We start from the raw sequence: 53,950 nt of genomic DNA on the forward strand, positions 1-53,950 counted from the left end.
ATAATCTCGAAGTGAAAACGTGCAAGTGTATTTCTCCTGAAAAAAGGGAAAACCACGATCTTGTGATACGCACCGTATCAGAACACTAAATTTCGTAACAGTATTAATATTCGTTGCACCTACGTTTTTAATTTCTTACTCCGAACGCTTCCTAAATAACATAAAGAGCAAAACTGCGTCAAATCTAGCGGTCATTCAAATTAGCAGGCATGAATAACCAAGAAGGACATTGTACAGTGTAAAAGCAAAGTAAGCAATTATTGGGAAATATATTTAATGTGTTTATATAAACATGTTATTTAATATCTTAACTAATTTTTGCTAAAGCACTAGCACGTCGATCAGTGTTTTGAAATAATGCCCGAATTAAATGACGTATTTCATCAACCTTATAATGAGCTGTTAAAATGCCTGCTCCGTCACACCATTGTTCAGTGATTTCTTGCAATGAAGCATTCAAAATCATTTTTAATTGACGTAATTTCATCCAGCAAGGAACACATAAAACCTCATGCTTTTCCTAAACATGTGACATATGAAAAAAAAAAACGTTTAACATAATAAGATTGTCACCTTAAATAATGTTGGAGATACGTTTAGAATAACTTCGATAAGCTCACTTAACTCATTAGCAACCGTAGTTGATATGTCTTCAAGCAACAACACACGTTTCATAATGTCCAGACAAAAATCATTCAATAGATCGCAGAATGTTTGTTTATACGTGCTGTCCGGTAAAACATTACGCCAAACGTTCTTCAATACATCCAATTGACGCAGGCATTGACGTGTAAGTTTAAAGGGACGGGAACCAATGGAATGTGGATCGCTTATATCTGCAAGAATGCCACAAACCATTAAAAAATAAACAAATTATTCGAAAACATGTCGATAAAATCAATTAACCAAATTCACGTAGAATTGTTGCTAGAATCTTTTGTTGATATATAATCTGCGCCTTAAAGATATTCGTGCCAGTTGCATGCAAAGTATTCACCAAAGCCGGATGAGTGGGTATACAAGCGTCGGCATTTTTCGCTACCCAGTGAGCTAAGAACATGCAATTGTTGAAAAATAAGACAGATTGTTGCGGAATGCTTTCCAGAAGATTTTTGTGAGTTTTTGGCACTTCGTTAATGTAAGTATTTAATATGACGGGTATAACTGCTAAAAGCTCCGGTTCTTCTTCCTCTTCTTCCGCACTGTTATTTAATTGCTTCAATATATGTTCCATAAGTTTTATTAAATCCTGTTCGAATTTTTTTTTATTTTTCTTTGCAATTCAATTTCTCCTTAGAAATATTTTTGTTGAAATGCTTACCAAAGTACATTTTGAGATCATGCATTGCGGAAATAGAAAGGGATTTTTTACCACATCCTCGGCTGTAATGCCTTCAGCTACGACGGTCATGTCTTGTAAATCCTTATGCATTATTTCTCTGGCAGTTTCTAACACTTTCTTATTGAATCTATTACGAAATAATTGCTCGAATTTTTTTGTAAAGTTAGTTAGTGTACAATCCATTTCGGCATGAATAAAGAAATTATCGACCAATGTTTGCTCAAATCTTAAAACATCCTGCACTAGTGTCGATTTATGATATTCATCCATAGTCGCTGGTATAGAATCCATTAAACATTCGTCAACAATTAGCTTTAAGAGGCGATCCTTGATTTGGCCACCAATAATGGTGAAAACATGTTGTTCAGCAAATACATTAACATTTATATTTGTCAAACAATCGAGCAACATTTGTATATTAGCAAATACTTCCTTATAAGACGGCTTTAAGCTTTTCAGTAACTCTTTAAGAGAATATGAAATATTAAGTTGTGTATATTCTTCATTATCATTCAATAATTCAACTGAAACTGGCTTCACTACCATTGGCATAAGGCAATTTTCCAAAAGAAAATCGCATATTTTCAAGGGATTATAACGGGCCTTGATTTATGAAAAAGAAAAATTTTATTATACAAAAGGTTTTTAAGAAAAATCGTTGCAATAATAACCTGAAAGAGAGCCATCACAATATCCTGCAATTGTCCCACATCTTTAGATACTTGAACAGTAACGTGTTTAGTGGTTGGAAAATTTTTCTCTGATAGTTGCAGTAAACGTTCAAATTTATGTTGCAGATTTTGTTGAAGAATGTTGGCTTGCACATGATATTTTATTTTAATCGTATCATAGCACGCACATTTCTGAAAAATACGATCTACTTCACATGTAGCTTCACGGCATATTAAACATTTTAGTTTTCCCAATAAATCCAACACCATCAAATAATCTTTAGTAGCGTTTGCTTCTTCAACGCACTGAAAAAAATCATCAATTTTTAGTATACGATGAGAAACTTTCAAACCTAATGATATTTCACGTAATTCCTCTATACACTGAGTTAATTCGGCGTTTGCTTCATTTAAGTCTAAACGGGTATCGCTGCTCACATTACTTAATAAATGTTCAGTATCGCGCAATAAATGTTCTCCTTCCTCAATGTACCTATTAAAACGAGAAATCGAAGTCAATATCCTGTTAAAACGAGAAATACATACGTACATATCCGAGGTAGTGTGATTTGGCATAAAATCGACATAATTATCTTCAATATGTTTATGTATCCGTTCCTGAAAACGCCGGATTTGCTGCAAGATATGAACTACACCCGCTTTTGTGTCTTCTATAGTGTCAAAACCGGCACTTAACTCCTTTATAACACTTCCATCTAAACCAACCACCATGATTTTTCTCAAATAAAGAAGGCACTATGTGACTATAAACTGTGGAAGGACGAAACCATTAAGCTACTTTTCTTTTTAAATACAATTAAATGAACATCAGAGATGGATTGTTTTACAGGAACAGAAGTGTTATCGTATCGTGGAAATCTGTATGTGGAATGTATTCTTCTGGCGGGTAATTACGTAAGCAGACGATTATCGCCTCTTTTTCTTAGGAGACAGTTGATTGTCGCCTTTGACCACATGTTTTTCTTTTCTTCACAATTCGCAAATTTAATTTCGGACACATATAATTTTTTTAAATATTATTAAATTTTTTAATTAATAGTTAATTTGCTAATAGCCGTTTATAGTTTTCTTTTGTTTTTGACAAAATCCAACTCTAAACGAGAGATTTGTGGAAATTATTGTCGCCAGTTGTGATGTAGAAGTATGATTAATAATAATTTCTTTATTTCTTAAATAAGGCAGGCAAATGAAGCAACGGAGAAATTCTATGCGCATAAATCGACAAGAGAGACGGATACCATTATAAAAGTATATGTTTTTCTCCCTGCGTTTAACGCTTTGAAATCAAGCATAAACGAGCACTTGAAAAAATGCAACACCTTTTTGGCTAAAAATTACTTCTAAAAGCCATGAATATATAAATTATGGTGAGGTGACATTATATTTTCTCGCAAAAGAATATGTAAGTGCTTACAAATAATGTTTTTGTTACAAATTTAGCTGCAATCGATTCGCATTCCAAAATGTTCTAATAAAGCATTCATATGTACGCTAGCCTGAAAAATGATGCAATTCCATTATGAGAAATAACTTAATTTTGAATAATTCTCATGTTAGAGGAAATGTCTCACAAATCCAACAACTGGCCTTACCTCTTTATATTTTACTAGTGTTTTTCATAAAAATTCAACTGGCATGCTTTCTCTCTTTATATTTAACTAGTGTTTTTCATACAAATTCAACTGGCATGCTTTCTCTCTTTATATTTTACTGTTGTTTTTCATACAAATTCAACTGGCATTCTTTCTCTCTTTATATTTTTTAATTTCCCAAAGATCCTTTTTTCTAAATTCGTTTTATTAATCTATTGCCGAATATTTGAATTTTTTCTATCAGCCACTTGCCGATTGTCATTTGTGTAATTGTCGCCAACAGCGTAATCGTTAATCAATACTCGAGAGGATTAATTGAAAGGAATATATCTAGAAACATATGAATATAATAAAGACTTTCATCTGTATTTATGATAGAATAAAATACTAATAAATTTTTATTCAGTTTCATTTGATTGAAAAAAAGCAAGCAAGTGGTTTAAGTAGGTTCAATTAAAAAAATAAGTAAAAACATTACGGTCAGACGAGCTATTAAATACCCTATACAAAATCGGTTGCGATAATGCAATTCTTTCCTCCAGCTAAAGACGCATTTTTCATGGGAAGCGGCTTAACACGTAGACGTGGTTCAAATTTAGCAAAATCAATTTTCTAAAGAGATCTAATGATTCGCTTTATCGCTTTTGGGGCAATAATTGTTCTTCGATTTGTTTTCCATAAATACTCCCGACCATAAATATCCCAGATGAAATGTCTTTCTATTAAATATGTATAGAAAAAAAGTAACTGAAATATGTCCTTAAAAGTGGACATTCACTTAAAAACATTGTCTTAAATGGTTTCAAAAAATCATTATAAATCGATTGGTAAACTGAAGGTGAATTAGGCTCACATAGAGTGCTGTTAGTCCTTGTAAAGGAACCTACAGCACAATTGGTTTTAATGGACATAAGGAGAATTCTTCACTTAAGAAGGGATTCGCTTGCAACCTGGATCTGTTCTTGTAGCGGGTGTACTGCTGTGCTAGCTGTGTACATGCTTTTTTTTATTTTTTTAAATTATTTTTTTTTCTCTCTCTTTTTATTTATTTACAAATGAATTATTATTTTTAACTTCTTAATTTATTTTTAACTGACTGTGTTATTATTATTCTTCTTTTTATCTTCCTTTTTAGTGCATCCTAGTTTTTAAAAAAATTCGTATAAGATTTTCTCTTAAGATGCTCTGAATTCGACTGTAAATTTCTTTAGTTGAATTTCATGTGTAAAATGGTAAAATATATGACCAGCAAGAGGAAGAATTATGCCGTTTAACTTTCCGCGTGAAATTCTTTTACTGTGAGCATGTAAACATGCGTCAGTGCGTTTGTGTTCATATCCCGCAATTTGATATGCTTGTCTTTTCTAGCAAACAGAAGCAGGTTTTGTTTTGTATTTTCTATGCATGTATACTTGGTGTGTATATATATATTTGTACATACATATATTTTTCATAAAGTTGGCTAGGTAGGCTAGGTAATCGCCATATGCGTGCAAACATTTGTGTGCACGTATGTGTCTTATAAACATAAATATGCATACATATATATGGCCATGAAGCAGTTTAGACACTCACTCACGAAGCACATTTTCTACACACATGTGCGTCGCAGTTCATGTCTCTTTTGAATGAGATTAGAAACCGTTGAACATGTGAATATCAGAACAGGGATTCAGTAAATTCAGAAAGCAACGAAATTCTTCTAATGTTCAACAAATGCAAAAACAAACAAAACAAGTTAGAGAAATAGCAAGAAAAAAATAATAATAATAAAAATAAACAAATAAAATTATATAAAATACTAATAATAAAAAAAAATAAAACAAAAACATATATTAAAAATATTGTCTTCAGGTTTCAGTCGGATATGAGACACTCAACATTCGCTTATCTATCACATGGCTTTGTTCTAAAGAAAAAAGGAAACGAAAAAATTTACTTATTTACTTAGTAACTAAGCAAAAGATAACATTTTTATGCTAACTGCAGTTCTTTTTATTATGGTTTTTTTTGTGCTTAAGATTTAGCTTACAATTTGGGTTTTTTTGTACAAACGCTTAGTTCGCATGTTTTCCGGATTACTCTCGTCGTCAATCGGAGCGGTCCGACGTATTGCTACTCGAATGCATTCATTCTACCAATTATTTTAAATCCATGCGTACTTCTAGGGGATACAGACGGATTTTATTGTACGTCCGACGATGCTTAAATGGAGGCACCGGACAATGACGGACTAAGGAGACAGGGTTCCAGAAGCTAAAAATGTACGTTGGGTCCATTGTTTCATACCTACCTAAACAATCCCAAGGAAAAAGAAAACTCTCTCTGAAAAAAATTTTTTTTTCTTTACGTTAACTTGATGAAATAAAAGAAAAAGATAAAATAAAAGAGCAGACTTTACAAAGAAACTATAGAACTTTAAGAGAATCGCAGTAAAATGTTATTCCGAAGTAAATCTCATTTACATATTATTCGATGGCTTATGGGACGAGTATTCACAATTTTCATATCAAAAGCTTCAAGATAAGTAGAATTAAAATTCTAAAGAATGGTTGTGTTATCAAAAAGGTTAAGATAATAATTTTTTTCTTTCAAACGTTTGAAATGAAAACAAGCAAAACACTGTACGGTCCTACACTGTCCTAAAGTTATTAATATATAGCGACCGATTCGAACCATTTTTAATAGTGTTCGTCCTTAGCCGAAATTTTATCAGAATATCTTAGTAACTGTAGCCTGTAAGAGAACAAACAGACATGCTTAAATCAATCCAGAAAATGACTCCGAATTAGTCAGTATAATAAAAGAAGTGTGTATCTTAAGTCTTTTTGGGTGTTGCCTACATGCGCATAAACTTAATACTCTAAATAAAATTTTTTTTCTTCAAACCGCTAATTTCAAATTCAAACTTCGTTAGAGAACTCTACAAAATCTACAACTGAAAGCAAAAAGAAAGGGCAAACGATTGTTAAATGAATAAAGATGATTCAAAAAGTAAAGAAAACAATTATAAATAAATTTTTCTATAGACGAGATAATGGGGAATCCAAAGCGCAAAAGAATTGTAGATGACCTTGTTCTAAAACCAAAGGGGTTTCAAAAAAAAATTCTTCCAAAGAATTCCAAATAATTTCCTTTACAGTGTGGTCACAAATCCAAGGTTTCGAACAATTCTCTTATAAGAAGACACATGACCTCAAACCTCTTAGATTTGGAAAGTTTGCGACGCTTATTTAATATTATAGTGTATCAAAGTTTAATTTTTCTTCTATACCTTTGTAAGGCGCAGGAACAAACTTCATAAACTCTACAGGGTATATAAATTCTTGGCCAGTTTCAAATTTGGAATGCACTTAAACATGTCCGTCCATTCATCTGTCGAGCTCTCTGTCTGAGCAACTGTGTAGTATCTGTGCTGAATATTCTCCCGTTAGCAAAAATGAAGATATCGCAAATTTTAAAATGACTCAACCCAGACAAAGGGCACGCCATTGTGAACACCTTAGCTTTGCATATTTTTCGCTTGCTACTCATTAAGTACAATAAACACATGGTGTAAATTCTCACTTTTCTCCGAAAATATAAAAAAATCAGCTGGGCCCAATCAATGTTGTAGAGTATGAACTTTTTTTTTTAAATTTGTGATGGTTATTCGAGCACGACTAAATATAATTTTCTAATTTGTTATTAGGTCGGATTAAAACAGAATACATAAAAACTGAAGTTTCAAACCAACGATTTTTAATTCAAGAACGAAATATTTAAAAAAATATTCGTGATTTAAGTTTTCAGTATATTTCTCAATGTGTCTCAAAGCGCTTCTTCCAATTCAGTTTTTAACCGCTTCTTCCACTAATTGGAGATATGTTTCGTTTATAACGAGAGTTTACTTATCATGTTTTCAAGGCGTTTTCTAGTGGCTCTCGCACAGATGTAATATACACTGATTTAAGCAAAACGTTTGATTTGGTTAATCATAACTTACTTATCTTTAAACTCCAAGCCTCTGGCTTCCCTTTCTAGTGAAATGGATAAACTCTTATCTGCACAATAGATCCTTCAGGGTTTTTTTTAACTTCATTACCTCGGATGAATTCGCCGCTTACGTCCCATTTTATTTAGTTTATACATTAATGGTCTCCCATTGGTCACTAATTCCAGTAAGATCTTAATGATGATGTGAAACTGTTTTCTTCGTTCTCTCTAGCATCGAAATCACATCAGCTTGAAAGTGACTTGAATAATTTGGTTGTATGGCGCTCTTCGAATCTTCTGAAACTAAATCTAAATAAATGTAAGGAGCTTTCTCTCTCAAGAAGAAAGTCATTCATTAGTCAGTATTTCACTGATTCGCATAAGTTGGAGGACGTCGATACGTTCACAGATTTAGGCTTTCTATTTGATCATAGATTACGTTTTAACTTGCACACTGAACTCTCGTTAAGCAAAGCTAGGTCCGCGCCTGGTTTTTTAAAGAAGTTATCGAAAGACCTTGATGAACCCTACATTTCGAAAAGGCTGTACATGTGTTTGGTTAGACCCATACTCGAGTATGCCTCTCTTGTGTGGTCTCCTTCATACAGGTGCTATATAGATTCAATTGAATCTGTTCAAAAGCAATTCTTGCTGTTTGCCCTTACAAATTTGGGTTAGGATCCGATTGCCTCTCTTCCTCCCTATGAAAATAGATTGCTTCTGTTGTCGTTACCGTCTCTCAAAAAACGTAGATTTGTTCTTTCGTAAAAAAGTAATAAATGGTGCTATGGGCTCGCCTGCATTACTTGGTGAAATAAGCTTTAATGCCCGCAACCGCTTCTCTAGGCACTTTACCTTGGTTAAGCTTAATCAACGTAAATATAATTATGAGCTGTTTAACCCGCTCAGAGTTGTATGCAAGAACCTAAATGATGGCTACCACTTATTTTCATTATCGGGCTCTTCAAAGTCCATTAAAGCAACATTGCTTAATGCGCGTAATTTACCTATGTCGTACTTAAACTAGCGCTTAACCTCAAAATATCATTATGATTCGAAACTTAATTGTTGTTAACTATTATCGGTTGCCAAGCTTACGCTTGTTTGCGATGTCTTAGGGGTTCATTCGCGATTTGGTTCTGTACCGGTTTTGGGTGTGGCTCTATGCTAGTTGTGTACATGTTTTTTTTCTTTTTTTTCCTTCTTATTCGTTTTATTATACCTATACTAAGTTTTAATATTAATTAATTTAAGATTTACTTAAGAGTCAATTGAACTCGACTGTCAATTTATTTTAGTTGATTTTCATGTATGTATAAGTAGAATAAATAAATAAATAAATTATCCAAATTGTTTTGGGTTTCGAAGGTTGGTTTGTAGCACAAGTGTGTACAATTTGTTTGATATGAATTTCAAAGCATTGGTATATATATCCTTACCTAACTGGTAAGATATAACAAGAGTTATTATTAAAAGAAAAAACGAATTTTTAATTAAGTATATCAAGTGCTTTGCAGCTGTTTGTGTAATCAACACACGAAAAAAGGTACAGTAGAATTGCTACTCAGTATTTTTGCACAATATTCTCGCAAATATTTAGAAATTTTCTTTAACAGCTGCTTAATAATAATTGCGAAAATATGCCTTTGTTTTCCCCGTTTGTTTTTATGATGGCCCTTCGTACGTTGCACAAAAGTAAATCTCACCGCCGAAAGTAAATGACACCGCCGAAAGTACATCTCACCACCGAAAGAAAAATTTTGTCCGTATTAAAAAAGTAAGGAAATTAACACAAAATGCTTTCTTTACTTATCCTAAATAAGATAAAATTCTCCACTAATTTGTATATTTATATATTCTCTTGGAACAATATTTTTGCGTACGAATGTTCGCCACAGACTGCACATCGATTTTCTTTCGGAGTCTGATAGTAACGTCCTACCTCACCTCACCTACTGCTCTACTATTTTATAAGTTATGAAAAACAAACAGTAAAAGCCATTTATTTTAAAGTTGAAATATTTTAATCAATTTGTTTTATTAAAGTGGTAAATGGTCGTTGCCAAATTATGGATCAATTTGTACACAAAAATCTACCAGAAATATACATATTACATATAACTAATTAATTTTCTTAATACCCATCAAGAAGCAGTTTATGCTCAGCAATTATCATAATTACATGCATATAATGCATAATTCCTATAATTATGTTATTATACATATTTAATCAAGCGAATTTATGCCTTAGGATGCAAATGTTTATTTTGTTTATTATAATTTTTTTATATTTATTTATGAGAGTGCTTTATATAAGAAGTTTACCTTCCTTTTCGAAATTTGAATTATGTATACGATACATATCCTTCCTTTCACGACGACTGCGCATGTATGCCTACAATGTCAAATTATGTTAATTAGTTTTGATATAGTGAAAAATGTGGCAATTGTTTCTAATCATCGGTAGAAAGTAATTTAAATAAGTAATCTTGTTGCCAAGGGAAGAAAAACGAATCTGTTTACCATGGGTTTGCTGCATGTTTAAGCCCTGCATTTTGTTTTAGACCAGGCTTTTTTATGAATAGATAAAAAGCTATAAAGGAGTGAAAACGCTCCAAATGGTTGAATGTGAATGAATCTGCTAAGTATCTAATACCGATCATTTGTCTAGATATTTGGAAGCATTTAAAGATGTACTTTTAGGTTAGATGTACAGGTTAGGTTCACAATTGTTTCATGTAGCATTATTCCCCAGAAGCAGAAAGCATGTATGGCAGGTAAGTAAGTGTCTAACTCTTTAAATTTTAATATTTTAATATTATTATTAAAAATGGCCCCTGTGTTCTTATTGACATTATTAAGAATTAGGATCGTTTTCTGAACCGATCAAAGCTTGTCTGTCCGTCTGCCTATGTCGACTTTTGTTCAACCTACAGATCGCAATATTCGAGATATTTCGATGAAATTTGTCATGTTGTCGTGCTTTCTCCCAAGAACGAGTGTTTTTGAAATTGGAACGTTTTGATAAGTTGTTATAAAAAAAATATTGAAATTGTTAGAGTTTTTGAATCCTTTGCCGTGTAGCCGTTCCCACATAAACTGCCGAGAGAGCGTATTTGGCGATAATTGCGAGCTAATTTGCCCACATGATTAGATCTCTTGGCGATTGTCACCTACTTCGTTGTCGCCTGCTTGCATGATTAGCCCCTGCTTAAATTGTAAGGAATAAAAATTAAATGAAATGTGAAAAAAATGTTCCTAAATGTATTTTATTTCATATATACATATATTCATTCATATACCCATATAAATACATAAATACATTATTTATGTACAAACATATATATATGGACTGTAAAACTAAAAACGCACAAATGGATATGTAAGGACCAGCATCGGCCTAGCTCGAAAAAAAATTGAACGTTTACATTTTGCCAAAAACGCCATTGTAATAAATTGAGAAAAAAGAAATTTTGTATATTTCGCTAAAGACGTAAAAGTCAACATCGTCCTAAATCTAAAAAAATGAAATTTTCTTTGCTTGCAAAAAACATCCTAACTCGAAAAATTTGAAATGTTTGTTTTTCGTCGAAAACCTAAAATATCTTGTTATTTTTCATCAAACGCGTAAAAAATGTCAACACTTTTGATTGTTCACCGTGCCCTGAAATTGTTTTAACATCTGATAATACGATTAGACGAACGGGAACAACAACTGGAATCTTTCCTACTTAGCCTAGTGAATCATTTGCTGGCGATTTGCTGCATTTTAGAAGAAGAAGAAGAAGAAGCGGAACTATAAATGCAATTGGCGTATAAGAAGGGACAAAAATGTCCCTCAAAATTGGATGATAATCCACCTAAAGTAGGCCTCGCAAAGGATGCAATTATTTACAAATCAATGGGTGGTATAGCGAATTCGAATGAAAACCTGATGCAATTGTTTACAAATCAATGGGCGGTATAGCGAATTCAAATTGAAAACAGATGCAATTGTTTATAAATAAATGGGTGGTATAGCGAATTCGAATGAAAAACAGATGCAATTTTGAAAATGGCAATTTTTTTACCATATAACGGCTTTTACAAGTAAGGCGTTATATGAGGAGTGGTCGAAAAAGCGGACAGATACGAACGACTTTTAATAGCGTTCGAGGTAAGATCGTGAAGATTTGAAAAAGATGAAATTGTCGTTGTTGTAGTATACTTAAAGGGCACGCCCAAATTGGGGGGTCCATAAGAAAAATTTGACCTACCGAATTTTTACAATTTTTATGTGTCGTAAGTGAAAGTGTAATGTAATGAGTAAACTTAATTCGCCAGCTAGTATCATTTAAAGCATATTAGTTAGAAAACATTTTAATAATTAAAATAAACAATATGAATAATAAATAGCAAAACAAAACACATAATTAATAATTGTGTTAAATAATCTGAGTTATAAATTAATACCAATTAAGTTACTGCCAAAATAACTTATTTAATTAATAATAACATTTAAATCACTTATTTAAAAACTCGTCGAATTTACATTCGTGATTTTTATTAAATAAGAATTTTTATAATTTTTTTTAATAATAAAAATTAAACAATTAAATAACTCTGTTCAAGATTTATAGGTAAATAAATACCACCGCTGCTTTGTTAAAATTTTAAACTCTCATCATGGGTTGCCTCTGCACACGTGTGATTATCAAAGCAGACGTAGTAAGGGCTGCTGAATTTGATGTAGACGGTTTTCGTAACGATAAAACGGGAAGAAGATATCGAAAAAAAAGTTGAGCATACACAAAACCAATTCGATGCTGATTTAAGAAGCTGGAAACACGCCGGCTTTGACTTTCATATTTATACGGAAAAATTAACATCAGGAAAAATTTTTGAACAAAATTCCAAACAATTGTAACAGGGATAACCACTCAGAACTTCTTTACTTATGAATTCTTCAAATGCATTAATTGTTCAACGATTAATTTCATTATCTTCCCAATTCGTTTCAATGTGTTCTGAACACCGTTAATTTAATACGACGCGAATTAATACACTCGCTGGGGTTTTAATAATCTTGTAAAACGTAAAAGTCAGCTTTATTCTTTTCATAAATAAAATAAGGAACTCTTCCAAGTTTTTCTATCTATTTTTTCCTTCTGCTTTTAAAATTCCAAAAAAAAATTGCCTAATGATTACAAACTCAAATCAGAATTCCCCAAAATTGTACTTTTTCTTTTTCAAAAAAAAAAGAACACATCGCCTACTTACTTTCCTACTCACTCATTCATTCATTCGTTCACACCTTCGTTCATTCATTTTTCATACATTCGTTCATACCTTCATTAATTCATTCATTCGTCCATTTACACATTCATTATTGTCTTTCCTCGTTCATTCATTCAATCATACATTCACACATTCATACATTGATTCATAGCTTCATTCATTCATTCATTAATTTCTTCATTCGTACATTCATTTATTCATACATTTATTCATTCACTCATTCATTTATACACTCAGCCATACCTTCATTCATGCAATCATTAATTCATTATCTCATTCGCTCATGCCTACATTCATTCATTCAGTCAGCTTGGCAGCTCTGCGTGCGTGTTATAGTTGCGTTTTAACTCTGTGCAAGAAATATTTCAAATTGTTAGTGTATTTCTTAGCTTTTAGGCTTTATTCGTGTCTAAAGTATAAAAAGAATAAAGCGTGTAAATGAACTTATATGATGTATTAATCTTTTATGTGAAAAATTCATTTTGGTTTTGTGCAATAAAAAGTCTCTTTTTTTTTTTATTAATCTTTGTTTACAGTTTGTTTGGCTTTCGCTCTATTTTTACAGTGGCAACGAAAGTGAGAAGTTAGCTTTAATTTGCTGAAAATTTGTGTCGTGGAATCTTTTAGCTTTTTGTTCTTTTTTTTCTTTATAAGCTCCTTTTGTTTTCACTCGACATGGATTGATTATTTACGTCATGTCGTGCGAAAACAGGCCCTGAATCTGAACGATTCATCTCGTGCTGGCTGTGTGATCGTTTTTGTTATGCAAAGTGTGCTGGTATTATCGGCCGTACTGCTGATGCACCCCTCAAAAGGCTTACGATGGTCATGTCCTGACTGTAGAAAGCGAGACATAGACTTCTACAATCCCTTCACAGAGACGAAAAAAATCTCGGCTCATTGTGGGAGAAATTTGAAATAATTAAGACTCTGAGTCCTCCAAAGTCTGATTCGTTGTTACAAGTTAATGTGTCCTCAAAGTCTGCAAAGAACGTTAGCGTTTCTGCTACTGTTGAGTCGGTCGGTAACAAAAAAGTTACAATTAAGCAGGAAAGTCCCTCTGGTTTGAGCTATGATGAAGTGACAACGATATCTCATTGGCGTCACTCAATCTACTCACGCGTCATCGCCCAAAACTAATAACGAGAATAGTAAATCGTCCTCGCCCCCTGGCTGTTGGAGTGTGAACGCTGATCGCCAAGCTGGACACATTTGCTTTGCCAATTTTCCTGAGATTTGCGTTAATTGCTGTCTTCCCTTTAGTTTACCTCAGGATCCTTATCATCCAGCAATAAATATTTTCTTTCATTACAGGCATGATTGTTGAACTTCTGTAACGTTCCAAATTCAACTTTTCAAATAAATTTTATGATGTCCATAAAATCAAGGTTTCAATGCTGTAATCACATCTTTCATATATTATGCTTGATTTTCCAACTGGAAATATTGAAAGCTTCCTGTCATCGTTCTATAATATATTAAATCTAGTCGACCTCGAAGCAGCTGTTCGGCGTCGTTTAATAAGACAATTAAATATTACAAGAATAGAAAAAACACGCTTTTCAAAAAATATTTAAAAAGTGGCTCTGCTTTCGCCTATTTCGGTTACTCGGCGGCAAGGCAAATATTCAACTCCCTCAACCAACAATATTATTGCAGATACCTTTAGTTCATTAAATCCTCTCTGTTTGCTAATCCCAAATACTTTTTTAAGTTTGTTAATTTCAAGAGAAAAATCTCCATAAATCTTTCATTTGTTTCTTTTAATGGCTCTGTTGCCTATTGCTCTAATTCCGGTTTATCAGCAAACTACCCATATCCTATAACTAATTTGGTTTCAATTCCCAACGTGGTTATTTCTGAAAATGACGTTTTGACGAGCTTGAGTTTGATGATCCGTACATTACGAAAAGGCTGTACATGTGTTTGGTTACATCTATACTCTAATATGCCTCCGTTGTGTGGTCTCCTTCATGTTGGTGCTATGTAGATTCAATTGAATCTGTTCAAAAGCAATTCTTGCTGTTTGCCCTTAGAGATAGAGATATCAAAATAGGTTGCTTCTATTACCGTCACTTGAGAATTGTAGACTTGTCCTTGAGGTTTCCTTGTTAACCAGAGTAATAAATGGTACTATTAACTCGCCCGCATTACTTGGTGTGATAATGCTTTCAAAAGCTGTAATGTCCCTAACCGCTTCTCTAGGCACTTTATCTTATTTAAGCTTATTTAATCTAAATACAATTATGAAATGTTTAACCCGCTCACAGTTTTTTGCAGAAACCTGAATGATGTCTATCACTTATTCTCATTATCAGACTCCTTAAAGTCTATTAAAGCATATTTGCTTAATATGCTCGATTTACCTATGTTGTGATTTAACTAATATTTCATTCTTAATATTTCATTTTCTATTTAAAATAATATTGTGTTGTTAATCTAGCTGTGTACATCCTTTTTTTTTTCTTTTTATTTATTTATACATTATTTATTACTTTTAACTTTTTAATTTATTTTTAAACTTACTTTGTTATTATTATTTTTGTTTTTTCTTCCTTTTTTTTCTTTCTAGTTTTAAAACAAATTTCAACAAAATAAGATTTTCTATCAAAATGCATTCGACTGTAATTTTTTTTAGTTGAATTCAATGCATAAATAGGTAAATAAATAAATAAATAAATACACTCATTTATTCATTCATACATTCATTCATACCCTCATTCATTCATTCATTCATACATTCATTCATAACTTTGTTCAATCATTCATACTTTCATTTAGCCATTCATACAATCGTTCACAAATTCCTTCATTCATTCATTCTCTCATTCATTCATTCATTTTTTCATTCGTTCATTAATTAATTAATTTACTTATTAATTCATTCATGCACACACTTCTTCTTTAATTCATTCGTTAATTCTTTTGTTTATTAATTTATTCATTCACTAATTAATTAATTAATCCATTGTTTCATCCGCGTTTATTCATTCTTATATCCATTCGTTCATTAATTTATTAATTCATTCACTCATTGTTCTATTTATCGTTCATCCATTTCTTCTTTCATTCATTCACGCAAATCATTCATTCACGTACTCATTCATTCATTCATTCACATATTCAATCAGCCGTGCATTTATACATTTATTCATTAATTCCTTGACGAATTCATTTATTCATTCATTCATTCATTTATTCCTTGAGGCTTTCCTTTACCCATTCATAAATTCATTCGTTCATTCATACCTTCATTCATTCATTCATTCGATCATACATTCATTTATTCATTCATTCAGCTCTTATCCAAACATTCATATATTAATTCATTCATTTATTCATTCATTCGTTTATTCATTCGTTCATATATGGATTAATTCGTTGTTTTGGTCAATCATTCGCATATTCATCCATTCATTCGTTCATACATTCATTCATTAAACTAACCATTCATTCATACGTTCATGCTTCCATTCATTCATTCGTTCATTCATTTATTCGTTTTTTCGTTCATTCATGCATTCATTTATTCACTCAATCCTTTATTCATTCAAGCATTCATTCATATATTCATTCATTTATTCATACATTCACTCACTCACACAATCATTAATTAATTAATTCATTGATTCATTCATACATTCAATCATTCCCTCTTTTTACCAAACATTTATACGTTAATTCATTCATTCATTTATTGGTTTATACATTCGTTCAGATGTTTATTCATTCATCGATAATTCAAATATTTATTGATTAATTCGTTCATTCCTTCATTCATTCATTCATACATTCATACATTCATTTATTCGTTCATATATTCATTCAATCATGCATTCAATCCTTGTTTTATTCAATCATTCGTATATTAATACGTTTATTCATACATTAATTCATTCATGCGTTCATTTATTCACTCATTCATTCATTGTTGAATTATTCATTAACTAATTAATTTACTTATTTACATTTATATATTCATTCATACGTTCATTCCCTAATTGATCCAATTGTTTATTAATTTATTCACCCACTCACTCATTGGTTCTTTTATTTCTTCATTCTTTCATTCATGCATTCATTCATTCATTCATATAGTTATTGACGCATTCGTTTATTCATTCCTTCACACATTCAATCAATCGTTCATTTATTCATTCATGCCTTCATACATTTATTCATTCATTTCTTCATACATTCATTCACTCATTCATGCATTTGTTTAGTCATTCATTCACTCATTCATTAACACATACATCCATTTATGCACCCATAGATTAATTTATTAATTCTTAAACTCACTCATTTATTCGTTCTAATTAACCCAAAAAATAATTAATTGATTTATTTTATTTTATTAGTAATTTATTTACATATTTATATTTATTCATTCATTCAATCACACATTCATTAATTGATCCATTCGTTTATTCATTCATTTTTGCATCCACGCATTTATTGTTTTTTTTAATTCCTCATTCTTTCATTCACGACAGGGATGACGACAGTCTCCCATCCCCCATCCGTAAAGTTTAGTAGTCCTATCTGTTATTCAGGGATGACGGCTAAGCTGAGCATGCTGAGAAATTACGGGGCTCATAAAATTCAACCGTTGCATGCAATTGCTGTTTAGCATATATCTGACGGTTAAGGACTGTTATCAGTTTACGTTGAATTCGTTTCTTTTCGATTTTTCTTCTTTTTTTTGCTGCCGATTATATGTGAATATTAAAAAATTCACCTGAATATCTGGCATTTATTACATTTTAAACATGAATTAATACCACACATTTCTTTACGTATATGTTCTCAGTAATTTGTATAAAAATGCCAACCATCTGAGAATAAGCGTATATGTTTGTTTACATTTTTCAATAATTGAACATGTATTTGTATAATCTAATGTCGCTTTAGGGAATATATGCAAAATGCGATAACTGGTGAATTGGAAACGGCAAATTATCGGATCAGTAAGTCGGCTTGGTTGAAAATCGAGGAACATTCGATTGTAGCCAACATTGTCCAACGTACCGAAGATATGACTGGTTTGGATATGTTATCAGCCGAAGAGATGCAAGTAGTTAATTACGGTATAGGTGGCCATTATGAACCACATTTTGATTTCGCTAGGGTACGATTACATATACACATACATTTATTTTTGTAAGCAATGGCGCTTAATTTTTATTGTTTTCTTTTGTGTTTTAAAAATATTGCATTGGCATGAAGAAGTGAAATGGCACATACCCTGGCAAGTCATCAGTGTGGATATCCTAATCAAAAACCCCCAGGATGGTAAAAGTTTTTGAGTGTTTATGTTTATAGTACATCATTTAATTGAATGTACCTTTATTTTCACTTTTATTCACCTTGAAAGTACTTTTTTATGCTTATTATTGTTTAAATTAATATTGGAATCTAAATGATATATTTATGCCCACCATCGTAAAAGGACACATTAAAATCATCAATTTCTTTACATCATATAAGGTGTGCCGAAAGATAGTAATAGTTCTACCAAAAATAGCGAAAATAAAGCTAAAATAGATGGCTTTCGAACAGATGATTTGAACACGGTCTTGGGTGTGGCAGGTGATGACGAAGCTGCTAAACTGATAGCCAGTATTAGTGTGCCGCAAATGGTGCGGGTTATGACTACTTTAGCGGTTCGCAGGCGACGCAGTACACCGTTGCTGAGATCTTTGGCTTTTAATATCAGCAGCGCTAATGAGCAATTAGATTTAAAGCAGTATGCTGACGTTGTTACGCAATGGCTAGCTTAAATTTCCAAGATGTTGTGCTAGCTGCCAAGCTTTGCGCTGATATACACTAAAGTTAACTAAACGAATGAACGAATTTATATTTTAAAAACTTAAGTTATTTTGAAAACGCCAAAACAAATTTTCTATAAACTACGTGCTTTGAAACCAGGTTATGTAAACTTAGTCTTTTTCCTTTTGTCTAGATTTGGTTTCGAAGACGTAAGAAATGTTGGGTTTACAACGTTATGCTATAGTCCTGGCTACTCAATTTTTTCGAAAAGCCACCTATTCAGGCAATGCTTTAAGATCGTCAACAAATGTTGCCACAAAGGAAGCTACACAAGGTAACAAATCAAATAAGGTCACAAATAAGGTAGAAGTAGAAACTAAAGGAGATGAGCCGGTTAAAAGGCCTAAAGGTATGGCGTCATTATATTTACTATAATTCTATACTATAGAAAGAATTATTTTAGGAAAACTAATTGCCGCTGCTTTTGAAAACCTTAAAGATGATTCGACTAAAGAGAGAATTTTGCCAGAACCAAAGTTATCTTCGACTTCTCCCTCGTTACCCTCGATTGACGAGCAAATAATCAACGCTAAAACGGTAAAATCATTATTAGCTTTAGCGGAAAACAATAGTACTCTAACGCGCAAGCATGCTTTGCGTATAGTTTCTATATTGGCTGACTGGACTAGTATGAACCGTGCAAAGCTGTCAGAGTTTGAAAACGATTCTCGGTTTTTGCGTATATGTCGTATGTTAGGGTGTTCATATAACACATAAAATATTTACATTCTAACAAGTGGTGGCTCATTTACTTACTCTCTAAAGAACAAAATTCGAAGTTCAAATACATTGCAACAAGTTGTAATTCTGGCTCGCTCATTTACTTCTCTTTTTTTTACCAAATTCGAAGTTCGCTCATTTACTTCTAATTTTTTTTGACCAAATTCGAAGTTCGCTCATTTACTTCTCCTTTTTTTTGACCAAATTCGAAGGTCAAAAATCGAACACCTTTCTCTCGTCTCCAAACGGTGCACTGAATTGGACAATCATTTAGGCATCAACGATAAAGACTTGGCTGAATTCATAATACATTTAGAGTCGCAGAATCCTACGTTAGAAGACTTTCGTAATACCCTTTGAGGATTGTGGCTTATTTGCCCTTGCATAATATGTATGGTACTTACATATATATATATCATCATATATATGGGAACGAATTAAATTTGCGACCTTGAATCCTTAAATAATAACAATAACTGGCTGTAACTTATTAATAAAAAAAATGAGCGTTAAGCTAAATAATTACATATTGTAACGAGTGTTCTTGGGCAGGGTATACTTAGCCAATCCAGGAATCTTTCCAAGAAAATTTGTATTGAAAAAACTTCGACCTTCGGTTTTTATTTATTTCTAAAAAAAACCAGCGAGGTGAGCCGACTCTTCTTTGACGTTTGAATATTTCTTATTCGTTGCGAAAGATTATTATTATATTTACTTTTCCACGTTTCCCTATCGCGAGTTTCTTTTGGTGCTGCCACACAACTAAAGGGCTGGGCGTAGTTCGACGGTAATTGCGGTCACCATCGCTGTACCGTTACATGCATGTTTTAGACTTTGCTCACTTACCTATGCATTGTGACGATATTCTTACACATCTGTATGCTAACTTAAGTCTGATCGAACATGTTTTTATAAGCCGCAGAACCGTTAAATGCGTTAATATGATATAATACCATCCGTAATTTTATAACCCTTTTCCCTATTGCCTATTGCTTGTATGCGTATTTTTACGTCTGTTTTATTGTCATTGCTAATCTAGGTACCAAATCGTATGATTTCATACCCCGTTAGGTAAAAATTTATGCATATTGTTTATATATATTCTACTATATATACATTTTATACATTTACATACATTTTATGGCTGGGCACATTTTCTGAAGACACAGTATATAATGAGTTTTGTATACAATTTCCTTTTTTTTCTTTTATACATATTGAATTGTCAACGGTTTGCGCGGGAGAAGGATGATATTATGTTAATCAGTAAGGAAAAAAAGACATGTAAGGGACCAACCAGACTGACTACTTGGGGACATTTGTGCGAACGGACTTGTTATCAGTAAGGAAGCAAAACGCTTCCTTACAATATATAGAAGCAAAACAAATGTATAGGTGTATGTGACGTCCACTTAATAATAGGCATATTACTGAAATGTTTGCAACATGTTTAAAAAGAGAATTTTAACATGTTTCCTGGGAAAAGATTGATACGCATATATTTATACAAACGTAAATGTATCGTTATAAATCTTTTTTCTCTTTTTTTTTTTCAACTTACTTTGTTATTATTATTCTTCTTTTTTCTTCCTTTTTATTGTACACTAGTTTTAAAACAATTAGTATAAGATTTTCTATTAAGATCACTGAATAAATGGATAAATTAAAATCAATAAAAAGTAAACCGACATATGTTTAGAGACATAGATAATTAAGGGGATATATGTACAAAGTATGTTGCTTACTTCTAAAACAAAGCGCTTTTTTCCTATTTTTTATTGTTTTATTTCTATAAATAAACCTAGATTACCGTACGTTTGTAAGAGAGAGGAACTGTATAACAACAGTGTACAGAAACATACGAACATCAATCAAATGATATTTTACACAACTTTATTCCTCACTTACACTAAGGAGATGAAATTTCATTGAAATTTAGCGCACGATCGGACAGACTGGCCAACTGCTTTTAGAATTTAAGGTGAGGAATCTTTCGTACTACGAACAGACAATTATTCGGACAGATTTGTTATTAGTAAGGAAGTAAAACGCTTCCTTAAAATTCATTCATTCAATCATCCACGTATTCATTCGTTCTTTAATTTCTTCTCTCATTCATTCACGCATTCTTGCATTCATTCACTCATTCATTCATTCATTCATTCGTTCAATCATTCATACTTTCACGCATTCATTCGTTCATTCATTTATAAATTCATTCATACATTCGTTCATTTATTCACACATTCATTCATACCTTAATTCATTCATTTATCCGTCCATATATTCATTCATTCATCCATTTATTCATTCATAAATTGATTCATAAATTTATTCCTTCATGCATACTGTAAGGAAGCGATTTTGCTTCCTTACGGAATACAAGTCCGTTCGCCTGAAATAGCTACCCACAGCGAACCACCTGTCAGTCCGAGCTGTCCGTAAACGTCTGTCTGTGGTAAAAAAGCATGAACAACCTCCTCCAGCATAAGTCAAGAACTCAAATGTATAAAAGCATAGATTTAAGAACTCAATAGGTAAACAAGCATGAGTCAAGATATAAACGCGTAGATTCAAGAACTCAATAGGTATGCAAGCAGGATTAAGAACTCAAATGTACGAAGGGCTAAGTAAAAACTCAAAAGTATAAACACAAGTAAGAACTCAAAATGCTTAACAGCAGATATAAGTATTCAAATGTAAATGAGTATGCAAATGTAAATAAGTAGGCAAATGCAAATAAGTATTCAAATGTAAATAAGTATTCAAATGTGGAAAGCATAGGTTTAAGAACCCAATCTGTATTAAAACATAAGTAGAAGAACACAACCCGACTTATACAATTAAGTAAAATCGAATCGGTATGAACGCAGTAGGATACACGCACACTCACATGAGCTCAAACATACACAGAAGCTATAGTTTTTTTGACCGTTGTGATTTCGTAGCGCGCGGACGTGTTCGAAAGTGCTCCGTTTATATCATAGGCGATTGTTATCAGAAAATTATCCTAGAGTGGAATTCTTGTATCGGAAAGATAAGTAAACGATAATTAAAACAGTGATAGTGCTTTTGAGCGTCTTATTTAGTTATAAAGGCATTTAAAATAGAAAGTGACAGGTCAGGTTTCGTTTTCTTTATTTTTTTCTCCCTTTTTCTTCTCTGTGAATTTGCCCGCTTTCATGCTTATTTGGGGGTCGTTCAGTGCCACCCAGGTAAATAAAGAAGGTGAGCAAATCGCGGGAGGACAATGCCATCTATTGCTGCTTTAAAGCAACCCTGTGCATCTGCGAAAGGTTTAAAATATTACGTAATAGCACAGACTTACTCCTTGTTTTTCATGGAATAGCTTAGTGTAGCATAGCTGAGGGCGACATTAATTTAACAAGCAGTATTGGTCAACCCTACACCGACCCAGGGCCTCAGAGGGGAAAAGATTGACAATAAAGTAAGTGCAAAATTTGTAGAAAATACCTCCAACGACAAAAACATACATAGTGAAACATACTCTGCACACACAAGAAACGGACTTGCGTACAAGGACGTCACAAACATATACATACACAAGTAGATATACATAAATACATTAAAATAAACACACACGAACATACGCACACGAACTTATACATAGATATATACATCCACACAAACAAACGTAAGAGGGATTCTCATATACATACATTCATAACTACATATACACATAGCTTAACATATATAACACTAATACGAAAATTATGCCGGCGAAAACCGGAAATTAAGGGACACCTCAAGGCGCACAAGGCGCCACGTGGGATAATCCGGAAGTGTTACCCGATCCGTTCAAAAGAAGTATTCGAATCCAAAGCTCACCTGAGCAAATCGCCGGGCAACATACGCAAATGAGAAGTCAGTCCTCTCCATCGATCCTTCAGGAGGAATCTTTGATGATAAGAGAAGGTGAAAACTCTTTTGTCAAGCTAGAAAAGAAAATTGGAGAACTCATCGAAATGATGGCCCCAGCTCCTTCTGCTCCGGCTAGGCGTACCATTCATCAGCCGATGAGAGATTTGGTGGACATGCTAGCTGTGTTCCATAAGAAAGCCGCAAAAGAGTTAGGGAATAAAATGCCAAAAAAAGCGGTCAGAGATGGCACAACCCAGACCGAAAAAAGGGGCAGAGTAAACTCCACGAAAAGCCTGAGAGAGGAGGCATCCACGGATGCTACTCCTGCGAAGAAAAGTAAGCGGGCCGGTGATGGGATAAGTACCAAAAAGGAGGAGCCAAAGCAATCAAAATGCGGAAATGAAGAGTGGACCGTGGTCCAAACAAAAAATAGAAAGGTCAAGCCAATCAAATTGGTGAACAGGGCGGATGCAATTGTAATCAAGCAAACGGGCACTATGTCATACAGCGATATGCTGAAAAAAGTTAAAAATGATGGGGAGCTGCAAAAAGTCGGCGAAAATGTGACGAGAATACGGAAGACACTGAAAGGAGAAATGCTGCTGGAGTTTAAGCAAATTGCGAAGGAAGAAAACTCTGCTTACCAGAAATTAGTGGAAAAAGCGCTCGGCCAGGAGGCTATTGTTAAACTAATGACCAAGCAGACAAAGATCGAATTTAAGGACCTGGATGAAGTTACCTCAGCGGATGATTTAATAGCTGCCATAAATACGAGCTTTAGTAGTCTAAATATCAAGAAGGAAGCAGTCACCTCAATCAGGAAGGCGTATGCGGGCACACAAACTGCAACTCTATCGGTCCCAACAAAAACTGCTAAAGAGTTACTTGAAGCCGGGAAAATCAAAGTTGGCTGGGTAGTGACCAGGATTACAGAAAAATTCACAGATCGTAAATGCTTTAGATGCTTCGAGGCAGGCCACATTGCTAGAAATTGCAAAAAAAAAAAACAGATAGAAGCAAGTGCTGTCTAAAATGCAGCGAAGAAGGGCACCGAGCAAGAGACTGCAATAAGAGCCCGTGCTGTGGGATTTGTAAGGAACAAGCCAAGCCTCATGACCACCCAATGGCCGGCAGAAATTGCCCGGTAAATTCACGCGGCGCTAACAACAATGGACAGCCATAAAGTGTATGCAAATAAACGTAAATCACTGTCGTACTGCACAAGAGCTGCTAAAACAGAACGTCAGAGAAGCTTCGATTGACATAGTAGCCGTAATCGAGCCATACAAGGTAGGCTCCGGAAACAGTTGGGCAAAGGACAAGAGTGGAACTGCAGCCTTTTGGCAATGCAGCTTGCACCCGTCAACCATGAGATTCATCTCAGCAGGAGAGGGCTTCGTCTGTGTCAAATATAGAGAGGTTTACCTTTACAGCTGTTACTTCCCGCCAAGTATAAACCACGCGGAATTCGAAAAACGTATAGATGAGCTATGCACCGACGTAAGGGGAAAAACACCGGTAATTTTCGCCGGTGATTTTAATGCCTGGGCGACTGATTGGGGTAGCAAGTGGACGAATGCTAAAGGCAGAATAGTGCTTGAATCCCTAGCCTCATTGGATTTGACAATCCTAAACGAAGGTAATGAAAACACTTTTAACAGAGATGGCCGTGTGTCCGCGATCGATATTACCATGGCCAGTAGTGCATTGGCGTTGCGTATACGATGAGGTGTTAGCAACATATATACACACAGTGACCACGCAGCAATAATCTGGGAAATACAGCAGAGGGACCCAAGTGGAAACCAGAATCGCTAGATAAAGAACTCTTCGAGCTTACTTTGGAAGAAGCTCAACCCAGAAACTCAGCTCAGGCTGCCGTCGCGGAGGTTTTAGCACGGATTATAAAAGCCTGTGACGGTTCAATGATAAGACGTCGCTTCTGTAAGTCCAAGGAGCCAGTATACTGGTGGACTGACGAGATAGCCGAACTAAGGAAAAAAGCGATAATAGTCAGCAAAAAAAACTGTTTTCAGAAACTGATAAATGAGATTAATGAGGACCCATGGGGGATGGCGTATAAACCGGTAATGAAGAAATTGAAGTATTCTGAGCAACTAAGCTGTGCTGAATTTGTGGAAGAGATAATTGGTACACTGTTCCCACAGAAAGTCAGGTTCGTGTATGTGCCACTGAGGGAGGAGAGGGACAATATAAATCTCACCGGGCCCGAGGAGATTGCGGCCATCGCAAAAGAAATAAAAGCTAAGAAAGCGCCTGGCCCTGATGGTATCCCAAATTGCGCTATAAAGCAAGCCATGTTGGCAAAGCCTGCTATGTTTGCGAGCACTTTCAACGCGTGTTTGAAAGAACAAATTTTCCCAGATAAGTGGAAACAACAGACGTTGGTGTTGCTGCCAAAGCCAAACAAGCCGTCGCATGTTGCAAATGCATACCGCCCTATTTGTCCATTAGATACGGTAGGCAAGGTGTACGAAAAGATTATTCGAACTCGTTTAGAAGCATCACTTGAGAGATCTAAAGGGCCATCGGACTTCCAATTCGCCTTCAGGAAAAAGAAAAGCCCAATGGATGCAATAAAAACATTCACAAATACCGCAGCAGAAGCGATCAAAGGTAAACGTTGGATGGAAGGCAACAAGAAGTATTGCCTAGTAATAGCATTACATATAAAAAATGCATTCAACTCAGCAAACTAGTATTGCGTCATAGCTGCCCTACAGGAAAGAAGATTTCCACATTATTTGATTAATATAGTGGCTAGTTATTTTACCGGCAGGAAACTGAGGTATGTTACGGATAACGGGTGCAGGGAGAGGCTGATCACTGGAGGGGTACTTCAGGGATCAGTCCTAGGCTCTACGCTGTGGAACGTAATGTACGACAATATCCTGAGATTACCTCTTCCAGTGGGAGCATCCATCGTGGGTTTTGCAGACGACGTAGCGATAACTATCGTGGCGAAAACTCTAGAGGGAATTACCACTACTGCGAATAAAACCACCGACATGATCAAGAGGTGGCTGCGATCAGTGGATTTAGAGCTGGCGGAAGAGAAAACAGAAGCGGTATTAATCTCTTCTAGAGCAAGAAGCAATAAAATACCTAGGAGTGAAGATAGACTGCAGAATCTCGTTTAAACGCCATCTGCAATACACGGGCGAAAAGGCAACGAAGGTAGCAAAGTCGTTGACGCGCTTACTGCCAAACTTGCGTGGCCCTAGGCAAGACCGTAGGAAGCTGATCGCAGATGTGGTAACGGCGATAATAATGTACGGCTCTTCTGTGTGGAACAAGGTTTTCGCTATCCCGTCATACACGAGAGACATACAAGCAGCATACAGGCTATGCGCTCTAAGGGTGTGCGCCGGATATTGGACGGTGTCGGAGGACGCGCCCCTGGTTATCGCTGGTATGATGCCAATCGATCTGCGTGGTGAAGAAGGTCTGTATAGAGCCGAATTTCACAGACTGCCAGCTGAAGCGGCTAAGCAGCGAGTAAAACAGCGTCTGTTGGAAGAGTGGCAGGAGCGCTGGAGCAGAGCGGGTAAGGGTAGGTGGACGCATCGACTCATACCAGACTTACGGCCCTGGGTGAATAGGCAACATGGTGAGGTCGACTTTTATTTGACCCAGGTATTTAGCGGCCATGGTTGCTTTCGGTCCTATCTGAATAGATTTAAAATAGAGCAGGACCCATTATGTAGTTTTTGTAAGTGAATCAAAGACGCTGAAGATGTGTTCTTTGTCTGTCCGAAATACTATAACGAACGACAGAGACTACAGACGGAAATTGGAATGTTACCTTTCCCCGACAATCTTGTGACAAATATGTTGCATGACCTGAAAATATGGAAGGCGGTGGAAATGTTTCGCCGCAAACATTATGCGTAAACAAAGACACGAAGAGCGTCATCGTAGGCTTTTAAGTAGTGCCTAAACGGCTACCCTCCCTGTGAAGGTATACCTAAACGGTCGTGCCACAGGGTAGGGAATAGGAGAGGTGGTTTTTAGCGGGTTAAAGTCTCGCACTGCCCTAATGGGCGCCCTTCGATGGTCTTCCACCTCACAAAAAAAAAAAAAAAAAAAAAAAAAAAGCACAGAAGCTACAGCAGCATTGCACAAAGGTATAGCATCGTTAGATCACATTGAATCTTCAAATAATGTACAAAGCTGATAGCACCGTTAGGGTATACAAAACTTAGAGGAGTAAGTACGTAGGTAGGAAAAATAAGAACTTACGACAATGCATAAACTGCATACATAAAATGCACGAAGACACGTTCACACATGCCAAGCACGTAGAAACACGCAAAGCAAAGCGTATGCAAACACAAAGACATAGTAAGGCATAAGCACTCACGTACCTAACGGTGGTTGAATCACGCGATTTGGTGTAGACGTAAGTTGGTATTAGCCAACCTAAGATAAGCATACACACAAGCACAGTACCTCAAGGCATATGTAAACACACAGAACATGATGGCAAGAGGACAAGCGAGCGGGACTTCAGCTATAAAAGAGCAGCTCGGCACACAGATTCTTTCAATTTGGTGTCATAGCTGTCTAAGGTAAGTGCGGACGGACAATTTGACAAGCCAACCTTTTTCTTTATTATTTTATTCTGACTTACGGATAGGGGATGAGCTGACTTAGCTGTTAGTCGCCATTCCTGAAGGACTTGCAGAACTACTGACTTACGGATAGGGGATGTACTGACTTAGCTGTTAGTCGCCATCCCTGAAAGATTGGAGAACACCTTTTTTTGCACTTATACACGAATGACCAACCTAAGACAAACCACCGGCCCCGAGAGCCAAGGCAGCTATGACACTGGCAACGTTTCTGTTTCTCTGTAGCGCTTCGCGATAATCCAAAAGAAAAAAATATATAATAAGATAAGAAGTTAATCTCTCACCACGTGCAAACCACACCAGAAGTCGGATCACCTCGCTGGTTCCTTGCCATAGCCAGCTTCTCCACATCGCTGTACTTCTCTCCAGTAAAAAGGAAATAATAAATAAACGAGTTTGTACACCATTCCCCCCGAAGGTCCGGATTATTTTTATTCTAAATTTTCTTGCAACGAAACTTGGAGTGGCTGAGTTATATTCCGCCCAAAAAACCCGTTACAACGTCTTTGGCGAAAAACAACAATATAATTTTTTTCGATTTCGGGCATGTTACACCTTTTGATTTTGTCGAAAAACAGGAGTTCCATATATTCGATTTAGGACGATGTTACCGCTTACATTTTCAACAAAAAATTAAAGAGTTGATTTGTTTGATTTACGTAGATGTTATCTGTTACGTTTCTGGCAAAACAAACAGACAGATAGGCAGGTAGACTGACTGACTGACTGACTGACAGACCGACAGACTGACTGACAGACAGACTGGCAGACCGACAGGCTGACTTGCAGACTGAGTGACTGACTGACTTGCAGACAGGCAGACAGACTAAAAGATTGACTGACAGACCGACGCACTGACTGATTGACTGACAGACTGACTGACAGATCGACGGACAGACTGACTGACTTCCAGACAGACAAACAGACTGAGTGACTGACTGACTTGCAGACAGGCAGACAGACTAAAAGATTGACTGACAGACCGTCGCAAACAGAGCCAGACCAATGCACATAAATGAAATCGGTCAGGAAAGTCACCACATGCAAAAGCTTGTCACAGAGAATCGCAGACTACCAGCAGAAACGCCGTGAAATATTCAGTGCGGAAATTCGAAAAAGACGAGACCTCACAAGAAAATATAGCAAAATCCTTATGCTTCGACAGAGGAGAAAGGCCTATAAGAATTTTAAACGAAAGAAAGTCTCAGCGATGGTTACCCTGGAGCACGATAACAGGATGTTCGCGCGCACTAGAGTTGACAACACCGAAGTAACCGTTCTGTTGGACGCAGGAGCCAGCGTCAATTGTTGTGGTGCAGGGGCGACAGAATTCCTTAAAAGTCGTAGACACAAGATCGCAAATCTTCGAAATCACCACATTCGAACAGCAAACTGGAATAAGACACCGGTCGAGTGGGAAGGGGAGACCAAAAACGATGAATTCTTCATAGTTCCAGATCTACGGCAGCAGTTTTACTTTAGCATAGGCCTCTGGGAGGTTCTTGGCCTATCCGTTGGCACCAGGGGAGCCATCACCACTAAAGCCTCAAGTAAGAGCCAGACTGTGGAGTCGGTAAGCCAACAACACGGTAATCCCGAAAGTGCCTGAATTCACCGCACCAATTGACTGAGATGTAACAAAGCTTCCTCGATAAAGTTATCGCAACCTTTCCATTTTTGACTAGTTTGGACTAGGCAAGACGCACTTGGAACAGCATGTGATCACCGTTACTGAAGACAACCCGCCTGTGAAGCAGAAACATTACCTAATATCACCGGCAATACATTGGTAGGTTTATCATGACCTGGATTGAATGCTGGCGATGGGGGTAATAGAAGAGAGCAACAGTAGCTGGAGCTACCCAATGACTTTAGTACGAAAGGGCGAGCAAAACCGCTTATGCTTAGATGCGCGAAGGGTGAACGAACGAAATGTCAAAGACGCATATCCGCTACCGCATATTGAAGGGTTACTCAGCCGATTGCAACACATTCACTACATCTCGGCAATCGATCTCAAGGATGCATTTTGGCAGATTCCGCTTGAGAAGAAATCGCGAGAGAGAACAGCATTTACGGTGCCAGGGAGGCCGCTGTATCAGTTCACTGTAATGCCATTCAGCTTGTGCAACGCAGCGCAGCGCATGTGCTGGCTGATGGATAAGGGTATACCGGAGTGCCTCCGATTAAATGTGTTTGTGTATCTGGGCGATCTGATGATCTGCTCACCTGATTTCAATTACCATTAACATCAATAAAAGCAGGTTTATTTCTTTATTTCCCTGTGGAAATAAAGTACCTCGGATTTATAGTGGGAAACGGACAAGTAAGAATAGATCCCGCCAAGGTAGAGACCATGACCGATTGTGCTGTGCCTAAAATTCCGAAGCAGCTCCGAAGGTTCATCCGCTTGACTAGTTGGTATCTCCGTTTCATCTTTAACTACGAGACAATCGCAGGACCACTGCATGATTGTCTCACAAAAGAGCGAGTGAAGAATTTCGCACTGTCAGAGAAAGCCCTGGAAGTGTTCGATCAGTTAAAAAACGTCTCGTTACCGCACCAGTCCTAGTTACACCAGACTCCAGGAAGCACTTGTATGTGCAACGCGAAGCGTCAAGAGATGGCGTGGGGCAGTCTTATTCCAAAGAGACAGCGACGAGAATGAAAGGCCCATTGCTTACATGTCGGCGAAATTGAACAAAACGCAAAAGATCTACACGGTCACAGAGCTAGAATGCCTGGCGGCAAAACTATGCGTTCGAAAGTTTCGGCCATACATTGAGGGGCTTCCTTTCACAGAGATCACCGATCACGTCAGTCTGAAATGGCTTATGTCTCACAAGGAGCTGTCTGGTAGATTGCCGAGATGGAGCCTTAAACTACAGGCGCTAGACTTCACGATTGAACACCGTAAGGGTACTCAAAACATTGTCCCAGACACTCTTTCACGGATGGATCTGAACGAGATTGTAGAGATCAGCGTGCCGAAAGAACTTCAACCACATTTAGTATCGGCAGCTCATACATCACCATCATCAGGGCACGGAGGAATACACAAGACCTTACAGCGGTTAAGAGAAAAGTATTACTGGCCGGGGATGGCAGCAGAGGTGAAGGCCCTGGTTAGGAGCCGTGAGGAGTGCTGTTGCAGCAAAACTGGTAGAACCCAAACACCACCGATGGGTAAGCAGCAAATCACCGAAAGGCCGTTTCAGCGCATATACATTGATTTTATGAGTCCGTATCCGAGAACCAAAGACGGCGGCACCTGTATATTCGTCTATTTGGACCACTTCTCCAAGTTCGTGCTACTCAAACCGATGAGGACAGCCAGTGCCAAGGGAGTTATCAGGCACTTGGAGCAAGACGTTTGGATATTTGGAGTACCGGAAATATTACGCTCCGACAATGGCAAACAATTCATTTCAATGGCGTTCCAGGAGTTCCTGGGGAAGTATGACGTTCAACACATCAAGAGAGCATTCTACACGCCGCAAGCCAACGCACCTGAAGGAGTCAACAGATTCATACTACAAATAATACGATCATACATCGCGGAGAATTAAAAGACGTGGGACACCCATCCTAACGACGTCGTCTTTTCGTTGCGGAGTGCAGTACATAGTGCCATAGATATGACACCCTTTTATGAGCTAGTTGGGTTAAATATGATGCAACATGACCACTCGTATAAGGAAGCTCGAAAGCCAGAGAAAGTCCGGGGCAATGGTGCCAATATCAGGTTCATACCCGAAAAATCAGAGCTCGTGAAAGACATCATTACTAAGAAATTGACACAGGCGTACGAAAGAAACCGACGAACTTACAACACCCGAAGTAGGCCGATTCAATTCAAAGTAAGGCAAGTGGTGTACAGGAAAATTTTCAGGCTAAGCAACATTGCGGAAGGGCACAATGCGAAGCTAGCATCAAGTAATATTCGATGCATAGTCACCAAGACGATAGGGAGTTCCTTGTATGCACTCGGTAGCGAAACAGGGCGAAGGCTGGGAGTGTACCACGCCAAAAATATTTTCTCCCTCTATGCCGATATTCGGCACAAGTAGTTAAAAAGTGTTTCATATAAAATTTTTTTTACATTAAAATCTAATGAAAACGAATAGTCAGCAAAATGTAGATAAAAGCTAAGAAATGAGAAAAAAATTATGAATATTTGCATTAAAATTTAATAAAAACAGAAAAATAAGTAGAAATGTAGGCAAAAGCTAAGAAATGAGAAAAAATTGTAAATATTTAAGTACATTTACGAAAGCACAAGCAGAAGGTTCTCGATGAAGTTGAAAAGATTCCGTGAAAAAAAAAGAAAAAAAAATGTCATAGAAACTGGAATGATTTGCTCACTTAAACGGTAACAGGAAAAACTTAAACGGAACAAAATCGAAGCAAGTTCATTTGAAGGTTATAGGATCGTCACAAAAACTGTGAATTGTTATTTTATGATATATGGAATAGTAGAGAGAAAGAAAAGAAAGAAAAGCACCGAACTAGACAAGGGTGCGTGAAGGTGAAAAAGAAAAAAAAACAGGAAACAATTGTTAAGCGCATAAGTGAAAAAAAAATGACTCGTTTTGTTTGGTTGTGAAAAAGAATACAGTCGATACGTCATAGAATGTGAATTAACGCTTATTATATATAATTCATTTGTATTGTAAAACAAAAAAAGAGAGAAAGAAAAAAACAAAGCGATCGGCATAATAAGAAATAGAAACTGAAATAAATTTTATTAACCTGCCAACAAAGTTAAATGAGTGGTTTAAATGAACGAACGGTGAACAAGGTCATTCTATGCTTTGACGGGTGAATGCAGCCATCATTGAAAGGAGATAAGCGAGAGTCATCAGGCGGTCGCAGACTCAAGGGCGTTACAGGTGACAAGAGGATTAAGAGGTATTGTTGTAGCTTATAATATGTGTATTACAGCAAAATCATGCTTCTGTAAATAAAAGGCTCCACTGCGGAGGCGGGGCATGGGAGGGGAGCGTACGTGAGGGACGAGTAGGGACTAAGACTGGACCAACGAACGTCAGACAAGAGAAAACATCGACTGACATACTATTGACGAGTAGTAAGATGAAAAGCTATAGATCTATTAAATTGTGCCATATTGCATACTTTGTGTTTTTCTTTGTTTCTTTCTATTGTTAACATGCGGTACGGCGTGAGCTAGGCCGTATATAAAAACCACTATGTTACATCGGTTGTTACGAGATAACGACAAAAACACTTGATTTGGGTCTTTGCAAATTGGATCGCAATACCGTACAACGTCTACAAGATTTCTTTGCAACATCGGTATCATGACATAAAATACATTTTTAAATTGTTTACCAAACGAAGGCGCACAAGTGAAAAGTTTATAAAAACCAACTTAAAAAGAAAGAGGATAATGGAGGTAAGATATATTATTTAAAATTTTAAAAAATTCACAAAAGTCACGAATGTTGCCTATTCAACAAACTAAGATAATGGTATAATTCTCGTTAGCTCTGATCGGCGGTACTCATTTGCTTCTCCTTTAATAATACATACATCATTATGCCAAATCCTTATACTTAAGCTTAACTGATACGGCTGCTTTCGGTTAATTTAATCAATACCAGAATTAACTAACAGAAATAATGTTTGGAGATTTCCGTAGCATTAAACTAACTTCATAAAAAAGCAAACTCGGTACTGAGATATGCCTAAGTGATCTTTTTGTGAGACGCTAAATAACGGAGCTCCCGTTCAAGAACATACAGATGCAGATACAGATGGAATAATGTGGCAAATATTACATATTATTATTCGGGAAGATTCAAAGTTTTTCGTCCTTGCGGATGCCCTTTTGAAACAATTTGAATCTGGCTCGGTTTCTGTACATACTTTTAAAGATATCCAACGTTAGCACAATTTTCGTGCTTCTGTAATCTAATAAATTAAATTCTTTAAGGAAAAATATAATCATCAACTGGAAACACGCCTATGCGAAGAATCGATTTTATTGGTAATGGCATTTTTAGTATCCTTTTTTTCCATTTTATAATAGACGACTTGCGATAAGTCGTAAATCGGATGATTCAACCAATACTGCGTTCGTTCGCAGCAAGCACATCATAAAAAAGAAAAGCGGTTAATAAAGAAATATTAGGTGATTAACTTTAACATTATATTTAAGTGCAGTAATTCTTTAGCAAATCATTAAAAATTATTAAAATGTAAGAAAAAAAAAATCTAACATTATATTTTGTTATTTATAATATTATAATTGAATGTAAAGATACGTAAATACACAAACACACACGTATATATATATACATGCTGCAATATAATTGTTAAATACCGCTGTGAGTATAAGCGCATAAGATAAGTTAAACCAAAAAAAAAAGAAAAGAAGCAGAGCACGGACAAAAAAGTGTTATAAGTAAATAAAAGACGCATATGAAAGATAATATACGTCTTCAGGGAAATCTTTGATATCCACTACGTCACGTCAGCATATGAAGATTTCGAAGCGTTTTATTGATTATGAAAATGTCAGTTGGTCCCATTCAGTTAGCTGGAAAATATTTGAACCCAATACAGCCCACAGACTCACGTATATATTTATATCACCATACCAATAATAGTATATTTTACAGTTGCAGTCTTTTGCTTACGATGCCTAGAAACATATATGGCATATTTAATTCTTTCACCTAATTTCCTTTCTTTCTCCTTCTTTTTATGCAGTCGTGAGTGCTACAACAACAGACGAGTCTAAGCCTGCCAGGTTTATTTCTGCAGAAATGGAAGAATAATCTACTCATGTCTACATCCTTTTGGTGAAACCTACAAAACTGTCAAATTTCATGAAGAAAAAATAAATACAATGTAATATATTTCAAAAAACGTAGCAGTTGCCTTAGTTACACATGTTGTAAATAGTTTAAGAAATATGGAATGCTTAGGAAGTCAAACTCATTTATTCAATCATATTAAGTAGCACTTCCGATTCATAAAACGTTGCCTGGATTATTAGTCCTAATTTTTTACAGTACAATATTTGAAAATATATATAGGTTTTAAGCTTCAAGTTCATTTTTATTATGTATACAAAATAATTTTTATGTGTTTTACTTACGTTTATGCACACAGCCAGCCGAAATGATGGAATAGAAGCCCAAACGTATTAAACATGTATTCTTTGCTGGTGATTGAATTTGTTTCTTAGAAATTATTTTTAAGAAAGATTCAAGCGGGCTAATCGATACGTCGTTATAAAAAGAATTAATCATGGTGGTGGCATACCAATCTTCTGGCAATTCTAACCTCAAATTTTTACATTACCAATGCGATACACTTTTAACGGCCTATCATGTCCATCACCTACAAGTAGTTATACATTATATAAATGAATGGGACTAATTTAATCCCGAGTTAAGCAAAAATGTGTACTTGTCTTAAAACTTCCCACGACTATTATAGTATGATACGGTTTTTGTATAATTGTAGCAATTTAAAAGAGTTAAGTAATTAAACCTAAATTAATTTTGAAGTTTAAGAAAATGAATTTAAAGCCGAAAGCCTATAAACATCTATAACGACAAATTTTTTGTACACATACAAAATATATGAAAAAAATTTGCTTTACATATAAAGAAAGAACTGCAAACATTATAAAAGATCTTGCAAAATTCTAAAAGAAAAAAAACAAGTAAGAGTATATAAGAATAATACAATAAGAAGAATATCGTCGTCCATCGTAAATCTAGCAACTTGAAAGGGAAATGTGAATACATGCTATTTTGGAAAAAGTCAATTATCATATCAGATCATTATAATAGATAAGATTCCAAATACGTCAGGTATTAATAATGAAAAACAGTTGCTCTGCCATTTAAAATTGCTGCATCACTTTTCAAAATACTCTGCTTTATACACTTTTATGTACGTTCGTATCGCTTGATACATCTCCAAAGGATAGTTTTTAAACACAACAGTGAATTTCTTTGGCAGTGAAAACAGCTTTACACGCAATTTAATCTCGACATATCTACTCTTTTACAAGAAACAACTAATGATCGGAGCCTACATTTTCTTTACTCCATGCCGCCGCTTCGTGACTATATTCCAAACTTCAACTGTTTAATAATTCTCGATTTAATGGTAGAAGCACAAACATCAAAAGCAAGCAAGTTGTAGGATCTGTTATATTGCTTCCGCACTCTTACGGCCTGATCGTTGTTACCGTGGTTTATATGAAATATTTGAAAATGCCTAGACAGTTGCCGTGAAAAATTTAAGTACATTTTAAGTACTCGTTATCACATATGCCATTCAGAAGCTTAGTAACATAACTCCTTTAAAGAGTGGGCAACTCTCCAAACGCTAAAAATTTGTTTAAATGTTGTTGAATGTTGTTCTTTTTTATTAATATTTTGACGCAATCGCTTCTCTTATTAAAAAATTTTTGTTTCTCAACGTTTCGCAAGCGCTTGCAAAATGGTTTCTAGCTAAAAAACCGTTGCAGAGAGCTTTCTAACTTTATTGCTCTTTGGAGTAGCGGCATTCATAAATTCAAACACCTTTTTACGTTGACGTGAGAATACTCAGTAGATAGAGGTTGCAACATACGTGTCTGCATTTACAGAGTAGAGTCGAAAGGAAGACAACGAAAAGATTGCAAAGACCATTGTTCAATACCGCAATAAAACTCAAAGACTCGATTGTACGAGGTAGAACATATATTTAAAGGCTAGATTAAACCTGACCCATACGACCACGGCTTTCAAATTTGGTGTCGATTCGCCGTGATCTCCGAGAATCTATTTACGTTATCCAATTGCCATGCGAAGCTGGCATAGGCGTAGGTAAGTGATGCCTGTCTCATGGCTGTTAGGTTATTTGTCCAGTTTAATTTAAAGTAGTTTAATATTTGCGTCTATTACCGATCCTCCAAAAATTTTCAGCAACTGGGAAATTCTGATCGAGAGCTAAAATTTCGGCGAGCAGAATTGTGCATAACATGACTCTGATGCGGATGATGCCAATTCCGAATCCAACGAGACTCTTGTGCAACGATTAAACACATTATATACATATTATTATTAATGGCAGCGGTGCTATATGTACGTTTATGTTTCGTAGCACACTGCGATCTACGCTTTCAGCGTATCTAAAAATTATTATATATCTCATGAAAGCAAATGTGTATTAAGCCGAGTGTGGAAACATTTTAAGCCGGTCGCCGAAAGATAGGCCTATTAGTTTAGTAATATCTTTTCGTTGATTCGGTAGTAATTGTAATAAACATTCTTTGTGTGGCAAAAATATTTACTCATTTTTTTCTTAATCTTGTTCAAATGTAATTATTTATAAGCTTTTGCTATTTATTTATTCTTTTTTAAATATTTTCATGTTTGGTTGTTGTTTTGAACTAAGAAATTTGTTTCCAGGAATATAATCTTTCTTGCACTGTCCGTCTGCATTTATCTCATATTTATTTTGTTTTTATCTCATATTAAAAAGAGAATCTTTTTCTAAATTTATTGTTATCAAATTTTAATATGATTTAAAAATAGGTTGCCTTTCTTAGTGAAAGCGAAAGTGCGATTCATTCTACTGAATGAATCGCACTTTACAGACCAGCCAACATAATTTTAGGATCTTCCACAGCAGCCTTAATTTTGCGCAAAAACATAACGGCCTCACGGCCATCAATTAACCGATGATCGTAAGTAAGAGCGACGTACATCATAGGACGTATGACAACCTAAATATAAAGGCGTTTAGATTATATTTCACAAAAGTAAATAGATTTATACCTGTCCCTTGACGGCAATGGGCCTTTCAAAGATGCCATGCATACCTAATATCGCGCTTTGCGGTGGATTAATAATAGGTGTACCCATTAGCGAACCAAATACGCCTCCGTTACTAATTGTAAACGTACCGCCATCCATATCCTCAACAGTTATAGCGCCTTTTCGAGCTTTCTCACCCAAAGCGGCCATGGCGATCTCAATATCAGCATAGTTCATACCTTCAACATTACGAACAACCGGCACCACTAGACCTTTAGGGGTTGCCACCGCTACCGAAATATCGACATAATCACGATAAACGATCTCCTATAAAAGATAATTAAATTAAATTATAAAAAATTTTGAAAATGTTACCGACGCTGATATCTTGTCGATTTTATTTAATATACACAAAAGATGTCTTGCACTCTGTCGCAAAAAACTTTAAGATTTAAGGAAAACACGACTTGTTTCTAATGATTGAATTTTGATTTAAGATTATACTCTCAACTCAAAACTTTAATTAGCATCAAAATCTTTGTCACAAACTACAAATTTCTTGGTAGAGGCGTTGACACCTTTCGAATCACTCTCAGCCTCATGTAAATTTACACTCGTTTCCATAGAGATACCCTAACGTATTTTTATTAAAAAATAGACACAATGTTCTAATGACATTTGTCATTGCACTAGAAAAGTTAGAGATTAGAGATTAAAAAGTAAGTAAGAAAATTATATTCGGTCGCGACCGAATCTTTTATACCCATCACTGTAATCGTAAAAGAAAGAAGAAGAACTAAGTTTTCATTCTACATAACATTCGGGGCCACGGTTGATTTTTACTATTTTCAGAATAAAAGTGGAAATTTATCTAGTTTATATGTCGTCCTTTGCAAGGAACAAGCAAAAAACATGAAACCAAAAGACTCCACAGTTGTCGTTATGGAGGCGTGTTGTAAAATGTAGGTCCTTCTCTTGCAAGTTTGCAGGCGATATCCTCATTTTTGCGAGCGGGAAAATGTTTAGAGAAGCTACACGGTTGCGCAGGACAGATGGACAGATGAACGGACGCACATGGTTAGGTGCATTCCGAATTTGAAACTGGCGAAGAATTTATATGCTTTATGGGGTTTTGAAGGTTATTTCTCTTCTTTCGCCTTATAAAGGCATTGGAAAAAAATATTAATACCTTATAACGTGTCAAAAGTCTTCTTGTTTGTATATTTACCTGCTAGAATTTATGAGTAATGAGTAAAACGCAAATTTTTTACTCTTTTTGGAAAGCAGGTATCCTTACTTTATGTAGTACTGTAGGCGTATCCTTTGACCGATTTTGCCCATTTTCAATACCAACCGTCCTGCAAGAATTTTCAATGCAATGTACGTTGCAAATGCTTTAACGAAATGAATACATCCCTCATGCTTCGTTAAGGGGTTTAATAGTACTTTATGCGGTACCTTCCCAACGGAGGTTTATTTAACATAGGTCGTGTCTTTCATGTCTTGGGAAAAAATCGAAGTGTCAAAGAAAATATATCTTTCAGATATTGAACGTTTTTCTTGATGTTGCAGAAAGTTCATACCATTAGTTAAGCCGACAATATAAAATGGGTTTTCTGAAAACTTGAGAGTAGTGAAAGCCCTTCATTGATTTTTTAAACGAAGTAGAAAAGAATGAAAAATTCCAAAAAATATCTTGTCATTTTTATATACTCTCGTGCAGAACAAAACAGCAGTATCATTATCTAGGATGTGGACTATATTCTTTTTGTCAAGACATTTGCATCGCCCAGAAGAAAGATTCAGAGGCCCCACAAAGTAGGTATATTCTTGGTCAGCATCAATTACTGAATCCATTCACGCAAGTGCATCTGTACGCCTGTGAAATGTCTGTTGTAAATACTGTACTGATCACAAAATGAATAGCGAGTTTAAGCTTGGCTAGCCATTGGAAATTTTTGCAGGGAGGTTGATATTGGCACGTCACGCCTACAGTACCAATTAGCCAATTTCAAATTTGGAATGCGTCTGAGCATAGTACCGTACCTGTCGTAAATAATCTCCCGTTTGCAAAACATCGCCCATAAACCTTCAAAAGAATTTGAAAATGAACCAAACTTTCCAAAGAACACGTCTACAATGCCCGCAAGTCTATGTAACAAACACTGAAAAGTTTTGATTTCTTTTTCGTTTTCGCGTTGCTCATAAATTATGACAGAATACAATGTAAGTTGCCAAGAAATTATTCTAAAAAAATAGGATAACCGTGATAGGTATAAGAAATTCGGTCTCAGCCGGATATAATTTTCTTACTTGTTAAGTTAGATTTATTTGATGAGAACTTTATATTACTTGAGGTTGACTTACATTTCCTTCAATAACCGCATTAACAACCGGTTGATCTTGTAATGCATAAGCTGATGCTTTTGTAAAGATTGACATAAAACCAATTTTAATACCATATTTCTTTGTAAAAGCCTCTAAATTACTTTTACGGAAATCCATGGCAGCACTGAAAAATTTTAATACAAGTATACATTAAATAAAAACCCCCTTCACTGTGAAAAAAGACGCTATACCTCATATCGATTTCATTGAATGTTGTTAACATGGCATTCACATTCTGAGCTTCTTTGAGACGTGCCGCTATCTTTTGGCGCATACGATTCATTTTAACACGTTGCTCTGTTCGGGTGCCAGTAATCTCACGCGAATAATCAGCTGGCGGTATTTTCACCTGAGCCGCCTGAGATCTAGGTATAGCAGCAACTGGTGTAACCGGTTTGGGAGGTGATGGTGGAGGAGCACTGGCAGCAGGCCTAGGTGGAGGAGGAGCAGCGGTAGGTTGAGGAGGAGCCGCAGCAGGTGATTTTGCAGCGGCAGATTTAGGGGGAGAAACAGCAGCCCCCGCTGCAGGCTTTGCTGCAGGCGTTGCAGCAGGCTTTGGAACAGGTGCAGCACCGCCCGCCGTTTGTTCTATCACAAACAAGGCCTGGCCAGACTTCACTGAGTCACCATCTTTAACTAAAATTTCGCGTATGACGCCATTGAACGGAGCTGGCACGGGCACAGCGGTTTTATCAGTTTCAACTTCCATAACCACCTGATCGACACTCACTTGATCTCCAACTTTAGTGGTGAACCTTTAAACAAAAGTAAAACACAATTTTATTTTTAACCAATGTAATCTATAATGACTTTAAATCTCGAAAACTTTAGAAACTATGATTGCTTTCTTGCCTTTCAATGCATTAATCACTTACTTAATATCACCTTCCGAAACAGATTCAGGAAAAGGTGGAACATTAACAGTTTGCTTGCTCCACAGATCAGCTGAAGTATGTATATATTGCGTACCACGGTGAGCAAAGGGCCTAAAAAATGAAAAATAAAAATCATCGTCAACTACACGTAAGAAAAAAACTTGCCTGGCGCCTTTTAAGGTGACTAACTCACCAACTGGCCTCAATATACTTGCTGATGCCGACACTAACCTGGAACATTTGCGTACTAGGGAGGCGGTTTTAACCTAAAAGAGGATATAAGAAAACTGATTTGTTTAACGTTTCAATGATTGCACAACACATGCCAGAATCCATGGGTTGAGATATTCATCACACTTTAAAACAGCCAATTTTTATATGAATTCAATAAAAATAAGCGCTTTGCAAGACGCATTACTTTTTGAATCAAAATATTGTTAAGCAATTCTTCAATAATCACAAAACACAAGAGTTTCTTCAAAATTTTTCTTTCCCACATTACATAATCAAATAATTTTGTGAAGTTCTAATGAATTTTGTTTAGTTATCTTTACATTAATTCCGAAATAAAATGTGTGGTTTGCCGAAAGAACAAATGATGAAGGATATTGCTGTCCCAAGCTTACTTCTTGGCTGCGGGCTGCTTGCATTCCCAAAAAGAGTACATTGTGCGGCAAACGTCGCGTAGTTATTGATATTAAGCTGGACATGTTTTTTTCTTTTATTTATGCGTAAGAATTTTTAAACCAATTTGTATGATATCGTATACTAAAGTATGGAAGTTCTTCCGTTTTCAGCACAAATCTTTTCTAAGCCGTCATGTAGAGCCAGCAACTAAATACTCGAACTATCTCTTTGCACTGCACTTATTACTATACTCATTTAGAACATAGTTCATATAGAGAATCCACTCGGTATTTTTATTCAATGTACTAAAAAATAATTAGTAACATCTGAGATATTTTTCTTACAACTTTGAACAATAAGACAATTTATCGATAAAAATGCGGCAACATTTTATCAACATCAGCTATTATTTTTACACACACCAAACAACTTTACCTACAGAACACTTTGCTTCAGAACAAAAATTGATATAAATAATAACAACGAGAACGTAATTTTATTTCATTTATTTAACAGAAGATTTGTCGCGTTTTGAAAAATAAATCCTACAAATCCGACAAATCAATATTTAAGTTTTCCATAAATTGATTTTAAGTTGCGTGTGTTTTGCCGACGGCTTTTGTTAATTTGGTCCGTTAGATAATTTGGTCCGTTAGATAATGTTAATCCTAATGTTCTGGTCTGTTAAGGTGCGCGTTTAACATAGCTGATTGGCGTTAACGTTTAAGTTGTTAAGTTGGGCTTTTAACCATTTATTTATTATAAGCGAGTCTGTGCCTTGCCTTTCAACAGGGAATTTAGCGAGGGCGTTGTTTAAAAATTATGACGGTTTAATTCTAAGCTAACTTGTAAAATAAAAGAAATAAATCATTAAAAATCATCTGCTCCAAAATTACGATTGCAATATTTGATGCATTCACATCTAGATGTAGATACACAGTTTTATCAATTTCAATTTTAATATTAACGATTATCAAACGCATTAGCAATGTTTGGCAACCCTAAATTGTGTGAGCAAGACGAAGAATTGCAAAAAGTGTATACAAAGAGTCAAAAAAAAAACAATTTTTTTAAAATCTTTTCAATTGTCAAACATACAAAGAGTCAAAGAAAAAAAACAATTTTCTTTTTAAATTTAAAAATGGAATCAAATAAAGTCAATAAAAAAGGTGAAGGAAGTCACTCAGTCGCTTTAAAAAAAAGTTTGGGTCGATACGAAGATGAAATAATTTCCTTAATGGATTCCCGGCCTTATGCGCGAAGCTCGCAAAAATTTACATCTTGTCATGAATTGTTGTCACAGTCTGAGTTATCGACAAGTGGATATGAATTTCATATCTCTGATGAAAAGTTAATCGAAGATACAATGAAAGAAGTAAAAAATATAGAGGCTCCAGAAGAAACAGAAACAATTGTAGATGTAGTATTTGAGGACTCTCCAGAAGGAGGAGATGACAACAAAAAGAAGACAATAGTAGATATAATATTTGAGGACTTTTCTACATCGCCTTTTAATAGTCCTGTAGTATCACCCGAGAGTAAGTTAAGGAAAACGGTCCCCTTTATATATTTTACGGGAAAAACCAAGGAAAAACTACAGCCGCGAAATTAGAGAAAAGGCAAAATTGACTCTTTTATACGATTACACGCCAGAAAGTAAGTAGCTCTTTATAGGCTTTTTTTAAAAACTTTGTACATTCATTTTAGGAAAAGCTTCAGACCGTGATTATACCGAGAAAGAGGACACGTACAACGTAAATGAAAGTAAGTTGTTTTTAAAATCCGCGATGAGACAATATTGAAATGAATCCAAAATTTTTTAGTTCTAGTACCATCTAACCCGTGTAAAACTGAGATAAGGAAAAATTGCGAGTGGGATGACGATGATGATGACATTTTTGCTTCCATAAGCACTCAGGAAATCCTACATTAAGACGTGAAGGTCAATAATTTTCCTCATATGTCGAAGTTCTCAGCAAATGAGCAGATAGCCCGGGATATGATATTCCTCATATTTCATTATGCTTATTATTTTATTATTATTTTGATTGGCTTTAAAGGTAACCAAAGATACAATATTAGTGGGTGCTCTAAGAACTTGGAGCTCAGCGAAACTAAAGTTGCATTAGGACTAGGAGAACGGCCGGAGTTGGGAGTAAATAAAAATGCAGTTGGCCTGAATGAAATTTTTATTGAAAACAAATCGGAAGAAGTGCAAAGTAAAGTGAATCGAGATGAAGTGGGCAAGGTGAATAATCCCGAAAGTTCGCTTGTTTCTGCTGGTTTCCAAACAGCGAATGGTAAAAAAATCTCCATATCGAAAAAAAGCCAAATATCCGTACAAAATATTCTAAGAGAATTTCAAGACAATTTGCAAGAAAGGAATTATGAAAATGAAGTAAAAGACATAAAAGCTCGGATGTCGATTAAAAATATGGAGTCCAAGTTTGGAAAAACTATAAACAGCAGTGCGCAAATAGCCAACAAAACAGGCTTTCAAGCGATGTGCGAAAAAGGCAAAGAAGAAAAAATCAACGAATCTCCCAGCACCAGCAAATTGACAGCAGCTGGTCAATTCTGTGTCGTAAAAAGTATGTGCTTTCCTTAAATCCGAAATTTAACTATAGGCCACCCCCCCAACTTTGTGAGACACCGAATAGAAACTCGCGACAAACCGAGACTACGACACCAGAATTAAGGGAGTTCGTTAATAATGCTGTTAAAACAAGTACACCAGGCGTAAATAGACCAAAGAGGGGGCGGCTCTCGGGCTTAAGTCGTACTCGTACAAGTTCAAAGAAATAAATACTACTTTATGTAACCCATCGTCTAACCAAAACCAAACTGGCCTTTCCTGTTGCTATATATTAATTTATATAATTTATATTTAAATATAAATTGCTTTATTTATATAATATCGTTATTATACATTTAAAATACTTTGTTAGTACATATAAAAATATATATATATATATATATATATATATATATATATATATAAAAGAAATTGTTATTCTTTTTAATGGTTTCCTGATTGTTTCCGATTCTTTTTCCTTGACTTGGTCGCTTTCTATCATCACCTCTAGATATATATATAGTGTTTTGGAAAATACGCGAACTAAACTTATTTAATTTTACATTATCATATCTCGCGCTTCCGTTCTAGTTTACAGAAATTAAGAATTTAAAGGCGAGTTTACATAGCGAAAAAATAACATAATAAGGGAAAACCTAAAGAATCAGTTTATCAATACTTCGGCAAGAACAATAATTAAAAAACCGCTCAAGATTATATAAAATTAAAATCAGAATTTGACTGACGAGCAAAACATATCTTTACCAAAAGAAACAGAAGCAGAAACAGAAGAAGAAAGTTTCAAATCTTAAATTACGGGATTTGGAAATCAATAATGAGCAATTCAATTTAAGTTGCTGAACAACAAGTTTCTGAGTTCTATAAAGAGGACGCAACCAGAGTGGAAATTATACAAGACTTGCAAAATAAGCTAAACGGCATACAAGTTAATTTTCCACAATCTCATGTACGGCTTTAAATGCTTGTAAAAACGAAAAACGGAAGATCGTGAAAGTAAACAACAAAAAATTTTCGTTGAGAAAATGGAGTTCGTCACGGAAGAAAATGGAAATACGAATGAAAAAAAGATAGATCGCGTTCATAAACAAATTGAATTACTTAATAAAGGGAAATCCAATCATGCAGAGAATCTCAAGCAATTAGAAGATATGAAAGGAAAAATTGGTCGGCATCTATGAAAGAAGTCTCAATCACGTGAATCCAATGAAAAATTGAAGCAGACAACGTGCCTGAACATTTCAGTTCTAAAATTGCTTCCAACTCTTCCTTAAACTTCCAATACTTCTTTAACAGAATTGGCGATTGTTGCCGATTTTCGTTGTTCTCCATCCTGGCTTTATTTTTATCTATTGGAAAACAAGAATTTTATTATTAAATTATAAAAATTAAAAATTATATTCTTCTACTTACTCTTTTCTTGTATGGTGGCCGAAGATGGCTTTCCACTTCCCTTTATACCTATCGCGAAAACAAGAATTTTATTATTAAATTATAAAAATAATAAATTATATTCTTCTACTTACTCTTTTCTGACGACATATTTGAAATGACGCTAGTCTTCTTCTTCTCCTATATATATTGTTGTTGCCGTTGCTTATCGTCAAGATCAACTATTACAAGAGATGCAAATCAAAGTAGTAAAAAACAATGAAAAATTCGTACTATTATTATTATATTATTATTATATTATATTATTATCATTATTATTATTATATTATTATCATTATTATTATTACTATAATAATAATAATTATTATTATTATTATAAATTTAGCCAGAGAATAAATTCTAAGACCAAAGTGTTAAAGCATTAGCATCTAAGGCTATCGGCTTTTATTAAAAACTCTACTGCACTTGAGATTTTAGAGTAATCAAATAAATTTTTGAAATAAAAAAAAAAAGGCATTGAAAAATTATTAATTTACATGCATTATGCCAAATATGATTGACTGATTTATATAGTTTTCTTTTAAAAATTAAACATTTTCAAAATTTTTAAATTTACTAATCTGCGAAATTATCAATTTTTTTATTAAATACAATTATTATTAAATGCATGGACATGAAAGTTTTTATCCACCTTGCGTATTTTATTGCTTCCTAAAGATCTTTTATTATATTGCATTTTAGGATAAATCTTTTTGTCAGAGATCATGACGAATGCGAATTACAAGCAACTCTGTGCACATTCTCCCCATATTCTTCACATTCTTTTTGCTTACTTTTGGAGAAAAAAAATGGCCGGTTAACGGTTTTCAAAACCAAAGGCGCTTTCTATTTGACAAGTGCAAAAAAAAATAAAAAAGTGATTTTTATTAAAAAAGTATTATCAAAAAGTTTGATAAGTGCAAAAATTCAAGAACAATTTTCCAAAGAAACATTTTACCTCATTTAAATTTGATAATTGTAAATGTATTAATTTTTTGCTTCAATTTTATAATTTAAGTGTTCGTACATATAAGCCATCTCATTTAACATACCAAAAAGTAAAATAATTTATATTCATGTCATCGGCATCTCGGGAAGCTTAAGGGAAAACTATAATAAAGATTTAGCTTCCAAATAGATTTAAGAAAAGTCTTAAATTTGTAGGAAGAGATGATTCTTACTATGAATCAAATGAAAGTTAAGGTGAAGGTGAAGAGTGTCTCTTAGCCTACAAAAGTACAAAAGATGCATGCAAAAAGTGAAAAATTACTTAAGAAGTGTTTTCTGTTTTTATATCCATAATTGGAGGCTTATAATAACCATGGACAGATTCAAAGTCGATTTGGTAATTGACCGCCCGTCCGTCCAAATACTGATTTAAAACTGATCCTCAGTATTTATGTATAACTGTTTTGTTTGTTTTTGTTCATATTCATTTGCAAGCAGATATTTTCGTAATGCAACTATTATAAATAAATAAATAAATAAATTACGTGCTGGCTTTATCTATTCAACTTTGAGTAAGAATTGTTCCTTCTTTGAAATTGCTTTCACTTCATCAATAAACTCGAACAATATTTAAATCATTCGTATGGATAAAAATATTGAAAGTATATATAATATTATAAATAATAAATGATTATCAAAAAATAATAATAAAATGAAAGCAAGTTCGCATTTCTTCCTATTTTTTTCTTTTTTTTCGTTTACATTCCATACAAGCCACCTCGACTGGTTGAACTTGATGAATTAGTGTAAATATCAGAGTAACTGCTCGATCAAAATTGAAAAATCGCACAGAGTATTTTGCGAGGTTACTAAACTGCAATTTTTTCTTAGTTACTCAGCTATTGCCATTTCCGTAGCCTCATAAATAAAAACTAATTGTAATGAATATAAAATATGCATGCTTTCTGCAAATAATTTCGATCTTCTATAAAACATGATAAAATCACTTATTTAATTGCATGCAATTTAAGTTTTTGTTGCTGTACTAATGCACTTCCAACAATGATTGCTTTTATACATTTATTAACAAACAGTTTTGTTGCTAATTAAAAGTTCTTTTCGCTTCTAAGATTGCTCGACAAAGTTTCTCTAAATTTCTATGTAAAGGTTTGCTAAAAGTCGGCGATCGTGTTCCTAAGGATGACTGGTGAATTATTATTTATAATTGGGCAATTGGTTGAGAAAAAGGGCTGGAATTTTTGGTTTTTACTTTTAATTTGATCTCTATTTGCTATATTTCTAATTTTTTTTTTTCTAGTAACATCGCCACATTTTTTTTTCATCTTCTTCATTCTTCTTTCATTCTTTGGTTGTTTCCAGCAAAACTATGACATCCGGGACTAAGCAAAAATTTGACAGAAACAGTCTAACAACCTCTCCGACCGATCACGTACGGTGCTTGAGACAAAATCTCAAATTTATTGATAAATGTATCGTACGCGTTTTATCGTTTGGAAGTCTTATTCGATAATTTAAATATTTACTTGTATCACCATTGAATTTAGCAATTCCGTTATCATAAAGTCGTCGTTTAGAATGAGAAAGAGTGTAATGGAGTTGTGAATATGGATGAAAATTAAAAATGCGTATAGCGTTGACCCGTTAATTTTCATATTGGTTTATTCTTTTTTGAAGTTTTCTTGGAAACTAACTACTTCACCCTTACGTAATATTCATTTTATACGTTTGTGTATAATCTTTTAGATCAACTATTCGAATATCCTGTAGCCTTCGCGATAAGTCTGGTATGCGAACCTTCTCAATTTCACCATTACTTAAATTCTCCCTTTTTCAAATTCACGATATTCGAAGCAATTTATTTTTATTTCTCTTTGCTCATAGATATTTTTATAAGTGCAACGAATAGGTACATCAACATTTTTATATTTGAGATTGAAATGTCTGTAAAATGGTTTCTCAGCTTCCAGTATACCACCTATATCCATTTCGGAATTGATTAACGATCTACGAAATGCCTCTATAGCGTCATCCAATGAAAAATGTTTTAATGATGTTTGTTCTGTTGTTTTTTCTTGTTCTTTTTCTTGTTGCGTTGTTGGTGTTTCAACAGGTGGTGAAATAGTTGAACTATTGTCTTTAGTTTCCAATGCTTCATAACAAATGATATATTAATTCTCAGAACATCATCGTTGGGTAGGGTTAAATTGAACTCTACAGTTTTTGAACTCGAATCTGCTTGAGGAGTAGTAATAGTGAATGGTATAGGATTGCCAATCACTATTTTCAATACAAGAAGTAAAATATATATATTTATTTTCATTATAATATCCCCCTGTCTTGTTTGTTTACAAACGCGCGCTGCTGCGTTTAAAGATATAATGATCAAGATTTAATTAATAATATATTTCTATATATATAGAGAGAAGAAGAACGTTTTTTTGTTTCATAAAAAAAATTCATATAATATTTTACTGCTATTTTGTTACAATTTACAATATTTTTCTTACTTCATTTGTAAGGGGTACATAGTCAAATATTTTATCATGTATAATTAAACAGTATGCCGATGTATTAGCTGGTATGTTACTTGAAGCTTTCAATTCAATGCGGATATCGATTGGTCCGGTTTTAACCGATTCATTTTAATGTGTTACGTCCAGAACAACTATGGGGGCAAGCGTGAGAAACTCATTACGTTTCAATAGCGGATATGGATCGCGTAAATAATAACTTTATTGAAATCTTGAATACATGTCATAGAGTAGAGCGAATTGATTTCGACTGAATTTTAAGATTCAAATCATCATATGGATATGAATCGGAATTAAAATGTACCTTTACATTCGTTAAATTGCAATGACTAAATTTGTTTTCGGCGTTTCGAAATGCTATAAGCAGAAAACGCGGTTTGCTTCCTAAGCAATTTTGACAAATAATCTGACCGCAACGGCTTAAATGCAGTTGCAACGTACTTTCATATTTATCAAAACATTTGTTACAAGAAAATGGAAACATTTTGCCTACAGAGTTGTTTGGCAAGAACAAAGAAACCATTCGACAATTTACGGCTGAACGCTTCTTAAGCAGTAGAAATGGAGGAGTCTTACTACGGTACCTCAATGGCGGTGTGGAAAACCGTGAATTGTCAATCTATTGGGCGAAAAATTGCTTCTTAAGGAATTAAACAGCATACAGTAGAGAAGATGAACAGCGACGTTGCTGCTTATAATCATTTATCACTGTTCATTTTCGCGGTTTTAAACATTTTACATTTGTCAATCAATTCAATCAACTTTTGCTTACGTACGAAAAATGTGACTTCAAAGAAGGAGTTGTTAGTCGAAATCCTTTGTCTACTCGGCCAAATTTGCATTTACTTATATGTATATTATTTTACAAATTAAAATACAGGAGTACAAGTATCTTGTATTAATGCAAGAATCGGTTTTTAGATAAGGTTTTGCAATATTTGCAAAATAATCGGTTCATGTCTCATTTTGTGTGAATAGTGCGTAAATAGCTGAAATGAGACAAAAGCTACTCAGAATGCGTTTAAGGGACGATAAATGCTCTTTTTTCATACAATTATATAAAAGATTGCAAATTCATTCAAACCACTTGTACGAATATATGTAAGGATTAAAACCAAATATTCAAAAATATGCGAAAATCGAATATATAATTATAGTAATTACGTATATCGTACATTGAATATCCATTGCTTTAAATTTAATGATTTACCTTCTTTTTCTCGTTTTCTTCACTAATTGGGGAAATTTCTTCACCGCTGGCCGAGCTATAGTTCGTAGGCGTTTCTATTATAGACAAATTATATCCGTTTTTCACTATAAAAATAGTGTGTTTAGTTATTTAGAGAACAACACAATACAACAACAATGTGTCAAGATAAAATAATTTTATTGTTGTGCAAGGTTTCTATAGTGCAAACAAATTTATTCCAAGAGAAGTTTGCATCTCTGACTATGACTCACAAATCAAAAATTTCATAATTCAACCTCCATTCAAATATTCAAAGTTAATGGCGAAGGATAGTACTACAAACAACTGGTTGTATAATCATTTTCATGGACTACGATGGGATGATGGTAGTTCAACGTTAACAGATTTTGAAGAATATCTAAAGATGTCTATCAAAAACTCACAAACCCAACTGTATATGTTAAAGGACTTGAGAAGTTGAAAGGGTGAAGATCCTAATTGGAGAAGAAATTTGCATACTTAATTTAGATTACTTTAACTGTTCGAATATAGATAATCTATATAAAACAGATACAATTACATCGCAAGACCGATGAGATAAGTCCCGACGAGCGGGACTTTCAATCATCACTTTTTAAAGTAATTCTTCCATTCTCATCATAGCCGTATGATGATTTAAATCAATACGCTCTACTTTATGAGATGTATTCAAGATTTCAACAAAGTAATTATTCACGCGATCCATAGTTGTTTTGGACGTAACATATCAAAATGAATCGGTTAAAACCGGACCAATCGATATTCGCATTGAATTGAAAGCTTCCAGTAACATACCAACTAACACATCAGCCGAAGGTTTAATTATACATGATAAAATATTTGACTTTGTACTCCTTACAAATGAAGTAAGAAAAATATTGTAAATTGTAATAAAGTAGTAATGGATTTTAACAACAGAAACAGTTCCTTTCTCTCCATATAACTTTAGATATATCATTTACTTTTTAACCATTATATCTTTAAATATAGCAGTGCACGTTTGTCAAACAGCGAGGCATTATAATGGAAATATATATATATTTTTTGCTTCTTTTATTGAAAATATTAAAAAAAAAAATTATTCAAATCTTACTTCATGATTGTTGTTCCTTGACCTATACCATTTTTCTAAAATGTTTTTATTATTATTATTATTTTAATTTTAGACTAATGAATTGAATTCTTAGACTAAAAAAAAAGACATTGAGCACTAGCAACACAGTTAATCTTGTTAATCTTGCTTGACGCGTGGTCGATATTAAAATTACCGAATGTATGGAAAAAAAGCGCGTTTGCGCCTGCAAAGTTTCTGCTAATTTGCAGAAACCGTTATCTTCTTTCATTGCATATGTGAAAACACATAGTTATTAAAAAAAAAATAGCAGAATTGAAAAGCATTGCCATCCCAAATACTTCTGTTGACAGTGGTACAGAGATAAAACAAAATGTGAAAATGGAAAAATTTGTGCTTATATCAATTTTTTTTTATTTTTTAGGATCCTCATTTCTCAGCAGTACCGACATCTGTTCAAAAACTTATTGATAAGGGTTTATACGCTGGCGAAATATCAATGAATTTATAGATAAATCAAAATCGGTCGTAGAGTTTTATAGTGCCTATTGCAACTTTAATACAAGACCCCGTATACGACGATAAGTAAACGCAATCAGGAGCTACTATTATTGGCGGCAGGTCAGAATGGCTAAGGGCACATATGCCTACAAGCATTCCAATAAATGGGATACAATATTTTTGTGCGTGCTACAAAGGATGAACTAATCGATATCTTTTGGTAAAAATGGCAAAAGAGATTATACTCGTTTTTTTATTATATAAGCAAAATTTTGTTATTCCAATTTTATTTAAGCAAAAATTATATGTAAACAATTTACTTCGTTTTCGATAGATGAATTCAAAAAAGGGTTTCCGTTGCTTTTACACAATGTAATATAAAGTAGTATTTATTTCTTTGAAGAAGTACGAGTACGTCTTAAGCCGAATAGCCGCCACTTCTTCTGCAGGTTTACCATTGATACTGTATCGGGATCTTTTTCCATTTCCATTTCCTGAAGGGGCAATTTCTTATTGATGCATGGTGTACTTGTTTCAACAGCATTTTTAACAAACTCCTCTAATTCGGGTGTCGTAGTCTCGATTTGTAATAAATTTCTATAGGGTGTCTCACAGAGTTCATTGGGTGGCCTAAAATTTTGGGTTTAATAACAACAAGCGTTTTTTACCAAACAGCATTGGAACACTTAAAGTCGAATGACCGGTTTGTTTCGATTCATCATTAAGAGCCAACAATGTATCATCGGTCTGTTGACATAAAAATTGCTTTGAATTATCTTTAAGAAGAACCCATTGACTTAATACAATATTAGCATAATCGCTTCCCATCTCTCCACTTCCTTCATCGTTTTCAAGTTTTATATTCGGCTTTTTCTCATCTGGGGACAATTTGCGGCCCAACTTGGGGTGATATTCTTTTTCTTTCCTACGTGTTAACGACGTCTTCAAAGTTTTTTTCTCGGATAGCATGCTTTGCTTTTTAGAAATAACTTTATTTTTATAGATAATAAACTATCCTCAATATCACCATCGCTTTGATGAAATTTATTTAGCAAGGCTTCCATACGTTTTTTCCCTTTCTCAGATATTAGCACATTCTTGCCATTAGCCGTTTGAAAAGCTGTGGTTTTGTTTACTTTTCCTACTTGTGCACTGGATTCCATCCGATCTTTTATATCTGTTTGAAAACCTGCAGAAATAAAAAAACAAATTATGAAAATTAGTATGAAAAAAGTGTGTGGAATATCAATGCCATACCTTGGATTATCTGCTTATTTATTTGGAATTTAGATATATTGGCAGAGTTATTGATCCTCTCGTTTTGATATAAGATATCTTTCATGCTTGTGGAGGCAAATATGTCATTGTCATCTTCATCTCAATTATCACTTATCCCAGTTTTACACTGATTAGATGGTACTAAACTAAAAAACTTTGGATTAACTTAAATATTGTCTCTTCAAAAATTTTAAAAACAACTTACTTTGATTTACGTTTTACGTGTCCTCTTTCTCAATATAATCACGATCTGAAGCTTCTCCTAAAAAGAATGTACAAAATTAGAGTTGTTATAAAGAGCCCATAAAGAGCAACTTACTTTCTGAGATGAAATTGTCATCAACAGCGACCTTGATTTTTTCCTTTAAATTTGATTTCCACTTTTCTTTAAATTCACGACTATAATTACGTTTCGGTTTCTCTCGTAATATAAATAAAGGGGACCGCTCCAAATTTCTTAATTTACTTTCAGGCGACGTTGTTGGACTGTTAAAAGGCGTTGTAGAAAAGTCCTCAAATATTGTATCTACAATTGTTTTTTTTTTCTTGTCACCACAAGCTCCTTCTGTTGCGTCTATATTGTTTACGTCTTCACCCGATTCGATGTTTCCATCCATTTTCAAAATTGATCCAAATTATATCCAAAGTGACAAAAAATCAAACAATTGATCCAAATTATATCCAAAGTGACAAAAAATCAAA

At 34.6% G+C, this 53,950-nt stretch overlaps 3 protein-coding genes across 8 annotated transcripts; 1 reads left to right on the forward strand and 2 right to left on the reverse strand.

Annotated features, from left to right (window-relative positions):
- Positions 1 to 6: 6 nt before the first annotated feature.
- Positions 7 to 2,926, reverse strand: LOC119642563 (centromere/kinetochore protein zw10). 4 transcript variants are annotated; one of them, XM_038041738.1, is made up of 7 exons: positions 2,564 to 2,925; positions 2,014 to 2,506; positions 1,322 to 1,945; positions 907 to 1,249; positions 574 to 836; positions 389 to 520; positions 7 to 151 (listed from the first exon to the last, which is right to left on the reverse strand). In XM_038041738.1, the coding sequence occupies exons 1-7, from the start codon at positions 2,743 to 2,745 to the stop codon at positions 128 to 130; spliced, it is 2,061 nt and encodes a 686-aa protein (XP_037897666.1). In that variant the 5' UTR covers positions 2,746 to 2,925; the 3' UTR covers positions 7 to 127. The 4 variants fall into 4 exon arrangements, with proteins under 4 accessions (XP_037897666.1, XP_037897667.1, XP_037897668.1 ...); XM_038041740.1 differs by lacking the exon at positions 389 to 520 and having other exon boundaries at positions 25 to 36; positions 124 to 151; positions 2,564 to 2,922; XM_038041739.1 differs by lacking the exon at positions 389 to 520 and having other exon boundaries at positions 2,564 to 2,923.
- A 12,574-nt stretch (positions 2,927 to 15,500) lies between these two features.
- On the forward strand, positions 15,501 to 34,728 carry LOC119642564. Of its 2 annotated transcripts, XM_038041741.1 has the most exons (5): positions 15,501 to 15,537; positions 17,793 to 18,009; positions 18,108 to 19,059; positions 19,114 to 19,247; positions 34,703 to 34,728. In XM_038041741.1, the coding sequence occupies exons 3-5, from the start codon at positions 18,867 to 18,869 to the stop codon at positions 34,706 to 34,708; spliced, it is 333 nt and encodes a 110-aa protein (XP_037897669.1). In that variant the 5' UTR covers positions 15,501 to 15,537; positions 17,793 to 18,009; positions 18,108 to 18,866; the 3' UTR covers positions 34,709 to 34,728. The 2 variants fall into 2 exon arrangements, 1 of the variants encoding a protein (XP_037897669.1); XR_005248084.1 differs by lacking the exons at positions 15,501 to 15,537; positions 34,703 to 34,728 and adding an exon at positions 33,159 to 33,374 and having other exon boundaries at positions 17,825 to 18,009.
- Positions 34,729 to 37,412: 2,684 nt separating this feature from the next.
- Positions 37,413 to 41,921, reverse strand: LOC119642562 (dihydrolipoyllysine-residue succinyltransferase component of 2-oxoglutarate dehydrogenase complex, mitochondrial). Of its 2 annotated transcripts, XM_038041736.1 has the most exons (7): positions 41,645 to 41,919; positions 41,184 to 41,284; positions 41,019 to 41,129; positions 40,335 to 40,898; positions 40,123 to 40,267; positions 37,777 to 38,082; positions 37,413 to 37,724 (listed from the first exon to the last, which is right to left on the reverse strand). In XM_038041736.1, the coding sequence occupies exons 1-7, from the start codon at positions 41,726 to 41,728 to the stop codon at positions 37,590 to 37,592; spliced, it is 1,446 nt and encodes a 481-aa protein (XP_037897664.1). In that variant the 5' UTR covers positions 41,729 to 41,919; the 3' UTR covers positions 37,413 to 37,589. The 2 variants fall into 2 exon arrangements, with proteins under 2 accessions (XP_037897664.1, XP_037897663.1); XM_038041735.1 differs by having other exon boundaries at positions 41,019 to 41,284; positions 41,645 to 41,921.
- Positions 41,922 to 53,950: the final 12,029 nt, after the last annotated feature.

The sequence above is a fragment of the Glossina fuscipes genome, unplaced genomic scaffold, assembly GCF_014805625.2.
Source record: "Glossina fuscipes isolate IAEA_lab_2018 unplaced genomic scaffold, Yale_Gfus_2 226, whole genome shotgun sequence".
Lineage (NCBI taxonomy): Eukaryota > Metazoa > Arthropoda > Insecta > Diptera > Glossinidae > Glossina > Glossina fuscipes.

Bases quoted from the DNA above. Each gene is read 5' to 3' on its own strand.
- LOC119642564 (XM_038041741.1), top strand. From the start codon at position 18,867: ATGTTGGGTTTACAACGTTATGCTATAGTCCTGGCTACTCAATTTTTT. The intron at 19,060-19,113 runs GTATGGCGTCAT...GAATTATTTTAG, and splicing joins GCCGGTTAAAAGGCCTAAAG to GAAAACTAATTGCCGCTGCT.
- LOC119642563 (XM_038041737.1), bottom strand. From the start codon at position 2,745: ATGGTGGTTGGTTTAGATGGAAGTGTTATAAAGGAGTTAAGTGCCGGT. The intron at 2,507-2,563 runs GTACGTATGTAT...TCGTTTTAATAG, and splicing joins AATCACACTACCTCGGATAT to GTACATTGAGGAAGGAGAAC. The intron at 521-573 runs GTGACAATCTTA...TCACATGTTTAG, and splicing joins TATCTCCAACATTATTTAAG to GAAAAGCATGAGGTTTTATG.
- LOC119642562 (XM_038041735.1), bottom strand. From the start codon at position 41,728: ATGTCCAGCTTAATATCAATAACTACGCGACGTTTGCCGCACAATGTA. The intron at 41,285-41,644 runs GTAAGCTTGGGA...ATCCTCTTTTAG, and splicing joins AAGCAGCCCGCAGCCAAGAA to GTTAAAACCGCCTCCCTAGT. The intron at 38,083-40,122 runs GTAAGTCAACCT...TATCTTTTATAG, and splicing joins ATGCGGTTATTGAAGGAAAT to GAGATCGTTTATCGTGATTA.